Below are 70,677 nucleotides of genomic sequence, written 5' to 3' on the forward strand. Positions count from 1 at the left end.
TTTGAGGCCCCAGGCGCTACACTGTGTCCAAATGTCAAAGGTCACAGAATGATAGAGTTGGAAGAGACCCCAAGGACTATCCAGTCCAACCCCCACTGCCATGCAGGAACATACATTCAAAGCAATCCTGACAAATGGCCGCCCAGCCTCTCTGCCCCAAGCCCAAAAAGGCTAAAGACCCCAACTGTACTACGCTGTAGCCAAGCAGCTTTTGGGAAGAATCCAGACCCAAAGAATGGATATATTTGCCCTTTCAAATTCCCCGTTGCCCTGGCATCAACACATCTACCGATGGCTCAGATCTAAGCACCCGAATTGAAGTCTTTTAGGGGAAAGAAACCCACCTCCCAGTTACCATGTTAACAAAAGTCATCATGAAATGGTCACATTTAATGAACAACCTCTGCCCTGTGTGTGTGTGTGCGTGTGTGTGTGCACACGCCCACTTGTTTAATGAACAACCTCTGCCCTGTGTGTGGAAGTAGGGGTGGGTAGCGTGGTGGCCAAGTTTGCAGATGATACCAAATTATGTAGGGTGGTGAGAACCACAAAGGATTGCGAAGAGCTCCAAGCGGACCTTGATAAATTAGGTGAGTGGGCTAAGAAATGGCAAATGCAGTTCAATGTAGCAAAATGTAAAGTGATGCACATAGGGGCAAAAAATCCAAACTTCACATACACGCAACAGGGGTCAGTGCTATCAGTCACAGACCAGGAAAGGGATTTGGGCGTCGTAGTTGATAGTTCCAGGGGAATGTCAACTCAATGCATGGCAGCTGTGAAAAAGGCAAACTCTATGCTGGGGATAATTAGGAAAGGAGTTGAGAATAAAACTGCAAGGATTGTCATGCCCTTATATAAAGCAGTGGTGTGACCGCACTTGGAGTCCTGTGTTCAGTTCTGGTCGCCACATCTCAAGAAGGATATTGAAGAGATAGAAAAAGTGCAGAGAAGGGCAATGAGGATGATTGAGGGACTGGAGCACCTTCCTTATGAGGAGAGGCTGCAGCGTTTGGGACTCTTTAGAGGGGGGATATGATTGAAGTCTATAAAATTATGCACGGGGTAGAAAATGTTGAGAGAAATTTTTCTCTCTTTCTCACAATACTAGAACCAGGGGGCATCCATTGAAAATGCTGGGGGGAAGAATTAGGACTAATAAAAGGAAACACTTCTTCACGCAACGTGTGATGGGTGTTTGGAATATGCTGCCACAGGAGGTGGTGATGGCCACTAACCTGGATAGCTTTAAAAGGGGCTTGGACAGATTTATGGAGGAGAAGTCGATCTCTGGCTACCAATCTTGATCCTCCTTGATCTCAGATTGCAAATGCCTTAGCAGTCCAGGTGCTCGGGAGCAGCAGCAGCAGAAGGCCATTGCTTTCACCTGCTGCACATGAGCTCCCCAAGGCACCTGGTGGGCCACTGCGAGTAGCAGAGAGCTGGACTAGTTGGACTCTGGTCTCATCCAGCTGGCTTGTTCTTATGTTCTTATGTTTTTTTCAGGATGTGCCTGTGAAATTTTTTTCAAATTTTTTTTATATACATCTATAAAAAGTTCAAATACAGCATATTTGTCATTTGGACTAACAGGATGTACGGTATTAAATACTGCACTTTGAACCAGAGAGACAAGGGAAGGGGAAGGGGTTCGGAAGGGGGGGAGAGAAGAGATGGAGTCTTACAAAACTGGATGGGGGGGGGGGCAGGAAAAAGGAGAGGGAGGGGGAGTGGTGGGGGTGGGGCATTCATTGAGCGATGGTCCCGGTATGTCATATCTCCCACCCCCACTTAATAAGACCAATACATAAACGGAGGGTTCCTTTGTATAAACGGAATGGACGCAGTTACAAACGTTGGGGGGTGTCATCCAGTTTCATCCTGGGGAGGCCACGTGCTCCGGATCAGAGGTGTTGCAGGTGATGCTCTTTTTAAAAACCCCGCCTCCCCCAGCTCTTGATGCACAAGTCTTGGGCTTGCCCGTCATGGTGAAGGGGGGGGGGGTTGAGAGTGTGATGCCGCCTGCCCCTTTTTCCTTGTTTTGCCTGGCTGAGGGCTCAGCAAATCTTCCAGGGGGGGCCAAGGGAGGCAGCCCCTCTCCGCTGGTGCAGGCTCATGACCTCCCCCCCCCCCAGCCGCCCCCTTTCCACGCACTGCCATAGCCAGGAGTCGGCTGCCAAGCGCTGTGGTTGTGAAGCCGGTTCAAGGGCGCATCTTTGGCGTGGAGGTTTAGCTGTATGATCCGAACCCAAGGCCTGCATGGCTGGTGCTCCTCGCTGCCCCCTCCCTCCCCCCTCACAGATCCACTCCCCCAGTCCAAATCTTCCTGCCTGCAGAACGGCCTCTCGTCAGTCCTTTAGAAAGTTCCGCCTTTCAGATGCAGGAAGGTGCGTGTTTGGGGAGGGGGCGAGGCCGAGGGTCTCTGTCTCTCACAGGCCTGGTCCTTCAAGGGTGAGAAGCCAAATGGAGAGGAAGGGGACATGTCCTTCAGACCATGTGCACAACACAAGCAAAGGCCCACGATGTTCCACGCGACCTTCTCCGCAGGGCTTCAAGGCAGAGTCTGAAGAAATTAAAAAAACAGAATGAGGGAAGGGAGAAAGGATTGGCTGCGTTTTCTCACAGGAGGACCCGAATAATTCCCGTCCAGCCAGCCTGACATCCATACCAGGGAAGATTCTGGAGCAGATCATGAGACAGACAGTCTGCCAGCACTTAGAAGGGAATGCTGTGATCACAAAAAGTCAGCCTCCAAGTCACGCCAGACCAATCTTATCTCTTTTTTGGATAGAGTGACAAGCTTGGTAGACGAAGGGAATGCTGTGGACGTGGCATACCTGGATTTTAGTAAAGCTTTTGACAAGGTGCCCCCAGGGGCATAACGAGGCAAACTGTAGCCCTGGGCAAAACCTGAGTTGGATGCGCTACCATGGGCTGCCACCCATACCACGAATTCAAATTGTTTTGCAATTCAGGACATTGGTGCCTGCAGGGGGTGCATTTTTAGACATATCAGACATTTCAGAGTATCACCAGGAGACTGTCCTCATGCTACCCCCCAGGTTTAGTGAGGTTTGGTTCAAGGAGTCCAAAGTTATGGACTCCCAAAGGGGGTGCCCCATCCCCCATTGTTTCCAATGGGAGCTAATAGGAGATGGGGGCTACAGTTTTGAGGGTCCATAACTTTGGCCCCCCTGAACCAAACTGCACCAAACTTGGGGGGTATCATCAGGGCAGTCTCCTGATGAGACCCTGAAAGTTTTGAGACTGTGCTTTCAGAAATGTGCCCCCCTCCCCCATCCTGCAACCCCCATTGACAGCAATGCAGAAAACTCAATGCAGAACAAAGATTCTTGGGCAAATTTCTGGGATGTTCCTGCAGGGGGCGCATTTTTGGATGTATCAGCACCAAAATTTCAGAGTATCATCTGGAAACTATCCTGATGGGACCTCCCAAGTTTGGTGCAGTTTGGTTTAGGTGGTCCAAAGTTATGGACCCTCAAAGGGTCCATAATGTGCCCCCCATCCCCCATTCTTTGCATTTTGGGTGCCCCATAACTCGAGACCCAAGTCCACTAATGATCTGACTTGAAAGGATCCTCTGGAAGCCCCCTTCCCATCCCATCGTTCTCCCTCCCTCTTGGTCTGGCGTCACCTCACTGCTCCCCCTCCACGTTGAGACCCCAGCCCTAAACGATACTCACTAAATAAAGTGAATGCCGAAGGCCACCAGCACTGGCCCAATCATCCAGGAGACGGCCACAGACCCACCATTGGCTCGCCTGTCCGACTCGTAGGCCTGGGTGGTGGCCGGGACCACAAAGGCTGAGGTGCTGCTGGTGGTGGTCTCTGCAAGCAAGGAAGGAGGAACGGAGAGTCAGACGGGCTGATCCCATTAGCTGCACCCTCCCCCTTTGGTTCGACTGCAGTTTTGGACTTGGAGGGCAACACTGCAAGAATATCCCTTTTTTGGTATTTCATTTCATTTCATTTCATTTTTGTTTTGCATTTTGCTTTTACTCAGTGCATTTTCAATAAATCCACCTGGCTTTGGAAATGTGTGGTTTAAAGTAAAGGCAAAAGTAGTCCCCTGTACAAGCATCCATCGATCGATCCTTCCATCGATCCTTCCATCGATCCTTCCATCGATCCTTCCATCGATCCTTCCATCGATCCTTCCATCGATCCTTCCATCGATCCTTCCTTCCTTCCTTCCTTCCTTCCTTCCTTCCTTCCTTCCTTCCTTCCTTCCTTCCTTCCTTCCTTCCTTCCTTCCTTCCATCCATCCATCCATCCATCCATCCATCCACCCACTTTTATTGGCATATTATACAAAGAAAGAAAAGAACAACGTACTCAAGAACAGCCTGTACCCGACCACTATTTACACAGGCATCTTGATGACTTATGATAAGCAGTTGGCCATTATCTCAGTGACATTAAAGTTATCATTTTTCAACAAATATGTCATTTTTTGTTGGCCCAAATAGTCTTTTTGGCTGTCTCATATATAGGAGATAACAACTTAGTCCTAAGAACCATGTAACTGGGTCAATGCAACATGATATGGCCAAGTGACTCTACACCATAGGTGTCAAACTCACGACCCTCCAGATATTATGGACTACAGTTCCCATCATCCTCTGCAACCACCATGCTGGCAGAGAATGATGGGAACTGTAGTCCATAACATCTGGGTGCCACGAGTTTGACACCTGTGCTCTACACTATTCATGCTGCCTGCACAGACTCTTTCTCGACCTGGGATTTTTAGCTGTTGCACTTGAAGAGTCGTGGGTCGTCATTCTTGACCCATGGAGTGGTGTCACATCAGAGTGGTTAAAACAAGACAGCAGAGCTGGTGCAGTCTATCTTCCCAGGGGAGCCTCCCCCTCCAGTTCGTTTCTCTCCTGACGCAGCAGCAGCAGCCCTGGAGCAGCCTCGACAAGAAGGGCAATGAGGATGATTGAGGGACTGGAGCACCTTCCCTATGAGGAGAGGCTGCAGCGTTTGGGACTCCTTAGTTTGGAGAGGAGACGTCTGAGCGGGGATGTGATTGAAGTCTACAAAATTATGCATGGGGTAGAAAATGTGGACAGAGAATGGAATTTCTCTACCTGCAATACTGGAACCAGGACATCCATTGAAAATGCTGGGGGGAAGAATTAGGACTAATAAAAGGAAACACTTCTTCATGCAACGTGTGATTGGTGTTTGGAATATGCTGCCACAGGAGGTGGTGATGGTCACTAACCTGGATAGCTTTAAAAGGGGCTTGGACAGATTGATGGAGGAGAAGTTGATTTATGGCTACCAATCTTGATCCTCTTTGATCTGAGATTGCAAATGCCTTAACAGTCCAGGTGCTCAGGAGCAGCAGCAGCAGCAGAAGGCCATTGCTGTCACCTCCTGCAGGTGAGCTCCCAAAGGCACCTGTTGGGCCACTGCGAGTAGCAGAGAGCTGGACTAGATGGACTCTGATCTGATCCAGCTGGCTTGTTCTTATGTTCTTATGTTCATGCAGCCGCTGCTTGAAGACCGCCACCACCCACAACAGGGAGCCACCCCCACCACCTCCCTCGGCAGCTACTTCTACCCTCGAAGAACTCTTACTGTAAATATTTTTCCCTAACATCCTTTAGGCCTGTAATTTATTATTATTGCGAATCCTGTCCTCTGCTGCCCGTGGGAACAGCTCCCGGCTGGCCCTGATGCGCCACCAGTCCGAACGCCGGCTGGCAACCCCCACCCCCTCCCCATGATTCAAGCACCACAATCCATTTGCACAAGTGGATCAGCCTTCCGGGACTAAGATGCTTGCAACTGACTACGGATTTGAATCAAGACTCACTCGTTGTCTCAAATCCCTGCGAGGAATCATCCACTCCCCACTCCCTGGGAGCGTTCCCACTTGGTGACCCGGCCCAGAACACTTCAGTACCAAAAGCAAGACAGGGGCCCTATCCCAGTCTGGTGGGGTGGGGGCAACAGGAACCGCAGCTCCTGGGTCAGGGTCTAACTATACTGCCCCTCTTAACATCGCCCCCAATCTGTGGCTTCCTTGGGCCATTGACCTGGTGAAGTCCAAAATGACATGTAGTGGGGTGGTTAGAGGGTCAGGAAAGGCTGGAAAAGGAGAATTTGTGTCCAAAAAGACTGGCTTTGTGGATGGAGGGAAGGATTTTTTAAAAAGAAAAAAGAATTTCAAGGTCTCGTAAAGATTAGTTGCAGATGGATAGCCGGGTTAGTCAGTAGCAGAAAAAGATATTCAAGCCCAGGAACACCTTAAAGCCGGCAAGAACATTTCTGGGTCAAATCCCTTAGATAATTTTGTTGGTCTTTAAGGTGCTCCTGGATTCGAATTCAGGATCCTGTAAAGCAGATGGCAAATTGCAGGCAGTGGTGTAGCCAGGGAGGCCCAGGGGGGTGGATCCCTCGGCACTTCACGGGGTGCATTTTGAGGCTGCATCCCCCTTACAACTGCACCCGGCCCAGAAACCCCCATTCCCTAGAGAAGACACTAGGACCCAAGCAGAGCACTCTAAAACAGAGACAGTCCAGCATGCCGCAGGTGAAGGTCCAATTCTGCTTGGGGTACCTTCTAATCTGACCCAGAAAGGCTTCCGGTTCTTATGGGAGAAGGGCGGGTGGGTGGGGGTCTCTTCTGTGGGGGTCCTGCCACGGGCAGACAGGATTCCCTGGTGCATTTCCGGCCATTCTAGCCTCTTCAGGAGCTCCGCAAGTCTTTCTTCCATGCCCCCAAGGTGAGTGTCAACGCCTTTCCCAGGAGGGTGGCAGGATCAAAAAGTCACTGAGAAGGTGCTCCGTACAAAGGGCAGGGGCCAAGCCGAGAAAATCTTCTGCAACATGTGTAGTGAATCCAATCTACACAGGCCCCACCCCACCCTTCTTTGCACACCTAGGGTGACTGACTGTCAGAATGCCGTTACTCTGTCCTGAAGGAGAAGGAAGGGGGGGGGGACTCCACGCCGTGTTCAGCGGGTTTTTTAGTGGTTGTGGGGCTATTTAGTGGTGTCAATTCCACAACTGTTGATGCAATATATAACGGAGCAAATAGAAAAATCCGGATCCCTTTCAGGATATACAATTACGAAGAAGACTCAAAGAATTTTGAAGTTCCTGAAGCAGGAAGAAGATTTTGCCAACGGGACACGTTGCGATGTGACCTTAAATCCAGTTAAATATTTGGCAATGAACTTGACGATGGAAATGAAGCACTATTTAAAAATAATTGTAAAATTATAAAAATAATTATAAACAATTATATACATGGAGGTTATTTAGTGGTTGTAGGACTTTCTCTACTGTGTTTGTGTCTATTTGCTTTGTATAGATGTAAATTCACAAATGGAAATGATAAATATTGTAATCTTTTAGATTGACATGTATCTGTATTGACTGTGTCTTGCTTTCTTGTAATAAAATTTTAAAAAATACAAAAGAAAAGAAAACGAAGCACTATTTGAAAATAATTGTAAAATTATAAAAATAATTATAAACAACTAGCGGGGTCCGGCCACGCGTTGCTGTGGCAATTGTCCTCATCACAGTCTGCAACCCACACAGATGTCCATGCAGGTCCAATGATCCGCAGCATAGCCTTTTGGGGTGGTCAAATGGAATCCCTCTTTCCCTTTTCAATGCACATCGTTATATGGTGCTGTCTTGTTTTTTTAGTATAAGGTCACCCTTTCCATTCCACAACGGAACTGTCCAGAGTGCGAATCCCGCTGTCCATGAGGCTGGTTGACACGAACAGTCCTGGCTTGGGTAAGGCAGAACTGGGGCAAGCAGGCTATCCCAGTCAGGCAGCAGAGGCAGGGGGCTGAGCCACTCAGATCGAGGCCAGCTCCCTAGGTTCTTAAAGGGCCATGTGCAAAAGAAGCAGAGCCGGTAGTGTAGGTTCGCCCCCCCCCCCCCCCCCGTGGATTTTCTTAGAAGAAAAAGGCAAACTCCAGCTCGCTTTTAGTAAAAGAGAGCTCTGGCAAATATGGGTGAGGAAGTGGGTAAGTGGTGGTTGGATGTGAGGGAGGGCAGAGTGAGGTGTGTGAGGATGAGCTGGATGTGTGTTGCGTGGTAGCAGTGGGTGAGGCACAGAGAGTGAAAGTTACCTGCCTGTGAGGGGGGGAACCCCACCTGACGTCTCACATGGCAAAGTGTGTATGTGTTTCACTTCCAGTCATATTACCTAACAGTATTACCTATTTACTGTCTTCACTGCTCATCTCTGCCCATCTGTGGGAACACCTAAGCCTTCATCACAAGCCCTCAGGCCACAGACAGACAGGCTGCACGGACACTCTAAGGGTGACAGTTGAACACAGCCAGCTTCATGGCCTGGTGTGCCAGGAAAAAGACGTTTTACCTGGCTCAGGTATGGACTTTCGGCGATTTGAAGGTCCCATTACCTGCCCGCAACAGGGAGGAACGTCATGTGAAAATTTGGGGGCGATCCGTCCAGTCGTTTCGGCGTTAGGGAGTGACTAACAAAGTCACTGTTTGCTTTTTATATATATAGATTATATACATGGATGAAGATTCAAGAGGATATTTAGTGGTTGTGGCGGTAGTTAAGGAGGTGGTCATGGCTGGTGCGTGGCAGGGGCCGGGGCCGGCACGTCCACCCGCCAATCTTTCTGTGCTGTGATATAAGAGAAAAAGGGAAAGGAACCTTTCCTAAGGTAATTGCAGGAAGGTTGCTCTTTCAGTGCCACTACTGAGGAGAAAGCCAGGTGCGACATGAAAAATATTCTGCCGTTTTCCCCTCCTGCCTTGAACACAAAGACTCCAGCACACATTTTTTTTTATTTTTGTCACTACACGGTTTCATAGCAATGAAAAAGGGGTTCTCAGGACACCCCTGGAAGCTGCTGCTGCCCGAAAAGGGGGAGCTGCTGAAGGCCAGTCGAGGGCGGGGTGTGTGTATGTGTGTGTGTGTGTGGGGGGGGGGGGGCTGTGTCCATCCGTCCTCACCTCCCGCTTCAGATAACCTGTCACAGAATCTGGAAGCAACTTGCTCTGATAAAGATCACTGACATTGTTTGGGGGCACATCATCAATCACCGCGGGAAAACTCACGGTCATCCCCCCCCCCCCAGTAACACTCTCCCCGCCAGCTCAGAAGAGTGCAGAACGAGGCACAAAGTGCAATGGATCAATTTTTGCTCTTCCCCGCTCAGCCACGTGGCAGAGGACAGCATCCCGTTTGCAGACATCCACCTGTTTGAGACGAGGCCGTTCTGCGGCAGGCTTGGGTGCCGCCTGAATCATTCTCGGCTCCGTCCAACAAAGCCCAACAGCCATTGGGGTGGGGGGGTGGTCGAAGGGGGCGAAGCAGACTCCTGAGGAAAGCTTTAGTCAGCCAATGCGAGAAAACTGTAGACCTGGGAGGTCAAACATATGTGGCTTGGGGGCTGCATTCAGCAATTTGAGAGGCCAGCTGAGGCCCCCCCCCCCCGTGCTCCCAACCTGGCCTGGCGAGCCCACTGCAGGGTCACCAGTTCAAGTACACACACCTGGCCAGGTGAGCCTCCTTTGGCTGGTCATTCCAGGCACCCCCCCTTCCAATCTGGCCCAGCTTGCCAGTCCAGGCAGCCCCCCCTGTCCACTTTGTCCTGGTGAGCCCTTCTCCCATGCCAATCTGGGCTCGTGATCCTGCTGCCGCAGAAGGTGGAAGCAGTCCGGGTCTCTCTCATCCGCTGCAAAGAAGGAGTTTGGATGTATACCTCCCCACCCCCCTTTCTCTAAGGAGTCTACAAGGCAGCTGACAAGCTCCTTTCCCTTCCTCTCCCCACAACAGACACACCTTGCGAGGCATGTGGGGCTGAGAGAGTCCAGAGAGGACTGTGACTGGCCCAAGATCACCCAGTGGGCTTCATGCGTGGGAGTGAGGAAACAAATCCAGCCCAGCAGATAAGAGTTCACCGCTCCTGTGGAGCAGTGGGGAATCGAACCCACTTCTCCAGATTAGAGTCCACTTGCTCTTAACCGCTGCGCCACACTGGCTGCGGCTGTGGTCATAGGAGCAGCAGTGGCGTAGGAGGTTAAGAGCTTGTGTATCTAATCTGGAGGAACCGGGTTTGATCCCCCGCTCTGCCGCCTGAGCTGCGGAGGCTTATCTGGGGAATTCAGATTAGCCTGTGCACTCCCACACATGCCAGCTACAGTGAGGCTTGGGCCAGGTCATATTTTCTCGGAGTTCTCTCAGTTCCTCACCTTGCCTTCACAGGGTAAGTTTATTGTGAGGAGGCAGGGGGCAAGGAGATTGTCAGCCCCTTTGAGTCTCCTGCAGGAGAGAAAGGGGGGATATAAACTCTTCTACTCTTCTTCATTTGGAAAGGCCCAATGGCTGGAATCCTGAACCCAGCCGGGTTGCTGAAACTCCCCAAAAGCAGTGAGATGCAGGACACCTTCAGTGAGACATAAATGCAAGTGGCCAGCAGAGGGCAGCATTTGCCCACCAAAAGGCTCAGTGGCCAGCCCACGGCACCACAGAGCGTCTGCCAGCGTTTCAGAAGAGTCCTGACGGCAGGGATCAAAAATATTAATCTGTGGGGCTGAGTTTATTGTTGCCAACTCTGGATTGGGAAATTCCTGGTGATTTGGGGGGCGGGGATTCAGGGGAGGAGGTGGTTCGGGGAGGGATCTCAGCAGTGTGTAGTAAATACTACAGTGTCCACCCTGTAAAGAAGAAGAAGAAGAAGAAGAAGAGTTTGGATTTATATCCCCCCTTTCTCTCCTGCAGGAGACTCAAAGGGGCTGACAATCTCCTTGCCCTTCCCCCCTCACAACAAACACCCTGTGAGGTGGGCAGGGCTGAGAGAGCTCCGAGAAGCTGTGACTCGCCCAAGGTCACCCAGCTGGCATGTGTGGGAGTGCCCAGGCTAATCTGAACTCCACAGCTCAGGCGGCAGAGCGGGGAATCAAACCCGGTTCCTCCAGATTAGATACACAAGCTCTTAACCTCCTACGCCACTGCTGCTCCTTGAAGGTGGCCATAGCTCGACAAGTCCTCTCTTCTGGAGACTAGTGCAGATCTGCCGCTGAGCACCTTCTGAGCCCAGACAGAGCCCTTCTTGCTGGGACTTTGTTTGCTGGACGCCGGACAGCGCTGCGCAGACTGTCTGCATGCAGGCCGTTTGAGCGTTGAAGGGGTCTGCAGGGCTGCAGCGTTTCCCAATCCCCCCTCTACCGTGTTCACCAACAGCTCGACTCGCCGACCGGCTGCAGGTGTGCTGCTTCTTTCATCTCACGGGCATCAATCGCTTGCTTATGGCACCTGGATTGCAGCTCGCCAGGAGACGCGGGGCCAGCATCACGTTCCCTTATTGCATGTTTATCCCCCCATTCCTCCCAATGGCTCAGGGCAGAGTGCAGGGGTCTCCCTTACTCCGTTTTGTTTCACAACAACTTGGCCGAAGAGGAGCGGCTGACCCAGAGAAACCCCCTGGGCTCCCTGCTCGGGTGGGGGCGTGACTCTGGATCACCTGGGCCCCATCTGCCGCACCAGCAACTGCGCTGTGCCGCCACGGGGCCCATCCTTCAAGAGACGATTTGGCAGGATCCCGCCAGGACATCTCGTCCCTCCAAAGAGAACTCGCCTGCAGACCCAGCCAGGGGCGTAATGCCCATTGGGCAAGGCGGGCAGCTGCCCAGGGCACCACCTTGTGAGGGGCATCAAAATGCAGGGTTCGTTTTTGGGTATTTTTAGTGGTTTTCCATTTTTGGCCTGCAGGGGGCGCAGTTTTTAGGCTAGCAGCACCAAAATGTCAGCGTATCATCAGGAGACTGTCCTTATGCTACCCCCCAAGTTTGGTGAGGTTTGGTTCAGGGAGTCCAAAGTTATGGACTCCCAAAGGGGGTGCCCCCATCCCCCATTGTTTGGTCGTGGTGGAATGGCTGCCCATTGGGGGGGGGGGGGCAATCCAACTCAGGTTTTGCCCAGGGCCACAGTTTGCCTTATTACGCCCCTGGACCCAGCCCTGAGTGGAAGCACTGGCTCTCCCGTTGGATGCTCTGCCTGCAGCCCAGCTGCCAAGAACTGACCTCAGCCTCATCACGCCCAGCTACGAAAGTGCACATGTGGCCAGAAAGCCCCGGGGGGGGGGGGGCTTTGGCAAATCTCCCGGTCCTTTCTTATCAGCGGATGGTGTCATTGCCTGATTTCCCAAGCCATCGCGCTGCAGTGCCAGCCATGAGACTCTTCCTTCTGGGAAGCCCGAGACGGAGAGCACATTATGCACTTGGACGCCGGCCCAACTCTTTCCTAGAAGCAGAGCGCTGTTAACTTCGCGGCCGTCTTCGCTAGCGGGCTCCCTCTTGTGCTGCTGCAAACACTGACGTGGAGAGCGCTTGGTCGGAGCACGGGGAAACGCTGGTGGCTCCAGTTGGCTGGGGCACGGCCTTCTTGCAAGGGCACTGTAGATGACTATCTGCCTGATGCTGGATACCACCCAGATGAGGCATGGGGACGGAAGCCCTGGATCACACCGGACTGCCCCCTCTTCAGCCTATCGGGGTCACTCTGGCAAACGAGAGCCCCAGGAATCCTGCTATAAACCCCAGAAAGAGCCAGAATTCTCCTGGCCTCTTGGAGGACGCATGAGGTCCTTCGTGACCCTCGGGGTCTCCCCGGCTGGCCAGGTCTGTCCTGGGCAGCTCAATGTTGCCAGGGCTAAGTCACAGGGAGGTCTGGCAAGTTCCAGCTGCCTTCAAGCCCAGGTGAGGCCTGTCTCCCTGGCCAGCACGCTTGTCTGCCCCTCTTCCTCCATGGAGGGCCACCCGCTGATCTCCCCGCTCCGTTTTAGCATATCAATGACCCTGCGAGGTAGGCTGATCTGAGACAGCCAGGCCCTAAGGCCCTTGTGGAGAGGGGAGAGCTCTTCCTAACGCTGGCCAGATCACTGACCACGGTGACTCTTTGCTGAAGCTGCCACAGACAGGAATTGAACACTCCCCTCCCCCGACCAACCAGTCCTCCTCCCTTACGCTCCCTTCTTCTTGCTCTGGTTCTGGCCAGGGGCTGCCCCACACTTGGCTTGCAGAATGGGCCCGGAGGAGGGGGGGCTCTAACATGCTTGGGCCCCATGCAACCCTCCCACCAGGCCCCCTTCCCCTGGAAGACCCTTCCCCCTGACAACCTGGCTCCCCAGCCAGGACGGCGCCAGGCACGAGTCAGGTTCTGATGCCCACCTGCTCTGTTCCAGTTGTCCGCTTCAGGCCCCGCCCCGCCCCCAGTGCTCACCTGCCCCTTGGGCCTCGGTGGTGAGGTGCTTGGGCTCTTCCGTCCAGGGCGTGGCATGCACGGCCACGCTCCAGTCGCTCCACGTGCCGATGTCGTTGTCCTTGGCCGCAACCTGGATGATGTACTCTTTGCCGGCGTAGGCGTCTGTGATGATGTGGGACGTCCCGTCAGACAACTCGACCTGCAAGGGGCACAGAAGGGGAGGGAGTGTGGGTGGGTGGGTGCGGCTGGCCTTCGGGCTTATGGACACCCACCGCGTCTCAGGACCAAAGGTGGCAACGGGCACTCAGTTGCACGCTGCAAGGGGTACCTGCAAAAACAAGACCTGGCCCTCCTGGTCAAAATTCTGCTCATGACATGAGTTTGATCCCGACGGAAGTTGTTCGCAGGTAGCCGGTTCAAGGTGTGCTCTGCCTTCCAAAGTTGGTCAAATGAGTACCCAGCTTCCTCGGGGGAAAGTGTAGACTGTTGGGGGATACATTGACCAACCACCCCATAAATACAACCTGCTTAGTAAACACCATGATGTCACGTCACCCCACGGGGCAGTGAAAACCCAGTGCTTGACAGGAGGACTGAATTTACCGTTTTAAGAAGAAGACGAAGACGAAGACGAAGAAGAAGAAGAAGAAGAAGAAGAAGAAGAAGAAGAAGAAGAAGAAGAAGAGGAGGAGTAGGAGTAGGAGTAGTAGTTTGTATTTATATCCCCCCTTTCTCTCCTGCAGGAGACTCAAAGGGGCTGACAATCTCCTTGCCCTTTCCCCCTCACAACAAACACCCTGTGAGGTAGGTGGGGCTGATAGAGCTCCGAGAAGCTGTGACTAGCCCAAGGTCACCCAGCTGGCGTGTGTGGGAGTGCACAGGCTAATCTGAATTCCCCAGAGAAGCCTCCACAGCTCAGGCGGCAGAGCTGAGAATCAAACACGGTTCCTCCAGATTAGATACACAAGCTCTTAACCTCCTACGCCACTGCTGCTAATATATACTTCACTATAATGCTATAGTGAAGGTTTGTTTTTTTTAAAAAGGGCTGTAATGCTATAGTGAAGTAGTTACTACTGAATTCCCCCCCCCCAAAAAAAAAGCTGGGGCAAATGGGGAGGGGCAAGGGGGAAAGAGGCAGGGGCAAGGGGAAAAGAATAAATGGTGGCGAAATGTGATGAAAAGCGGCCCAGCCCGTCCTGTCCGCAGGGCAGCCAAAGGCATCTTGGCTGTCATTTTTCAAAAACATTTGTATCAAACCGAGGAAAGATCAAGGAAAAGTGTGTGGGTGTGTGGGTGTGTGTGTGTGTGTGTGGGTGGGTGGGTGGGTGGGAGGGAGCGAAGGGAGGGAAGGGAGCATGAAAGAAGGAGAACTTCATTTAGATGTTCCCCACATCAGATCTGCAGCGAAGAGTCCAAGGTGAAGTCAAAATTTAATGTGGAAGCAGCTCAAAGCTGCCCCCAAATCCAGGGCAGGAGCATCTGTAGCCCCCCCCCGACAATCTCTCTCCCAGTAAACATCATCAGTCAGTTTTCCCTTCTAAAGCCAGGCAGGAAAATAACTGAAAGGGGACCGGAGTGATGAAGTGGAGCCTCAGAGAACGGCAAAATAGAGCCGGTTGTTGCATTCAGGGGGAATTTAATTCTGAAGAAAATAAATAGCGAGGAAGCTCGGGGAGACTGACTGGGGGTGCGATGAGAAGGGGCCAGACCTCAACCAGCTGCAGAAAATTGGCTTCCTTTGCAACACACTCCACTTTGAGCCCAGACAGCGAACACCTCCGATCCTTCCTTCCTTCCTTCCTTCCTTCCTTCCTTCCTTCCTTCCTTCCTTCCTTCCTTCCTTCCTTCCTTCCTTCCTTCCTTCCTTCCTTCCTTCCTTCCTTCCTTCCTTCCTTCCTTCCTTCCTTCCTTCCTTCCGAATCACCATCCCATCCAGTCGTCGAGTTTTTTGGGAATTGAGGAGGGCTCAAAAACAAGGTGAACTAAAAGAGATTCCACCTAAACATCAGAAAAAACTCCCTGACAGTAAATGCTGTTTGACAGTGGAATTCACTGCCTCGGAGTGTGGTGGAGTCTCCTTCTTGGAGGATTTTAAAGAGAGGCTGGATGGCCACCTGTCTGGAGTGCTTTGACTGTGTGTTCCTGCATGGAAGGGGTTTGAACTGGGTGGCCCCTGGGATCTCTCCCAACTCAAGAAGAAGAAGAAGAAGAAGAAGAAGAAGTAGTAGTAGTAGAAGAAGAAGAAGAAGAAGAAGAAGAAGAAGAAGAAGAAGACGACGACGACGACGACGACGACGAAGAGGAGGAGTTTGGATTTATATCCCCCACTGCCTCTCCTGCAGGGGACACAAAGGGGCGGTTAATCTCCTTGCCCTTCCCCCCCCTCACAACAAGCACCCTGTGAGATGGGTGGGGCCGCCCAGAAAACTCCGAAGCTGTGACTCAGCCAAGGTCACCCAGCTGGCGTGTGTGGGAGTCTAGCAGGCTGAGTCTGGGAATTCCCTCAGTGATCAGCCTCCACAGCTCAAGTGGCAGAGCTGGGAATCAAACCCGGTTCCTCCAGATTAGATACACGAGCTCTTAACCTCCTACGCCACTGCTGCTCTATGATTCTATGTCCTGCCACTTCGTTCTCCTGCTGCATGCGTGAGCCGGGCCTTAGCCTGCTCTAGTTATAGCAATTCCTATTTCTTATGCAGCTGCGTATATTGCAATTCCTATCACAGTTTCACTGTTGAGATTTCGGGGGAGAGGGCTCTTTTCTCCCAGGGGGCCGGCAGACTTCCAGGCAAATGCTTATCCGACCGTGACAGGGAGAGACCCCCTTCAAATAATGTTGGTGCTTTCTTGGAGGGAGGGGGGAGCCTCCGTTGTGACCCTGGGAGACCCCGCCACCCCTCCCATTCCCACTGCAGCCTGCCATTCGTAATCCCTCCTCCCAGCCTGTTGATAAAAGCAACGGCTGGTCGAAGAGAGAAGCTGAGGATGACGGCCTCTCTGCCACTCAGAGCCACGTTTTCAAATGCAATAAAACACAGCGGTTTTGCAACGATTCTCTGTTTATATTGAAATTATGCAATAATAAGCAACCAAATATTGAAGTAATAACAAATCTGAAAAGATTCTTTGCCCGCTGTTTCCCTCCTCTGGTGGGAAGGAAAGGGGCAACAGCGACGTCAGGGCACAGAAGGCCGTAAGTGGCGTCATCCACCTTCTGGCACGTCCTTCTGACCCCCAACCTTCCCTTTCCCCTCCCTGTGATGCTGCCAATGTGTTCTGTTTAGCACAAACTGCTTAGCCCCCCATTCGTCCAAGCAGGCAGCACCCACAGTAATGTGTTGTGTGTTTTCTGGGTTGTATGGCCGTGTTCCAGTAGCATTTTCTCCTGATGTTTCACCTGCGTCTGTGGCTGGCATCTTTGGAGGATCTGATGGTAGTAAAGCAAGTGGAGCATATATACCAGTGGTGGCGAACCTATGGCACGGGTGCCAGAGGTGGCACTCCAGGAAAACCCCAGAGTCTCTGTGGAGCACTTGGCGCAAGAACAGAGTGCCCCCCCACATCTAGGCTGGCCTGGGCCACTGGGCTGGATTATTAGCATTAAACCTAAGACCTAGTTTTGGGGAAGCAGTGTAGGTAACCTTGTTAAGCGCTGTTAAACCCCACTGATTTTCATGCAAAGAACTAAATCCTTTACCTGGGAGTAAGCTCAGTTGCTGGCAATGGGGTTTTAGCTACAGATAAACCCTCTAAGGTCATGAGGATTCACCCATTGGAAGAGTTGCTTTCGGTTGCTTCCAAAGCCAAGCCACCAGCTACCACCGCAAACACTCTCGAAAGTAACACACATCTGGAACCAACCGCTTTTTCTAAGCGAAAAACCTCAGTATCTCAGGTTAGAATCTGCCATGTTACACTTCTGCCGATAAATAAGCGGGTTTGGGGTTGCAATTTGGGCACTCGGTCTCGAAAAGGTTCACCATACTGATATACACCCATGGAATATCCAGGGTGGGAGAAAGAACCATTTGCATAGGTTAAAGGTGTTGGGTGCGATTTGCAAGCGTGATTTGCATGTGTTGAGTTGAATTTACCCATCTGAAGAGGAATCCACCCATCTGAAGATGCCAGCCACAGATGCAGGTGAAACTGCAGGAAAAAATGCTACTGGAACACAGCCATACAACCCGGAAAACCCACAACACCCCAGTGATTCAGGCTGTTGGTGGAATGTGTTGGCAGAAGGATGGGGGGAAAGCAATTAAAGCAGAATGAGGAGGACGGAGGCGGTCACAGGGAGGGGGGAGGGCAGATGCGTGCAAAGGTGGTGGGGGGGCAGGGGAGGGAGGGAGCAAGGTAGGCTGGCGGTGGACGGAGGGAAGATGTCCCGGGCAAAGCGGTGCTCAGTGGCAAATCACCATTGCTCTGGACACAAAGGAAATTAAACTCGCCCGTAAAGTGGTGTCACTTGGCACAGGGAAACTGGAAAGTGAATGCGGAATTTGGGGAAATACGCCCGTACTAGACATCCTGCTCCAACGTACATTCACACTTGCTGCGAGGCAGAGACCTGTGGCTAATCAGCCTTGGCAAAGGGGGAAAGGAATGCATTTGGGCATGTATTTTTATTTGTAATTTCTGAAATTGCTGCTATAATGTATTTTAAAGAATTTTAATGTTTTATCGTTATGTTGTATTTATGAGACCTTATATTGTATTTGTTTTATGTCTCATTGTACACCACCCAGAGCCCTTCGGGGGTTGTGTGGTCTATTAAGCCGAATAAAATAAAATAATAATAATAATAATAATGATGATGATGATGATGATGATGATGATGATGATGATGATGATGATGATGATGATGATAATAATAATAATAATAATAATAATAATAATAAAAGTCCTGCGGGATCTCCTCAAGAGTCTGTTGAGTGCAGCTTTCTGCTTCAAGGGGAGGACAGTCAGATGTCCACAGGAAGCTCACAAGCATAAGCATTTTATTGTCCTTGTGCACGCGCAACGAAATTTACAGCAGCATTCCTCGATGCACACAATGCCAGACTCATGCCCCATCCTCACTTTCCCCTTCCTCCATGCATCCCTACACAGCCCCAAACACATCAACACGAAGCCGCGGAGTTCAGCATCGCCACAGCTCTAGAGTAGAAGCTGTCTCTAAGCCTCTTTGTCCTAGTTTTGATAGACCTGTATCATCTGCCGGATGGTAACAGTTCAAAAAGAGAGTGTGCTGGATGAGACGGGTCCCTCAGAATATTTTGGGCTTTCTTTAGGCTTCGGGAATGATAGAGTTCTTCCAAGAAGGGGAGAGGGCAGCCGATCATCCTCTGTGCAGTAGGGATCACCCTTTGGAGCGCCTTCCTATCCGCCACTGTGCAACTGGAGAACCATACACAGATGCAGTAGGTTAGCAGAGCAGAGGCTGAGAGCCACACCCTGTTGCTCCTCTCCTAGCATCTATCTCAAAGGCATATTGCCTCTGAACATGGAGGTTCCATTTTTCCTGGGTGGCAAACAGCTGTTGATAGACTTGTTCTCTGCAAGTCAAATGAGGTTAGATCCACTGGGGGACGGACGGAGGGGAAAGAGGTGATGGTCGTGATTATTATTTATTAGCTATTGTCATCGATTTTTGACACCTATCAACCATTTCGTATTGAATCTCGTTTTATTCTTTTAATTGTACTGTTTTAATTAACATTGGATTGATATTTCGATTGTAATGATTTTAATGAGTGTATAATAGAATTTATATGGTGACCGGTCCTGAGCCCTGCGGGGATAGGGCGGCATACAAATCCAATAGAATAAATAAGTAAAATAAAAATAGTTGTGCAAAATGGCTGAACATTGTAAGCATATTTCTCCAGGGAAGAGAAGAGACATCCCAGGAGGGGCTGTTATCTCAGCACCCGACCGAGCACTCACGGCCCTCAGAGAACAATGTCTGGACCCTTCCTTTCCCTCTTTGGGATGCAGGAGCAGCAGTGGTGTAGGAGGTTAAGAGCTGGTGTACCTAATCTGGAGGAACCGGGTTTGATTCCCAGCTCTGCCGCCTGAGCTGTGGAGGCTTATCTGGGGAATTCAGATTAGCTATTGCTCCACCACACGCCAATGGGTGACATGGGTGACTTCTTCTTCCTCTTTCTTCTTCTTCTTCTTCTTCTTCTTCTTCTTCTTCTTCTTCTTCTTCTTCTTCTTCTTCTTCTTCTTCTTCTTCTTCTTCTTCTTCTTCTTCTTCTTCTTCTTCTTCTTCTTCTTCTTCTTCTTCTTCTTCCTCTTCCTCTTCCTCTTCCTCTTCCTCCTCCTCCTCCTCCTCCTCCTCCTCCTCCTCCTCCTCCTCCTCCTCCTCCTCCTCCTCCTCCTCCTCCTCCTCCTCCTCCTCCTCCTCCTCCTCCTCCTCCTCCTCCTCCTCCTCCTCCTCCTCCTCCTCCTCCTCCTCCTCCTCCTCCTGTTTCAGGTGGAGACTTCTGCTGCCACAGAGTCTCGCCCGCCTGGCCCCCTTCGCACATATTGCCAACACTTGCAATGCATAGACTGCCAGGAACCCCCGCTAGGTGAACTGGCCCACCCCTGGGCCTCTGCCACAGGTGATGAGCGTCTGTTTCTGAGCATGTGTCCGTGGGATGGGCAACATGTGTGTGAGCCGGCAGGCTCCGGCGGCTGCGCCAACGACGGTGTGCGTTAACTGACAGTCTGCGAAACCAGAAACAGGCTATTAGTGCCCTATTAGACAGCCGTCTCCAGTTCCAGCCGTGGTAATCCATGAAAGGAACATCTGAACACATTAGGAGCCCCCGGCCCGGCCCAGGCCCAGCCTGCAACGCAAGCGAGGAAGCCAGGCTGGGCTGGTTCGAATTACATCTTAAAAGCTATGGAGAGAGAGAGAGAGAGAGAGGGAGGGAAGAGACGGAGGAGAAGGAAGGAAGGAAGGAGGCCTAAATAATTAATGTTTTGCGTTGCAGGAGACGGGTCTGGAAAGCTGGCCAAAGCAGAGGGGGAAGACGGTGAAGGAGCGGCCCCTATTCTTCGCTTCTCTCTTTGTCCAGAAAGCTGATAAGTTGGCAACTTCCAATTCTGTGCCAAGGAGCCATGTGCAAACTAACCTGCAGCACACAGACAGCTGGACTGGAACACGCGAGTGCCTTTTAGTGTGGCTTTCATGAGTAGAAATGAGGAAGAAGAAGAAGAAGAGTTTGGATTTATATCCCCCCTTTCTCTCCTGCAGGAGACTCAAAGGGGCTGACAATCTCCTTGCCCTTCCCCCCTCACAACAAACACCCTGTGAGGTGGGTGGGGCTGAGAGAGCTCCTAAGAGCTGTGACTAGCCCAAGGTCACCCAGCTGGCGTGTGTGGGAGCGCACTGGGCTACTCTCAATGCCCAAGATAAGCCTCCGCAGCTCAGGCGGCAGAGCTGGGAATCAAACCCGGTTCCTCCAGATTAGATACACAAGCTCTTAACCTCCTACGCCACTGCTGCTCCCATATGCGGCAGATGCCGTTAAAGGACAGCTTCAGACAATGACTTTAAAAGCTTTAAAAAGGGCTTGGACAGATGTATGGAGGAGAAGTCGATCTATGGCTACCAATCTTGATCCTCCTTGATCTGAGATTGCAAATGCCTTAGCAGACCAGGTGCTCGGGAGCAGCAGCAGCAGGCCATTGCTTTCACCTCCTGCAGGTGAGCTCCCAAAGGCACCTGGTGGGCCACTGCGAGTAGCAGAGTGCTGGACGAGATGGACTCTGGTCTGATCCAGCAGGCTCTTTCTTATGTTCTTATGTTCTTATGACATGTGGACTTCACTTTCATATTTTTAATTGCATTTGTTTTACTGTATTTATTGGACTTTGTGACGATTTCTATTTGTTTGTTGGAAACCGCCTCGTGTCTGGCAGGGGAGGGTGGTATAAAAATCTAATGCAATAAAAAGTAAAATAAACTGATATTTAAGGGACAGTGAGCAAGACTGGTGGAAAAGTTGGCAACTCTTCCCTAACCCGAAGTGGCACTGTGGGTTCAATTTAAACAGGACCTAATCCAAACGCAAAATGCCTTGAGGTATTTTTTTTTCACTTCAGTCCATGTCATGTTTAAAACTTGGTCAGCTAATCGGAAACTCCCATTCATAGAAACACACAGCTGGGAGGGGCCTTGGGTGTCATCTATTCCAACCCGCTGAACAATGTAGGAAATTCACAACTACTTCGCCCCCCCAACCCCCAGCAAACCCCATTCTAACCCCAGAGGAAGGGAAAAAACCTCCAGGATCCCTGGCCAATTTGGCCTGGAAGAAAATTTGAACCAGACGTGTTTCTGCACTCCTACATTCCTGCTGGGTGGCCCTGGGCCAGTCACAGTTCTCTCAGAACTCTCTCAGCCCCATCTACCTCACTTAAGGTGTCTGTTGTGGGGGAGAGGAAGGGAAAGGAGCTTGTAAGAGAGAGAGAGAGAGTTTTGGATTTATATCCCCCCTTTCTCTCCTTCAGGAGACTCAAAGGGGCTGACAATCTCCTCGCCCTTCCCCCCTCACAACAAACACCCTGTGAGGTAGGTGGGGCTGAGAGAGCTCCGAGAAGCTGTGACTAGCCCAAGGTCACCCAGCTGGTGTGTGTGGGAGCGCACAGGCTAACCTGAATTCCCCAGATAAGCCTCCACAGCTCAGGCGGCAGAGCGGGGAATCAAACCCAGTTCCTCCAGATTAGATACACGAGCTCTTAACCTCCTACGCCTTTGAGTCTCCTACAGGAGAGAAAGTTGGGGCATAAATCCAAACTCCTCCTCCTCCTGACCCCATCCTTACATGTTCAGAGGAACGGCTACAGTCCCACGGAGAACACTTTTCAGACATGAACGAGTGGGATTTTAAAGGTCGAGAGCCAGAGCTTAGTTGGAGCTGGCTTCTCCGTGGAAGGCCAGACCTTGGGGGCTGAACAGGCACCTGCAACCTCTGGAGGCATGTGCAGAGTGCTCTCACAAACAACATCATTACAATGGAGGGGGGGGGGGAGGTGGCCCTGCCCAGAAACCTGAGGCCCAGCGCTGCTCCCTTTGGAAATACCCGTCAAAAGACCACAGCAAAGGAACAGGAAACGCTTACAGAAATGAGAGCAAAGTGTCTGGAGGGCATGTGGAGAGCTTTGGAGAAGTGCTGCTGAGGGAGGAGAGATGACGTTTGGGGCTGAAACTGCGACCCCCCCCCAGGGCAGGAGCTGGGGAAGCCCCCCCCCCCCAAAGAGGGACAGGAGCTGCTCTTGGATCGCAACTGATTCATAAGCTGTGCTGTTTCTGTCCTATTGGCCCCTCTGGATGTACATGGAGCAGGCACGGCTCTTACCCGCCCCCCCCCATTTCATCCTCCCGTAGGCCTGCTTGCAGGGGATGGGGGTGGGGGGCCAAATGCACAGGCTGCTCTGCACTACGCCTAACCCCCCCCCCCCCCAATTCAGAGACTGGAAGCCGAATAGTTGCCGTTTCCCACACAGCTGGTTTGAATCCGATTCAAAGCCAGGGAGTGGGGGGAGATAAAGGGGGTGGGGGACAACAAAGAGCAAAAGAGAAAAGAGACGGGCTGACAGATGTGGGCGGAGAGATCACCTCCTACCTGGTGCTTTTAACTGGAGAGCGGGTGGGGGGGTGGGGGGTTTTCGATCCTGGGACCTTTCGCCTGCCAAGCAGATGCTCCCCTCCTGAGCTGCAACCCCTCCCCTTCCCTCCCCTCCCAGGAAAAGGAAATAACTCAAAATGTTCTTCTGCAGTTAATAGAGACTCATGGCCCTCTTGAGTGAATTAAAATGCTAAAGGGGTCCCTCAAGCGCTCTCCTGCTCCAAACAGGGACCGCACAGGAAGACGATTCCCAGCCCCACTGCCAGGTCTCCGTTCCAGAAGACGGAGCGTGTAGATTTATACCCCGCTTTCCCCTACCTTTAAGGAGTCCCAAAGGGGCTGACAAACTCCTTTTCCCTTCCTCTCCCCAAAACAGGCAACTTGTGAGGCAGAGTTGGGAAGACTAGCCCAAGGTTACCTAGCAGGCTTCATGTGGAGGAGTAGGGAAACAAATCCAGTTCACCAGAGAAGAGTTGTCCACTCATGTGGTGGAGGAGTGGGGAATCAAACCCCCCCAGTAGAGTCCACCTGCTCTACAGCAGTGGCGTAGGAGGTTAAGAGCTTGTGTATCTAATCTGGAGGAACCGGGTTTGATTCCCAGCTCTGCCGCCTGAGCTGTGGAGGCTTATCTGGGGAATTCAGATTAGCCTGGGCACTCCCACACACGCCAGCTGGGTCACCTTGGGCTAGTCACAGCTTTCTGGAGCTCTCTCAGCCCCACCCACCTCACAGGGTGTTTGTTGTGAGGGGGGAAGGGCAAGGAGATTGTCAGCCCCTTTGAGTCTCCTGCAGGAGAGAAAGGGGGGATATAAATCCAAACTCCTCCTCCTCCTCCTCCTCCTCCTCCTCTTCTTCTTCTTCTTCTTCTTCTTCTTCTTCCTCTTCCACCTCCTCTTCTTCTTCTTCTTCTCTTCTGTGCGGGGTAACCCTAAACTTCCTTGGTAGCCTCCCATCCAACTACCAACCAGGGATGATCCTGTTTAGTCTTTGAGATCTGGTGAGATCAGGCTAGCCTGGGCCACCCAATCAGCGGAAGGAAAAGCTCTTTGTGGGGACTCCCCCAGATTCCTCCCCCCTCCTTACAAACCACCTTGCTCTCTCATAAACCAGGTCTGTTCAGGTGCACAAGTGGCCATTTTATTGGGCATCTCCTGTCAGCCCCAACCAGAGGTGGGATCCAACCAGTTCTCACCACTTCTCTAGAAGTGGTTACTAATTTTTTCTGAGTGCCGAGAAGGCACTCAGCAACCTCCCTGCCCAATGGGGACTGGAGGCGCGTGTGTGCGGCGGCGCCACTGTTTGAATCCCACCACTATCGGAACCCGTTATTAAAATGTTTGGATCCCACCACTGGCCCCAACAGGGTCACTTGGCCACGCGGCTGCTTTTGGCGGCCAACGGTTGGAAACGTCTTCCCAGGCTCAGCGAGGGCTCGTTTCAGCTCCGGAGAGCGGCAGAAACCCACAGGAGACGAGAGACTCTTTCAGAGAGCAGCGTGACCTTGCGGGAGACATTAGTCGGGAATGAGGTAGCTGGAAGGAGCCGCTCTAGGGAAGAGCCAGCCATAAAAACCAGGGAGTTAATCACTCTTGGGAGAAGCGGGAACGGCAGAATGAGGATGCCGGCTTTAAAAAGAAGCCACTGAGGAGACGTCATGGGTGGGAAGAGGGCATAAAGAGACTCCAGGCTCCGCAGTTTCTAAAAGGGGTATCAGCAGAGCCCCAGTTCTGATGCAGAGGAGAGCTGGGAGAGATCATGAGAGCCCCCCCCCACCCCCGCCCAAGGAAGGAGCTGCTTAATAGCCTAAAGGGAAGAAATGGAAAAAGCCATATGGCAGTGGGGGCGAACCTATGGCACGGGTGCCAGAGGTGGCACTCAGAGCCCTCTCTGTGGGCACTCGCGCACAGAATTCATCATGTGGGAGGGGGGTGGAAAATCACCCCCCACACACATCTAGGCTGGACTGGGGATGATCCGTTACCTGGGAGTAAGCTTGGTTGCTGGCAATGGGGCTCGCTTCTGAGTAAACCCTCCTAGGATCGTGATTCACCCATTTGAAGCATTGCACGGTTGCTTCACTAAGCTTACTCCCAAATTGCCGTGTTGGCACTCTGCGATAAATAAGTGGGTTTTGGGTTGCAATTTGGGCACTCGGTCTCGAAAAGGTTCGCCATCACTGCCACATGGGGTGGGGTGCGGGCGGTGAAGAGGAGCGTGCAGAGAGAGTCTCAAAGACTAAACAGGTCATCCCTAGTTAGTAGCTGGATGGGAGGCTACCAAGGAAGTTCAAGGTTCCCCCGCACAGAAGAGAAGAAGGGGGGGGGGCGCAAAAGGGGGGCAAAGAAGAAGGGGGGGGGCCAAAAGGAAGGTGAAGGCACCTGGACTGGGAATGCAGCTTGGCCTCACATGGGGCCAGATCCCGGTTTATTTGTGGCCCTCTGGGCTTCGCACGTGACAACGAGAAAGGCAGACAGCTGCATGAGGATCATGGAGATCCTGAGTGCCCTGGAAGGAGCGGAGGCCAATGCGAGTCTCAGACCCGGGAGGCCCAGGTTCGAATCTGTCCTGCACTTGCAGAGCTGACTCAGCTGATGTAATATTCCAAACAAACCCCGTGGCCTCCTCTCCCACTGCGCTCTTCCTCCAGCTGACAGCGTCTGCCTGGAGCTGTGGGACTTCTCTGCACAAGCAAAGGCCTGTTTCTGTCGCCACGGAATGGCTGAGCTGCCCTGTGACAGAATTTGCTGGTGAGACCAGAGAGGAAGGCCAGGCGCAGCAGAGCCGGCTGCTTGGCTGCAGAAGATGCTTCCATGATACATTTTCCAAAGGGGCTTTGGCCATTAAAGGACTGACTCCCAAGCAGGACTGGTGTTCAGCTCAGATCTTCCCAAAGGAACGCAGTTTGGTATAGGGGTCGAATTCCCACTTGACATTTGCACGCAGATCCAAACCTGTTCGTTGTGAAACTCTTCATCGGAGTTTCTCCCTCCCCACAGCAGCGAGCGCACAGCAGACACACCCGGTTGCAGAACTCTTAGCAATCCCCACTACCAGGCGAGCTCGCTTCGCCGGTCTCCCCTGATTGGCTGGCGTGCCTTGATGGGGCGGGACCTTTTCCCACTGCGGAAACGTACATTGCAGGGGCGTGATCAAAAAAACCAGCGGGTAAAAGTTTAACGTTTAACTGTTTAACTGTGCAAACAGTTAATCGTTACCTTGTAAACCACTAACGATTCAAAGTTACACGTTTGATTGTTTAACGTTTGCATCCCCTTCTGCTGGGCGATCGCAAAATTGGAAATGAAACCAAGGAAAGGCTGCGCGCGCATCGCAGTGCTGATTGGTTGCCTGAATTCCACGTCACACTCCAGGGTGGGAAACAAGTCAGGGTTTCAACCCTCATCCCTCGGATCAGCTCTGAACCGTGTTAATGGGGTCTATGCCACTTGCAACCAGGTCCTGCCGAAACGCGGATGAATGTGGAGAACGAGCGCCAGAAACGGAATCTGCCACGCAAGCAATGGGGAGGTCGTCCCTCAAACCTGGTTAGTTTGTGTTCTGAAACCTGGCTAAGACGGTAGTGGGGATTCGACCAGGGTTGCCAGGCTCCAGGGGGTGCCTGGAGGTCTCTCAGGATGACAACTGACCTTCAGGCAACAGAGATCCGTTCACCTAGAGAAAATGGAAGGTGGACTCTATGGAGCAGCAGTGGCGCAGGAGGTTAAGAGCTCATGTATCTATTCTGGAGGAACCGGGTTTGATTCCCAGCTCTGCCACTGTGGAGCTGTGGAGCTGTGGAGGCTTATCTGGGGAATTCGGATTAGTCTGTACACTCCAACACACGCCAGCTGGGTGACCTTGGGCTAGTCACAGCTTCTTGAAGCTCTCTCAGTCCCACCTACCTCACAGGGTGTTTGTTGTGGGGGGGGGGGAGGGCAAGGAGATTGTAAGCCCCGTTGAGTCTCCTGCAGGAGAGAAAGGGGGGATATAAATCAAACTCCTCCTCTCCTCCTCCGTTCTCTTCTTCTTCTTCTTCTTCTTCTTCTTCTTCTTCTTCTTCTTCTTCTTCTTCTTCTTCTTCTTCTTCTTCTTCTTCTTCTTCTTCTTCTTCTTCTTCTTCTTCTTCTTCTTCTTCTTCTTCTTCTTCTTCTTCTTCTTCTTATGTATCCCACTGAGGCCCTCCCCTCCCCAAACCCCGCCCCTGAAGTCCCCAGCAACTCCCCAACTGGCAACCCCAGTGCAGTTTTGAATTTTAAATCTTAACGATTCGAAAGCTTTTAACAAGATAAATCTCACACGGCTTTATGAGAGTTCAACAGGATGTGAATATTTTGCAACTCTAAAACAAATCAGCACATTTTCTAAAAAACTCTGCCAAGAAACGCTGAGCCCAGTTTGTCCCGCTTCTAATTTCCGAGTCTTCCTCCATAATCATCAGGACTGGAAATTTCAAAAAGGGAGGCGGGGGACAAACGTCTGGACGGGACATTGTTGCTCGCTGGCCTGATCCCGAGTGCCCTTCTCCTTTTTGCCCTTTTGAAGAGCTGCCTCCATCCCTTTGGAGAGACAGAGTGGTGTAGTGGTTAAGAATGGCAGACTCTAATCTGGAGGACTGGGGTTGTTTCCCTACTCCTGCACATGAAGCCTGCTGGGTGACCTTGGCCCAATCCCAGTTCTATCCAAATAATCTGGAGGACTGGGGTTGTTTCCCACTCCTGCACATGAAGCCTGCTGGGTGACCTTGGCCCAGTCCCAGTTCTATCCAAATAATCTGGAGGACTGGGGTTGTTTCCCACTCCTGCACATGAAGCCTGCTGGGTGATCTTGGCCCAGACCCAGTTCTATCCAAACTTTCTCAGCCCCACCTGCCTCACAAGGGGTCTGTTGTGGGAAGAGGAAGGGAAAGGAGCTGGTAAGCCCCGCTGAGTCTCCTTACAGGACAGAAAGGTGGGGGTATAAACCCAAACTCTTCTAAACTCTTCTTCTTTGGCCATCTCATGAGTAGAGAGGCTTCCCGTGTCGGGCTAACTCTCAGATGGGCGATTGGGGCAGCAGTGGAGGCAGATATGGGGTGCCGTGGGGCTGAAATGGTTGGATGCCTCAAGGAGACCGGCAGCCAGGCAAAGGGAGGCAGCGGGGGGGGAGGGGGGGGCGGCACCCAGGCAGCGGCAAGCCCTGAGGCCCCTCCCCGGGAGCTTAATACGAATAGTCGTTTGAAAAAGACCAGATCTGGGAAGCTCCCCCCCCCCCCATCCCCACAGCTCAAAGAGGCACCTTGGGGGATTCTTGGGTCCTTGCTTAGAAAGCCAACAGCAGCTGAGGCAGGCTTGGTGGGTGGCAGCCCTTCCTGAACCCCAAAAAGGAAGCTGTCTTCAGTGGGGGCGTAAGGGCCCCATGGGTGCAAACACAAGCAAGCAGAGACACCCTCTGGAACGGCTGCCCCTCCCTAGCCAGGCCAGTCCAACATGGCCTGGAGGCAGAGGCATGGGGGGCGAGGGGAGGGAGAATCAGCCCTCTTGGGTCCACCCTGAGGCCCGGCAGACCCCCGTCCCGAAGCCCCTCGCCAACACTGTTGTTTCTTGCAGCCGACGGGCCGCTCCCCAAAGCAATAAAGGAGCAGAAATATGATAACAGCCCAGCAATTTCCATGTCCCTGACAGGACAGAGAGCGATGACGGAAGATACTTTATCTCCGGCTCATAATCTATTGCACCAGAGAGCTCATAACTGCTGGGACATTTATACTTTAAATACCTTTTACATCCTGCTGGGCGAGTTTTATGTTGAACATATGTATGGAAAATAGCCCTCCTTTTAGACTGCAGAAGACGCACGAGAGCCAGAAGAGAGTCTCGGAGGCAAAAGGGGAGTTCAAAGAGAGACAGGAGGAGAGGTGGGGGGGGGGGCAGGGGGGGGGCAGCACCTGCGTATCTTTGCATCCCTTCTGTTTTGCATTCCGAAATACAGGCAACCATCAAGGAGACGTTCTCGGCGGGCTGTTTAATATAGGAGCCAATGTCGTCCCAAGGACACCATTTACACTACAAAAGGGCTGAGATGAGTTTAGTTATCGTGACTCCCCTCCCCACTCAGAAGAATCCTGGGAAATTGAGTTTTCTGGTGCTGTGATTTATGTGGCAGGCGAAGCATCACTCAGGGCAAATAATGCCGGGACCGGAAATGCCACCATTCTCTGCCGCTGCTCACCAGCACCAGGCGGAAGTGGGGGGGACAACAGCGGCAGAGGTAGGATCCAGCAGGTTCTCACAGGTTCCCGAGAGTAGGTTACTAATTATTTGTGTGTGCCGAGAGGGGGTTACTGATGGGTGATTTTGCCCCATGATTTTTGCCTTAGTTACGCCCCTCCTCTCAGCAGTAGTGCGCAGAACTGGAAGCAGTCTAGCAGGAGGTGCACCGGCATGCGTGGCAGCCTGCACCTGCGTGCATTCGTTTCCCGCCCAACAACCGGTGCAGCGGCTGCGTCCTTGCCACAGCCCCGCCCCGGAATCCCCAGCCACGCCCCCGTCGTGCCCCGCCCTGCCCCATTGGCGCTACGCCACAGTTTGAATCCCACCACCATGGGAACCTGTTACTAAAATTTTTGGATCCCACCACTGGGCAGGAGTGCTGGCATCGAGCACGAGTGAAAAACCAGGAGTGACCTCTTGATGCTAGGAATGATGGTCTAAGATTTGCCAAAAAGTCCACGGGGATGTGTGTCCCTGGGCCCAAATCGTCCTGGGGATGCCAACCAGTAGCCTGGCCCCATAGCTCCCTCCATGCCATGATCCCAATCCAAATTGAGCTTCGGCATGCTTGGTACAGACGTTCCTTGCAGGTGTCACCTGGCTGCAGGGAGGGTGAGTCAGGTGAGGGTGAGTCAGGTGAGTCAACACCTCATCTGGCTTGGGCATAAGAATTCATTGCCCCGGAAAACTCCCTTTCCCTGGTGTTCCCTAGGAGGGGAAGGCAGGATAGATACACACTTCTAGACCCCCACAACAGCTTCTCAGGTGCTGATTCCCACCCCTGCTACCCACAACCTCCAGGCAATCAGAAACAAAGAATACAGTACAAAGAATACAGTATATATTAGGTCAAAAAGGCTCAAGCTGTGCCTATAAAGAGACGGTGTGTCAAAAGTAAGATGAGGTTTTTAGAGCCCTATAATACAGTCTGTTGATATGGGCTGTCTGCCATGGAAAAGGTATAACTTTGTTGAGTAACTTCAATTTCAGGCCCTTGGCTGAGCCCTTCTCCTTCCTGCATCTCTTGACTTAAAATGTTACTAATGGGCAAATCTGGTGAGGTATCCAGGTTGCCCTCGCTTTTACAAGGTGGCGCTTGGTCCCCTTATTGATCTCAGCTGCCCCACCTGCCGTCGTCCTAGCAACCGACAGCACTGCCTGCTCGGCTTGTATTTGCTGGGCCTCAGTAGGTCTGCCCCGCTCGTGTTCGACATGCAGTGATTTTGATAAGTTGCAGGAACCTTCAGAAGTCGGACTGGAAATGCAAACGGCAGAGCCCAAAATCCTACCACCTAGTTCTGCGCAGGCTGGCCCTCAATCCCACAAGCCGTTATTTCACCCTTGACTCCAAGTCTTAAATATCCTTCCCTCCAAAGCCCTGGCTTCATAAATCAAAGAGTCCCTTTCCCACAGCTCTGGCAGCTCCGAAGTTGTCCAGAACAAGAGCCAGAGCCCAAATCCCACCTAGCAAACTGCACTCCGTCAATGGCACAACATCTGGTTTTCTCCTTCGTGTTCCGCAGTTGCTGAGGTGCACAGAGGTCGTTCCTGCTGCAACATCAGCTCCTGGAGTTGGTGCCAGATGTGACAAAATAGCCCGCATGTTTTGGTTTTGTGCCGAACGGGAATTGACTGTTGGGATTTCAACGGCACACATGTTGAAACTGCAGTGCGGCCTCTGAGATTTAGGGCACGATCCGCTGAGAAAACTCCCTGCCAGGGAACCATCGACATAAATAGGACAGCGTATGTGGGGCTTACGCTTCCTGTGTTCTGATTATTATTTTTTTGTTAATTCTGTAGCGGAGGACCTCAGCATTTTGGGAATGACAAATGGCAGAAGATTTCCCAGTGGTCACAGCTCAGAGGGGCCTCTGTGACGGGGGAAACCGAGGCAGACGTGCCAGCAGCTCTTAAGAGCTTTTCTGTTGGTAGAAGGGTCAGTGTTTCTGTTACACAACAAACCAGGATCCACACATGCAAGGGGAATTACTTGGGTCTGGCTGGGAGGAACTAACTACAGTAGGGATTTGTTTTGGAGTTCAGATCCCCCAAATTGTTTTTGTGGTAAGGTCTAGGAACACAACGCACATCTAACTTTTCTCTTGTCTTTGATACTATTAAAACAGTGGTGGCGAACCTATGGCACGGGTGCCAGAGGTGGCACTCAGAGCCCTCTCTGTGGGCACATGCAAACAGAGTTGCCCCCCCCCCTCCCAGACCCACATCTAGGCTGGCTTGGGCTGCTGGGCTTGGTTATTAGCATTAAACCTAACACCTAGTTTGGGGAAAGCAGTGTAGACAACCCTGTTAAGCGCTGTAAAACCCCACTGATTTTCATGAGAAGAAATAGCATAATCCTTTATCTGGGAGTAAGCTCGGTTGCTGGCAATGGGGCTTGCTTCTGAGTAAACAATCCTAGGGTTGTGATTCACCCATTGGAAGAGTTGCATGGTTGCTTCAAAGCAAAGCCACCGACTACCACCAAGCTTACTCCCGAGTAACGCACGCCTCGGAGCCAACCGTTTTTTTCTAAACTAAAACCTCAGCATTCAGGTTAAATTGCCGTGTGGGCCCTTTGCAATAAATAAGTGGGTTTTGGGTTGCAATTTGGGCACTCGGTTTCGAAAAGGTTCGCTATCACTGTATTAAAAGGTGCAGCTGCACATAATATACTCCATTTTCCTGTGTCCATTAGAACACAATCATAAAATCCTAGAGTTGGAAGGGACCCCAAGGGCCATCCAGTCCAACCCTCAGCCATGCAGGGACACACAATCAAAGCACTCCCGACACACTGTCGAACAGCCCTGACAGTCAGGAAGGTCTTCCTAATGTCCAGGTGAAATTTATTTTCCTGCACCTCAAACCCATTGTCCCTGGAGTGGCAGAAAACAGGCTTGCTCTCTCTTCAACATGACAGCCCTTCAGATATTTCAACACGATCTGTCATTAAAGCAAAGTCCAGCCCAAATGGACCAGGGGGCTGGCGCCCTTGCATGAGCCCGAGTGCGCCGGCCACAAAATCCCCTTCCCCTTCAGGAGAGAAGATGGAGGGTCCCACTCACATGTTGCCAGTAGTCAATGATGAGCGGCCGGTACCTCAGGAAGAACTTGAGGGGGAAGGAGTCAGGATCCGGCCAGGTGGAAGGGTACTGCCACGTCACCAGCAGTCTGCGAGGGTTGTGGGGGATGGGCTTTGCCACCACGTTCTCCGGAGGGTCCGGCTTTACTGTTCAAGGAAACAGATCAAGGGAGAAGAGAGGGAAAGTCTTGGTGAGAGAGGTTCCTTCTGGCCAACCTGGCCTCACGAGTAAGGCTCAACCACACCACGGCTTCTTCCGCACATGCAGAATAATGCACTTTCAAACTGCTTTCAGTGCTCTTTGAAGCTTTGCGGAATAGCAAAATCCACTTGCAGACAGTTGTGAAAGTGGTTTGAAAACGCATTATTTTGCATGTGCGGAAGGGGCCCATGACACTTCCAGGGGTGGGATTCTAATAATTTAACAACCGGTTTGCCCCCTGCCATGCGCACACCCCTCCCCCCACTTACCTGCCGTGGAGGAACTTCTTGTGGGGGCGGAGGGGGGCAACAAGGCCTTGCTGCCCTTGCTCCTCTGGGAGAGGGTGCTTTTAACAACCGGGTCTCTGAACTCAACAAAAAATTAGGCACCGGTTCTACAGAACTGCTGCGAACCAGCTGAATCCCACCACTGGACGCTGCAAACCACATCAATCAAACCACATTTTCAAGAGTTTCTGAGGGATGTGGGATTCTCAGAGGGGGAAGGGGCTGCTGCAGCTGTCCAAAGGTTTGTGGCCCCACTGAGCTCACTCCAAACTGGGCTCACAATTTGGAGGGAATTGGGTGGCTCTTGTAATGTGCCCGGGGACCGAAACCAGGGTGATTTATACCTCTCCATTCTGCCACTCACCACTGTCTTGGGAGGACAGCTTGAAGCGGTTGCTAAATTTTTTACTCTGTGTACTGCAAGTTGTGCAATAATGATCTTCTCATCATATTTGGAATTCTTGACACACACCGGTTTTATGCTTAATAAAGGTTTTTGATTTGGATTTGGGAGGACAGCTACCATAAGAAGAAGGGGGCAGGCTCTCCAGTATCGAAGCAACAGAAAATCTGCACCAATTGGCTTGAAGTCACCAAGTACTGTGTATTATACAACAATAAATAAACATTTCTTCAATGGAAGAATACACACAATACAATTTCAGTACAATTTCAGATTCAAATACAAGAATCCAGGCGTTGTAGCTACATGGAAACAAAGAATACAGTATATATTTGGTCAAAAAGGCTCAAGCTGTGCCTATAAAGAGATGGTGTGTCAAAAGTAAGATGAGGTTTTTAGAGCCCTATAATACAGCCTGTTGATATGGGCTGTCTACCATGGATTTGTTGAGTAACTTCAAGGCCCAATTATCTGTATGAGAAATTCTGCGTCTTACTTTCGACACGCAGTTTGTAGCCAAGGCTAGAGCTTCTTGGAGCCAATAGATATTTTATTCTTTGTTTCTACGTAGCTACAACACTTGGATTCTTGTATTTGAATTTAAAATTGTATTATATGTATATGAATTGTAGTGGTCTCATTGAAAAAATATTTGTTTATTGTATATAGCATGTATGTATGTATGTATGTATGTATGTATGTATGTATGTATGTATGTATGTATGTATTCATTCATTCATTCATTCATTCATTCATTCATTCATTCATTCATTCATTCTTTGGATTTTTATACCGCCCTATCCCCGAAGTGCTCCCGGCGGTGAATACACGATCACAGTACAATCATAAAATAACTAAAACCTTTAAAACAGCGGTAGAAACAATAAAACTAAGTGGAATAAACATAAGAAATATAACAAGTGGAGTCCGACAACCCCATTTTAAAAATCCTCTCCCAAGAGTACACAGAGTACACAGTTACTTTAAGCCAATTGGTGCAGATTTTCTGCTGTTTCGATATTGGGATGAGAGCTGGCAAACTTGTCAAGTCGCAAAATACAGCTGTGGGGGCGCGGGGGGGGGGGGGGCGCGGGGGGATCCTTTTCAGAGTTTTCTAAGTGCTTCTGGCACATGAGCTTTGGCTGAGGCCCCAGCTACACACCACGGCAGGCAAAGAAGAACTGGACAGTAGCATTGTCAAGAGAGCGGAACTCTTACCCTATTTTCTTTTCACTGCAACTCCCTCCCCACCAGTGCTGTTTCCCCGCCCCCCACCGGGTTTGATGTGCATGCTTGCAAAGGCAGTCCTCACAACAACCCTGCAAGGGAGGCCATCACTTTTTAAAACTTTGATTTTGATTTTTATCCCATACTACCCCAGTCAAAGGGCAGCTCACAACACACATACAGTGTACTCAGTTCAGTATACCAACAAACTCCTCTCAATCAGTATGCCCTTTATCGTCAAGATATGCAGACAATTGGCACCCCATGGCCAATCACCCGCAGGGCAGCTGCTGCATGCTGGCAGCCAGAGCTCGTTGTTGTCCCACTACATTCCCTCTTGTGCCGCCTGCGCGTCTCCTTTCCCCACAGAAAGCAAGAGGACTTCTTCTGGCACGACTTTTGAACCAGAGAAGGTCTGCAGTGGTGACGAACCTTTGGCACCCCATATGTTATGGACTACAATTCCCATCAGCCCCTGCCAGCATGGCCAATTGGCCATGCTGGCAGGGGCTGATGGGAATTGTAGTCCATAACAGCTGGAGTGCCGAAGGTTCACCACCACGGGCCTAAGGGCTGGGCAGAGCCAGCCGTGGGTCATCGGCCCATCACTCCTCATCTAACTTCCAACAGGCATCTCATTTAATAAATCCAACTACACCACTGTAGTTCATCTACCCTTTATTTTGACATGTTCAATAAAAGAAAGGGAAGAGCAGAAGGACAAAGAGGGGAAAGGAGAGCAAAAAAGGGAAAGGAAGGGGAAAGGGGGAAGGAGTCAGGGAGAGGGGTAAGAAAGGGGAGAGGAGAGCGTGGATTTCTGAAGACGAGAGAGAGGCGAGACGAGAGTGTGGCTTTGCTAAGGCGATACTGCTCAGGGCTGAGGAGTTTGTGGCTCACAGGTCCAGCTCTTAACCTCACACCAGTCCTGGAGTAAACCAGTCCTGAAAATACACAGCTAGGATACAATTTATGAACCTCAAGAACAAAGCCCATGAAGAAAGGACGACTGTGGATTTGCATAGATTAGCATTTGAAAGCATTCAGAGAGCTTCGTGCAAACAAGAACGGAGGGTAAATTTACCTGTTTATCTATCCCCCACCCCTCACCCCTTTTCATTAAGGAAGCAGCACCAGAGGAAATCACAACCCGGTTCACCAACATCAAACCAGTTAGTAAAAAAAAGTGCGATTTCACACAACAAAAACAGTTGTGGGACGACACCTTAACATATTGGTGGTGATTGCATCTAGTTGATTGAGATGCATTCCTACTTCAATGTAACTGCTGACAGATTTATGTACCCAGCCTGCTTTCTGTTACTATTAGCTGATGGGGCATTCTTTCCTTGATCTTTTAATTTATGGCTTCACACTCATAGTAGATAACTAGGCTATACCTGACACCTTCACTCCCTTGGGAAACGGCTGTGGGGGCGGATGGCCAGGTGGCTTGATCTCTCTCTGTCGCTGACCTTGGGGTGCCTCGGCTCCGCAATAAGTTTTTCTCACATTTATTGGGAAAATGGGAGGGGGGGGTTGTTTCTGAATAAAGGGGGCAACAAAAGCCAGGTTGGCCAGAACTGCTACGTTGCCTTGCAACCAAGACTACTGATCATCGATCCAGAGTCCGTTGATTGATTCAAGGCTTGAGACCTAACACCTTTCAGTTTACCATTCTAAACCTGATGGTGTTCATTGTTGGTCCTGTTCTGTGTCGAGCAATATAAGGACAAGAATTTCATACAACCAAATTCTAGTTATGAGCCATTTCTAAAACGTGTCAGGCCCTGCCATCATGGGCTTGCCAACGCGCACGTAACATACCTGGGCATGTCCGGCTGCAGCTGGACTCGTATCATCCTCGCCCAAGGCCAGAGGCCCCTGTCTTTTGTTTTTGCTGTAACGTAGTGAATAGAGCTTCCCGGCTCTCCCTATCTATCTTTCTCAGGGAGCAGCCCGGCCATTCCCAAAACAATGCAACTACTGCAACTGTCTTCAACTGTCCTTTCACATGCTGATATTGGGGGAATGCAAAGGTGGGGGAGATCCCACTCCAACCACACTGTAATCTCAAGGTTTATACTGGGGGCCAAGGAGCTGGGACTTCAGTCTCAGCTACCTGGCCATAGGGTGCTGACCAGAGGTGGGATCCAGCAGGTTCTCACCAGTTCCCAAGAGTGGGTTACTAATCATTTCTGTGTGCCGAGAGGGGGTTACTAATTGGGTCTGCTTTTCCGTTAGAAATCCCATTAGGTCCAAAAATCATAAAGTCCTGTTGTTTCCTATGTGGCTGGTTAGCCAAGGTAGAAAACGGGATCATTCTCCCTGTCGGGCTGTTTTAAAAACATGTTTTAGAAATATGGTAAAGTTCCTTGTTTAAGGAAAGTATCCTTCTTTTGATTTCTAGAAACAAAATTAAGTATTTGAAAGTATGAAGTTCAGCTCATTCTGTTGATGGAGGGGGGAGCGGTCATTGCCCCTGCAGCTCTCCAGCACTGTTTGGAGGCGGTTGCTGGTTGGTTGCAACAGAGCAGGTTAAAACTTAATCCATCGAAGACGGAGATCCTCTGGCTTGGTCGTGGGGGGGAGGGTGAGAATTTCCAGCCGCTGGTGTGGGAGGGGGCCTTATTGGCGCCGGCCCCCTCGGTCCGCAGCCTGGGGGTCCACCTGGATTCGTCTCTTTCAATGGAGACCCAGGTGGCCCATATAACCCGGGTTGTGTTTTTCCATCTTCGACAGGCCCGGCGGCTGGTTCCCTTCCTCTCCCACACAGACCTGGCCACGGTGATTCATGCAACGGTCACCTCCAGGCTGGACTATTGTAACTCGCTCTACGCGGGCCTACCCTTGCGGTTGATCCGGAGGTTACAACTGGTCCAAAATGCGGCGGCCCGTTTGCTCACGGGGGGGCGGGGGGGGGAGCGCCTCCGGTGACTATATTCAACCAATACTGCGTCGTCTGCATTGGCTCCCGATTGAATTCCGGATCATCTTCAAGGTATGGGTACTTACCTTTAAGGCCTTACGCAGCCTGGGACCTTCATACCTTCGGGACCGCATTACCCCATACGTCCCTACTAGGCCTCTGCGTTCAGCGGAGGCCAATTTGCTGGTAGTCCCTGGCCCCTCAATGATGCGGCTGGCCTCCACGCGGGCCAGGACTTTTACAGCCCTGGCCCCTGCCTGGTGGAACACTCTTCCTCCAGCTGTCCGGGCCCTGCGGGATCTTGGTGAGTTCCGCAGGGCCTGCAAGACGGAGCTGTTCCGCGGGCTTTTGGAGTGTCCAGCCGCTGATATGAGTGCCCCTTTCACCCTCCTGTTTTTCGGGCCATTACCACCTATGGGCCCCACTCTTTTTCTCCCCTTCTGGGAGTATCTAATAGGAATTGTTGCGGGCATTGTTGTTATTATCGGCTGCATTTTAACTTAACTTATTTCAAACCTATATGTAATTACAATTTTTGTTGTTCACCGCCCAGAGCCCTTTGGGGGTTGGGCGGTACACAAGATAAATAAATAAATAAATAAATAAATAAATAAATGAATGAATGAATGAATGAATGAATGAATGAATGAATAAATAAATAAAGTATTTGACAGGCAGTCAATTAGAGGAGAAGTAGTTGTTTCTGTTGGCAGCAGATGATAGGACTTGCTAGAATGAGTTTAAATTATGGACAGAAAGATACCAGCTGAAAATTAGGAACTTTTTTTTACAGTAAGAGTTTTTTACAGTAACGGAGAAATTATTAATGCCCCGCCCCCGGAATGCCCGCCCCCGCCCCCGTCGTGCCCCACCCAGCCCCATTGGCGCTATGCCACAGTTTGAATCCCACCACCATGGGAACCTGTTACTAAAATTTTTGGATCCCACCACTGGTGCTGACACAGTTCAAATAATGCTCTTGAAGCTATTCTTGAGTCTTGTTATCGACTGGGGTACCAGACCCTTACAAACGCTCTGGCCGTTTCGAACAGTGCCAATTTCCCCACACCTTTGTCACAGCATGTTCTTTTGGGCTTGTTAAAAAGCATTTACTCTATAGCACTAGAGCAGTATAGCAGTTCAGTGCATCGGAATGCTATAGCACCAAATCGCTATATCGGTCTAGGAGTATAGCGCTAATCTCAGAATTATTTTTAAAAAGCCGAAAAAGAACAAGCTGTGGAAAATGGCGGGGGGCGGGGGGGAGAGAAGTCCACCCAGAAGCGCTTCGGACATTTTTAACAACATACGACTGAGATTCAGAAGCTCAAAGAAGAGCTGGAATTGGGAGCAGCTGACATAAAAACGGGCTCGGCGCAGCTTGCCAACGGGACGCAAGAGGATTTGTTGGGAAAGGTAAAAAAAAAATCTGTTAGCAACTGGGAGCCAAAACAGTTTCTGAAATGACACAAAAAACCCAGGCCCCTTCCGCACATGCAAAATAATGCGTTTTCAAACCACTTTCACAACTGTTTGCAAGTGGATTTTGCTCTTCCGCACAGCTTCAAAGAGCACTGAAAGCCCCAGTTAGGTACCAACTGCTAAAATGGACCGTGAGGGAAGTTCGAAAGGGCCTCCGCCTCACTGGCCAAACGGCTTGGTCGTTCTCCAGCCGGTGCCTGACGTGAGCAAGTCCAGCTGCACGCCCAAAGCTGAGTCATGTCCATTTGGGTTCGATCCAGCCAGAACGGAGGGAGGAGCCCAGTTTGTCCCTCCATTGGTTGCGCAGGGGGGAGTGGGAAGGGGGTGTGGGGGGGACACACCGGCTGCGTGGACTCTGAGCTTCTCCAGATGACCGTGCAATCCCCCCTCTCGCTCCGCGCCCAGCCTTTAGGGTAGACATCAGCTTCCACTAAAAGGGCCTCTGAGCACATCAGGAAAGTCATAAATCCAAGCCCGGCTCTGTGGGCTTCCTGGATTTTGGCTCGCAGCGAAATGAAGCGCTTGCTGAGCTGACTGCACCCCGGTGACTCCCGAATCCAGCTCCGTGTCAGAGGCTACGCAGGGCCTCAGGATAAAAGGGGCCGGGCCGGCTCGGCAGGAGATGCCGTGACGGGGAAAAGCCTCGATTGCTCGTGCCAATTTTTTCCCAGCCGTTTGTACTGCAGGTGTTTTGCAGAACGGACTCTGGCCAACTTCTCCTCCCCTGGTGTCAATCCAGTTCTAGTTTTGCAGAGCCGCGGCAATTTAACTAGGGCAACGGACGCTGATAGCACCGTGAAAGCCACGGGGGGTGGCCTAAAACAGATGTGGGGAGGAGGGTGGCTTTATAGGGGTGGGTGTCCGATGCCGGATGAGCAAAACGCCTGCTGGACCTGACCAAACCGTCCATCTGGTCCAGCATCCGGCTTCCCACGGTGGCCAGCCAGCGGCTACAGAATGGCTACCAGAAGGATGCACAGGCAAGAGCCTTCCCTGCGGCTGGCCCTCCCCAACACCAATCGGCCCCTTGACGCCTCCTCTCTGGGAACATTGTGCCTCTCTCCCAAGAACATCCCAGTGGCCATTCTGCAGCCATGGATTGGGATCCTATAGGAATGTGCTGCTGAATTAGTAAAACTGGCGAGCCATAAGTATATAGAAGAAGAAGAGTTTGGATTTATATCCCCCTTTCTCTCCTGCAGGAGACTCAAAGGGGCTGACAATCTCCTTGCCCTTCCCCCCTCACAACAAACACCCTGTGAGGTAGGTGGGGCTGAGAGAGCTCCGAGAAGCTGTGACTAGCCCAAGGTCACCCAGCGGGCGTGTGTGGGAGTGCACAGGCTAACCTGAATTCCCCAGATAAGCCTCCACAGCTCAGGCGGCAGAGCGGAGAATCAAACCCGGTTCCTCCAGATTAGATACACGAGCTCTTAACCTCCTACGCCACTGCTGCTCCTATACACCTGAACATATTGTGTTATAGGGTTGCAAATAGGTCTCTTGGTTACTCCAAACCCTCTAGAATTGAAGTGTCGGTGAATTAATAAGTACTGGTCTAGACTGCACATGATAGGAACATAAATTCGGGTTTTTTTAAATTACAGGCGCTAGTTTGAGTTTCTTTCCATGGAAGTTTATTTGCAACGCGACAATTTCCCTGCATATTAATGTTGTCCAAAAAAGATACAATCCCAAACCCCTTGGGCACACCAGTTTCAGCGATGGCTATTTTCACTTCTTTAACAGTGCCATATGGAGCGAAGAAGCTCCGAATTTCAGCCTCATCTATTCAGATATCTATTCATCCTACAAAACCAGTATTTGGCTTGATTTTTTTTCCTTCAGGTAAAAGAAAACCTGGGCTTGTTGCAGGCAGCGGAACACTTTCATCCCTGGGAACGCTTGCATTTTGTGCATCTTGATTTTCAAAAGACATCTTGCCACCCTTTAAGCAACACCGAAAAACTAAATTAATTGTTTGGCTTAAAAACACACACAACTAAGTTACAAACTTCCTCCCCTGAAAATAACCCCAAAGCCGAGTGCATATAATGTTTTCAGACTAGTTTATTTTACAGTCAGTGTACCATAGATCTAGTATAATGGAGTGCGTTTTTAAATTCAGTTCTTTATATTTTTATACTGTGATACCTGCCTTGGGTCTTGAGGCATTAAGCAAAAAGACAAGTATACAAATATTTTAAATAAGTGGAAGCAGAAAGTCCCGTCAGCTGCTTGGTCGACATGTAGATGAACAGAAGCCAGGAATTATCTTTTTAAAATGGAAATAATAAATAAATACATTTTCTGTCCAGGCTGTAGATGTCCTTCGAGCAGCTGTTGGGAGCTAACTTTGTGCAAGTGGAAAGTTCCCCGTCACTCCAGGATTAGATCACCATTTCCCGATTTATTGGCGGGATGGAAACTGACTGGGAATGGTAAATTCCATACATGCAAAATCAAGGAAGTGAGGTTCTGAAAGGTTGCAGGGGGGAATTTTGAATTTTTTTAACCATCTCAAATTGAAAATGCTGGGGGGAAGGATTAGGACTGATAAAAGGAAACACTTCTTCACGCAACGTGTGATTGGTGTTTGGAATATGCTGCCACAGGAGGTGGTGATGGCCACTAACCTGGATAGCTTTAAAAGGGGCTTGGACAGATTTATGGAGAAGTCAATCTATGGCTACCAATCTTGATCCTCCTTGTTCTGAGATTGCAAATACCTTAGCAGACCAGGTGCTCGGGAGCAGCAGCAGCAGCAGAAGGTCATTGCTTTCACCTCCTGCAGGTGAGCTCAAAGGCACCTGGTGGGCCACTGCGAGTAGCAGAGAGCTGGACTAGATGGACTCTGGTCTGATCCAGCTGGCTTGTTCTTATGTTCTTAAGGGAGGTGAGATATTACTTTTAAAAATAACTTTTCAAAATGCCATACAGGGAAACTGTGCCATAGAGCAGATACCGGCACGTAGACCCCCTGGGGGTTATTTCCTGTGTCGGCCTGGATGGAGAAGGATGTGATCAGGAGAGAAGGCCAGCCTCATTCATTTCCAACTGAGAAGGGAGAGTCAGGTTTCTCTGGGATAAGAGGTCTGGCCTGGGGGAGGGCGATAAGTCCTCTTCCCTGTTTCAAAGGGGTTTTTGGAGGGGTTTCCCGGGTCTGTCGATAAACGTCTCATGCCATACCATTCCCTGCACTGCTGTTACTGAATGGCCCCTTCCGCACATGCAAAATAATGCGTTTTCAAACCACTTTCACAACTGTTTGCAAGTGGATTTTGCCATTCCGCACAGCTTCAAAGAGCACTGAAAGCAGTTTGAAAGTGCATTATTCTGCATGTGCGGAATGAGCCAATGAAGGCTTTTGCTCACACGGAAGTGCTTCTCTTGAACACACCGGGGGGGTCCTGACAACCCCCCTGCTGAGAATGGGCCAAGGACACCAGGCCAGTCGGCCACCAAGGCCATTCTTGTCTGCTCTGACTGGCAGCTGCTCTGTGGGTCTCAGGCAGAGGAAGATCTTTCACACCGAGTACTAGTCTCAGGTCCTGGAGATGCTGGGGGTTGAAACTGCGTCCTTCCGCATGCCGAGCGGCTGTCCTGCCACTGCGCCACGGCCCCACCCAGACTCCTGAAGCTGCCTGATGCTGAACCAGACTATTCATCCATCAAGCCCGGTATTGTCTAATCAGACTGGCAGCAGCTCCCAGGCAGAGATCGTTCATTTCACCCACTACTTGGTCCTCCTAACTGGAGATGCTGGGAATTGGGCCTGGGTCTGCAGGCCAAGTAGATGCCAAGTAGAGGCTCCCCCACTGAGCCACGGCCCCTTCCTGAAAACCATCCTGCTCAACAGCCTTCAGGTGTCTCCCTGGCACCAATGCCCACCTCACAGGTGCCCAGGTGGGCTTCCTTCCTGGGCAGTTCTGCTCCAAGGCCCCTTTTCAAGAACCGCCTGGCTGCTGGAGAGAGTGTCCACCCCACCAGGCAGAGGGCAAGGGAATCTCACCCACTCGAACACAGACATCTGCCTAAGGCTTCCAGGGGTCTGCAACCAGAGGTGGGATCCAGCAGGTTCTTCTCACAGGTTCCCGAGAGTAGGTTACTCATTATTTGTGTGTGCCGAGAGGGGGTTACTAATGGGTGATTTTGCCACGCGATTTTTGCCTTAGTGATGCCCCTCCTCTCAGCAGTAGCGCGCAGAACTGGAAGCAGTCTAGCAGGAGGTGCACCGGCGTGCGTGGCAGCCTGCGCCTGCATGCATTCGTTTCCCGCCCAAGGACCGGCGCAGCGGCTGCGTCCTTGCCACAGCCCTGCCCAGGAATGCCCGGCCACGCCCCTGTCGTACCCCGCCCAGCCCCATTGGCCTACGCCAGTTTGAATCCCACCACCAGGGGAACCTGTTACTAAAATTTTTGGATCCCACCACTGTCTGCAACCTGCGGCTCTCCAGATGTTCATGGACTACAATTTCCATCAGCCACTGCCAGCATGGCCAATTGGCCATGCTGGCAAGGGCTGATGGGATTTGTAGTCCATGAACATCTGGAGAGCCGCAGGTTGCACCAATTTGCACGTCTCTCAGGGCGCGAGGGGCCGTGTTTGCCCTGGCCAGCTCTTGATACACAGAATAATTAGCCCAGCCAGGACGTTGCATTTTTAATGCCAGGTGCGGCTTTCCATAATTTGCCCCAGGCTCCCATTAGAAGAGCTGGGGATGAAACAGGCTCGCTCTCCCGCTCTCGCTGTGTGCATTGGCGGTTGCTCCTCGTTTGCATCCGGAATACAAACACCATCTGTCAAGCCTGTGTTATCCGTTCGAGATGTGAAAAAAAGACACACGGGGGCTGTGCTCCGCCCCATGCCCAGCACACCTGTGCCTTCCTGCAATGCTCCATTCGCCGTGCCTTCTCGGCTGGGAACTGGGGGTGGGTGGCGTGACCCACTCGCCACTCTCCCCCGTAGACTTGAACATGTCCTGAGTGCTTGCGAATACTTCCTTGCTTGGTCAGGCTGAGGCCGTCTGGACTCAGCCCATTTGTGCAAAATTTTCCCAGGTACAGAGTCTAAACTTTTTAAGGCTCGGCGAATCTGCTTAGAAATGCATGTGTGGTGGTGGTGGGGGGGCGGGCTTTGGGCGGTAGACCTGGGCGCCATCGCCATGATATTGGCAGACAGTTCGATTTCTCTCCCACTCATGTCTAGGGAAAATGGAGCCTGGGATGAGGGGGATGAAAAACTCAGATTTTGCCTTGGGCTCCGTTTCCCCCAGATGTGCCTCTGAGTCTGTGGCTACCCAGGTCAAAGCCCAGTAGCCCAGCTTGACTCAGATCTGGCTCTTCTACTGCAGGCAAACATGGCTGCCCGTCTAAAACCTTCCTCCTGGAAACAGGCAGCGCCAGTGCCAGAGACTCACTGTGGCCCTGCTGGCTCCCCGTGTGCCACAAGGTTATCAGCCTCACACCCCTCTGCCTACCTTCTAGACCCCACAGGTCCAACATGAGGCCCAGACCTCAGAGGGGATGATGTTCAGAACCAGCGTGGCGTAGTGGTTAAGAGCAAGTGGATTTTGATCTGGAGAACAGGGTTTGATTCCCCACTCCGCCACTTGAGCAGAGGACTCATATTTGATGAACTGGATTTGTATTCCTGTTCCTCCACCCGAAGCCTGACGAGTGACCTTGGGCTAGTCACAGTCCTCTCTGAACTCTCTCAGCCTCACCTACCTCACAGAGTGTCTGTTGTTGGGAGAGGAAGGGAAGGAGTTTGTAAGCGGCCTTGAGTCTCCTTATAGGAGAGAAAGGCGGGGTATAAATCCAAGCTCTTCTTCGTCTTCTCTTCTACTCGGCCCATAATTCCCTCGACTTGGGAGCTGGTTCTTAAGAACATAAGAAAGAGCCTGCTGGATCAGACCGGAGTCCATTTAGTCCAGCTCTCTGCTACTCGCAGTGGCCCACCAGATGCCTTTGGGAGCTCACGGGCAGGAGGTGAAAGCAAGGGCCTTCTGCTGCTGCTGCTCCTGAGCACCTGGTCTGCTAAGGCATTTGCAATCTCAGATCAAGGAGGATCAAGATTGGTAGCCATGAATCGATTTCTCCTCCATAAATCTGTCCAAGCCCCTTTTACAGCTATCCAGGTTAGTGGCCATCACCACCTCCTAAGAACATAAGAACATAAGAACACGCCAGCTGGATCAGACCAGAGTCCATCTAGTCCAGCACTCTGCTACTCGCAGTGGCCCACTAGGTGCCTTTGGGAGCTCACATGCAGGATGTGAAAGCAGTGGCCTTCTGCTGCTGCTGCTGCTCCCAAGCACCTGGTCTGCTAAGGCATTTGCAATCTCAGATCAAGGAGGATCAAGATTGGTAGCCATGAATTGATTTCTCCTCCATAAATCTATCCAAGCCCCTTTTACAGCTATCCAGGTTAGTGGCCATCACCACCTCCTAAGAACGTAAGAACACATGCCAGCTGGATCAGACCAGAGTCCATCTAGTCCAGCACTCTGCTACTCGCAGTGGCCCACCAGGTGCCTTTGGGAGCTCACGTGCAGGAGGTGAAAGCAAGGGCCTTCTGCTGCTGCTGCTGCTGCTCCTGAGCACCTGGTCTGCTAAGGCATTTGCAATCTCAGATCAAGGAGGATCAAGATTGGTAGCCATGAATCGATTTCTCCTCCATAAATCTGTCCAAGCCCCTTTTACAGCTATCCAGGTTAGTGGCCATCACCACCTCCTAAGAACGTAAGAACACACGCCAGCTGGATCAGACCAGAGTCCATCTAGTCCAGCACTCTGCTACTCGCAGTGGCCCACCAGGTGCCTTTGGGAGCTCACGTGCAGGAGGTGAAAGCAAGGGCCTTCTGCTGCTGCTGCTGCTGCTCCTGAGCACCTGGTCTGCTAAGGCATTTGCAATCTCAGATCAAGGAGGATCAAGATTGGTAGCCATGAATCGATTTCTCCTCCATAAATCTGTCCAAGCCCCTTTTACAGCTATCCAGGTTAGTGGCCATCACCACCTCCTAAGAACATAAGAACAAGCCAGCTGGATCAGACCAGAGTCCATCTAGTCCAGCTCTCTGCTACTCGCAGTGGCCCACCAGGAGCCTTTGGGAGCTCACAGGCAGGATGTGAAAGCAATGGCCTTCTGCTGCTGCTGCTCCTCCCGAGCACCTGGTCTGCTAAGGCATTTGCAACCTTATTGGCTCCAAACCAGTTTGATGCAGGGAAGTCTCTCCCCTGCAAAGACAGGTAGGTGGACTGGTCTCTTGAGAAAGATGCAAAACGCCTTTAATCGCCGGCCATGCCTGGGCGGGACATCTGCCCTACAGCTACCAAGGGACATCGCTCCTGCCAGCGCTTCTAGAAAACTGGGTGCCATACTCCAGAGCCAAACCTGGGTAGTATCATCAGGAGATTCCCCCAAACAGGGGTTCATACCATCTATGTGGCAGGACAGGCTCTACGTTCCAGCTGCTGTCTCAGAAATGCCCTGGCCTTCCTCTGAGTTGTCACCACAAAGCACAGCCCATGAGTTTAAAAAACATGTTCTATGAGGAGGGAGAGGAGGGCGTGGGGGGAAAGAAGGAAGCGCACCCACCTGACAGAGACCCAAGGACGTAGGTAAGGGGGGGTTTTCTCGGGTTCAAACCCCCCCATTCATGTCCGAAGCTCCGCCCACCCGTTTGTGGGTTTTAAAAAGATTTTTAGTGTTTTTTGGTTTTTGGCCTGCAGGGGGCGCATCGTTTGGGCTAGCAGCACCAAACTTTCAGGGATTGTTTGGGGGGGAATCTCCTGATGATACTACCCAGGTTTGGTGAGGTTTGGTTCAGGGGGTCCAAAGTTATGGATTCCCAAAGGGGATGCCCCAATCCTCCATTGTTTCCAATGGGAGCAAATAGAAGATGGGAGCTACACCTTTGAGGGTCCATAACTTTGGACACCCTGAACCAAACTTCACCAAACCTGGGTAGTATCATCAGGAGAGAGACCACCAAACCTGGCACAGCCACTACCTCTTCTACTGCACATTTCTGTCCCGCTGGTTCTGATTCAAGAGCTTTCCTTGATTCCTCCCAGCTGCCCCCGGAGAAAAGGAAAGTCATGGGGAGTCTGAGTTCATTTTGCACATCCCACTGCAAAGAGGCTCCCAACCTTGTCTAAAACGCTAAGCTGAGCTGGAACATGAGGCCTTTTTCAGGGGCTTGTTTCTAATGTCCTCCTGGACTCAAATCTAGCTTTGACATGAAGCTCGTCACTGAAGGACTTTCCAAACGGACTTCTGATTTCCTGCTTTCCAGCCAAAACCCCTCGACTCCCTTTCTACCATTTGCACAGCTGGGTCGGCCGCTCTTCCGCCGTGTCTTGGGACGGCCTCCTCAGAGAAGTGACATTTGGCTCAAGAACTCACTGCTCCTCTTCCTACAATTCTGGCCAAGTGCCCACGTCCGGTGCCCAGGGATGCTTCTGTCTGGAAGGTACGGAGAAAGCAGCCGTTTGGCTTGCCCGGGCAGTCCTTAGATCAGCAATGTGGCGCACCTCGTCACAATGAAAGGCTAATTGCTGCTGTGGCACCATGAGCAGAGGAGGTCTGGTCTCCCCAGGAACCTGCCTTTTTGGAAAGTCTTCCACCCCCAGCCCCGACCCCCGAATACTGGATGGTCCAGGAAGGAGATGCCAGACGAGGCCCTCAGGACAAGCAGCCGAGATGCAGGACTAGAGAACAGTCAGGCCTGTGGCACTAGGGACGACCTGACACTTATCACAGGAGGGGAGTTCTATCTATCTATCTATCTATCTATCTATCTATCTATCTATCTATCTATCTATCTATCTATCTATCTATCTATCTATCCATCTATCCATCCATCCATCCATCCATCCATCCATCCATCCATCCATCCATCCATCCATCCATCCATCCATCCATCCATCCATCCATCCATCCATCCATCCATCCATCCATCCATCCATCCATCCATCCATCCATCCATCCATCCATCCATCCATCCATCCATCCATCCATCCATCCATCCATCCATCCATCCATCCATCCATCCATCCATCCATCCATCCATCCATCCATCCATCCATCCATCCATCCATCCATCCATCCATCCATCCATCCATCCATCCATCCATCCATCCATCCATCCATCCATCCATCCATCCATCCATCCATCGATTGTTTGGATTTGTAGACCGCCCCATCCCCGAAGGGCTCTGGGTGGTGTACAACAATATCCACATGTGTACAATATATCATAACAATCAGTACATTTACTAAAACCAATAAAACCCATGAAAAACAGCGGTCAGTGCAAAAATATCAGGCGTCCCCAAACCCAATTTATTTAAAGGCCTCCCTGAGAAGAGGGAGCGGCTGGACTCCCTCTAAGAGGGTAGCATAAGATGGTAAAATAAATGTGTAAGGGGGGGGGCACACTTCAGCGACTGGACACTCCAAAGGCCCAGCGGAACAACTCAGTCTTACAGGCCCTGCGGAACTCGCCAAGGTCCCGCAGGTCCCGGACAGCTGGAGGAAGAGTGTTCCACCAGGCTGAGGCCGTGGCTGTAAAGGTCCTGGCCCGTGTGGAGGCCAGCCGCATCATTGAGGGGCCAGGAACCACCAGCAGATTGGCCTCTGCTGAATGCAGAGGCCGAGTAGGGGCATATGGGGTAATGCGGTCTCTAAGGTACGAGGGTGCTTATTGTGGGGTGGGGGTGCTTATTGGCCTGGTGTCAGGTCTATGATTCATTCAATGACAGGCTCTGGATTTCATCAATCAGAAGCCTTCACTGGAACAAACCCTGAACCCCTGGCCAAGGTCTGACCCACCCCCCAAATGCCCTTGGGTTTATTGCCTCCGCTGTCCACTCCCTCCCCTGCCCCCAACTACACAAAATAGAAGTGGGGAAGTAGAAGGAAGCAAAAGTCCTTTCCCAAGGTCTAGGGCTGTGGTGGTGAACCTTTGGCACTCCAGATGTTATGGACTACAATTCCCATCAGCCCCTGCCAGCTGCCAATTGGCCATGCTGGCAGGGGCTGATGGGAATTGCAGTCCATAACATCTGGAGTGCCAAAGGTTCACCACCACTGGTCTAGGGAATGATATGGAGCCATCTGCCCACCCTTCCCAACAAAGAGAAGGCCCGAGATGCCGCTGTTATCTATAATTGCAAGCACAGAGGGAAAGAAGAAGAAGAAGAAGAAGAAGAAGAAGAAGAAGAAGAAGAAGAAGAGTTGGATTTATATCCTCCCTTTCCCTCCTAAAGGAGACTCAAAGGGGCTTACAATCTCCTTGCCCTTCCCCCCTCACAACAAACACCCTGTGAGGTAGGTGGGGCAAAGAGAGCTCCAAAGAACTGTGACTAGCCCAAGGTCACCCAGCTGGTGTTGGAGCGTACAGGTTAATCTGGTTCACCAGATAAAGCCTCCACAGCTCAGGCAGCAGAGTGGGAAATCAAACCCGGTTCCTCCAGGTTAGAGTACACCTGCTCTTAACCACTACGCCACTGCTGCTCCTAGCAACGAATGGCGAGATTCAGCAACCCAGAGAGGCCCCAGACCTTAAGACATTAAGCGCACACTGACACCTGGTACCTAAATAGTGGCTGCACCTGAGAGTAAATTCACTCTGTGGCCTTGGTCAAGCCTCTTGGAGTACAACAAATGGAAGGTAAGTGTCCCGTCTCCTAGGGAAGGCTCATTCCAGAACAAATGCGGTGCAGACTTTTCGATATCGGTGAGCCCTGCCGGTACATAACAGGGCCCCTGAGCTGGACTGAATCCTCCTCTGCTGAGAACTGAGGGAAATCGCTCTCCTCCCTTGACAGGAACAGCAAAGCTGTTTTGCGGATTGCAAGAAGATAAATGTACCATGAAGCACTTTGAACACTTAAAAGCACAAATAAATATTATTCACTGCGCCCCAGACAGAAGCACATCTTACTGTGACATGCCACGGAGGAGAAATATTGGGAGCGAAAACTACCAGACCATGGCCACACCGCCCAGAAAACCCACAACAGCCAGTATTGTTATTCAGCCCAAATGATGCCATTTGATGGGGCAGCCAGACCTGAGTTGGGGGTTTTATTTGGAAGGAAAACGCTCTGTGCTCCAAAAGGCGTCCCTCTCCCACAGCCTGTGCAGTGTGTGCTGACGTATGGGCCAATGGAAAAGGGAATGTCCACCTACAGTAGGGGTATTCAAACTATGGCCCTCCAGATGTTCATGAACTACAATTCCCATCAGCCCGGCCACTTAGCCATGCTGGCAGGGGCTGATGGGAATTGTAGTCCACGAACATCTGGAGGGCCATAGTTTGAAGACCCCTGACCTACACCATGATTCTGCATCTCTGCAGTCCAGGACCCATCAGGAACCCTCCCCATCAAGACCCACCTGTGTGGTTCTCTTTCCCTATTCAGGTGTGGAAGAGAGTGATGGGGCTGACCAATAGGCAGTGACCCATCCTTTTTCACCTGCTCCATCCAATGAAGGATCTCAGGTCCCCAATTCCTGGGGCCACCTTCTCAGTTCCCGTGAGATCCAGTCGGCAGGACGGGGCCCACCACGGAATTTACCTATCGCAAATTCGTCGAAGGAGATGGTGGTGGAGTTCCTGCCCAGGGCGTTCGTGACTGTCAGCGTGACCTTATATTTCTTGGTGGAGAAGAGGTGAAGGTACCGGATGTAGCACCTGTTCTTGGGGGACGCGTCCTTCTCGCACACGATTTCCTTGGAGTCGTGCCTACCAAAAACAGAGAAAGGGGGCATCAGCTGAGTAGGAAAACTGTTTATAAGAACAAGCCAGCTGGATCAGACCAGAGTCCATCTAGTCCAGCTCTCTGCTACTCGCAGTGGCCCACCAGGTGCCTTTGGGAGCTCACCTGCAGGAGGTGAAAGCAAGGGCCTTCTGCGGCTGTTGCTCCCGAGTTTGGCTGGTGGGCCCTTGGGGGTGTGCGGGCACAGGGGCACAGGATGGAAGGACAGGACTACGTGGGCTCCCATCCCTGGCTTGTTAGAAATCCTTTGCACCTGTGTTTGTTTTCGGAGTGGTGATAAAGAAGGGAGAAAGCTGAGTGGAAGATGTCCTTTATGACTTTATGACATGTTGATGCCCTTTATGACTTTTCTTCCAGTCCAACTGATGTTGGTAACCATACCACCACCCTAAAGGAAACTGTCTGCTCAGTTGGAAAAACCTCCCTTTCAGAGGTATATGGCAGAACTTCACCTGCATCCTTGCTGTGGGATACAGGGAGGCAAAGTTTCACTCTCTTTTTGAACTGTGACCATCTGGCAGACGATACAGGTCTATCAAAACTAGGACAAAGAGGCTTAGAGACAGCTTCTACTCTAGAGCTGTGGCGATGCTGAACTCCGCGGCTTCGTGTTGATGTGTTTGGGGCTGTGTAGGGATGGGTGGAGGAAGGGGAAAGTGAGGATGGAGTATGAGTCTGAAATTGTGGGCATCGAGGAATGCTGCTGTAAATTTCACTGTGCGTGCACAATGACAATAAAATGCTTATGCTTATGCTTATACTTCTGTCTCTTCCACCTTCAGGGGATTTTGGAGCAAACAGGTTACAGCCGTGGCTATTGACTTGAATCTGGGGAGCAGCAGTGGCGTAGGAGGTTAAGAGCTCATGTATCTAGTCTGGAGGAACTGGGTTTGATTCCCAGCTCTGCCGCCTGAGCTGTGGAGGCTTATCTGGGGAATTCAGATTAGCCTGGGCACTCCCACACACGCCAGCTGGGTGACCTGGGGCTAGTCACAGCTTCTCGGAGCTCTCTCAGCCCCACCTACCTCACAGGGTGTTTGTTGTGAGGGGGGAAGGGCAAGGAGATTGTCAGCCCCTTTGAGTCTCCTGCAGGAGAGAAAGGGGGGATATAAATACAAACTCTTCTTCTTCTTCTTGAGAAGGAGAGCCTGGGGGGAGAGGGCTTTTCCCCGAGTTCATCCCACAGACGCCCCATAACAACCGCCATGTGGGTCTCTCTCCTGCAATTGCCACTCAAGCTGTTCAGGAGACCCTCCAGATTATTGGCTGTTATTGAGTTTTATTCCACCCAAATTATTACATCTTCACCATCTGGACAAAGTAGTTGTAATTTATTGACACTTATTGATGGGACTGTTTTAATTTTTAGATGATTTTCTGTTTGATACACACGTTGTGAGTCGCCGTGAGCCCAAAAGGGGAGGGGAGGCCTGGTAAATAAAATACTTTTAAAATTGGCCCTACCCTCAGCCTCACAGTGGTGGCCCTTGAAAGGCTTTGGGGGGGTTCCACGATGAATATCTCCCTCCCCCACCCAATTGCACAGCACCTGAGGGGACATCAATTGACTGAGAGAGAGAGAGAGAGAGAGAGAGAGATGGACTCTAGATCTTAAAAAGAAAGCTTGGCTGCCTAGCCTGGAAGCTCCCACAGAACACGAAATGAAGGGAGCGTCCTCCATTTCTTACAGACACTGAGAGCAGACCAACACACAAGCCTGATCTGAGTCTCTACACGCGAGCTTGCAGGAAACCAGTTTCATCGGCGAACAGGCTGGATTAATTGGCGCGCTCTTGAGCCGGACAAACAGACACCTCCTGTGCACCAAATCATCTTTTAATTAAAGCACAGCTCCGACGCAGAGGGAAGACTCCACCTGCGCAGGTCTCAGCTATCCAGAGCCTGGATAGAGGGATTCTGTCATCCCAGTGCAAGAAGAAGAAGAAGAGTTTGTATTTATATCCCCCCTTTCTCTCCTGCAGGAGACTCAAAGGGGCTGACAATCTCCTTGCCCTTCCCCCCTCACAACAAACACCCTGTGAGGTAGGTGCGGCTGAGAGAGCTCCGAGAAGCTGTGACTAGCCCAAGGTCACCCAGCTGGCGTGTGTGGGAGTGCACAGGCTAATCTGAATTCCCCAGATCAGCCTCCACAGCTCAGGCGGCAGAGCGGGGAATCAAACCCAGTTCCTCCAGATTAAATACACGAGCTCTTAACCTCCTACGCCACTGCTGCTCCTCCTTTGCATTGGTTGCCCTTCTGTTTCCAACCGCCACTCAAAGGGCTGGCTCCTCCCTCTAGGGCAGTGGTGGCGAACCTTTGGCACTCCAGATGTTATGGACTACAATTCCCATCAGCCCCTGCCAGCATGGCCACCACGGCTCTAGGGCATTCAATGGCTCAAGGTCAGGACCACTGAAGGACTTCCCATCTTGCCCAGACCCTGCCGAGCCCCCTCTCCCCCTCCCCAGCTAAGAATCTTCTCACAAACCTGGTTTGATAGAATAGAATGGAATCCTAGAGTGGGAAGAGACCCCAAGGGCCATCCAGTCCAACCCCCGGCCATGCAGAAACACACAATCAAAGCACTCCTGACAGGTGGCCATCCAGACAGTGTTGGGATCCAGAAATTTTAGTAACAGGTTCCCACGGTGGTGGGATTCAAACTGTGGCGTAGCGCCAATGGGGCTGGGCGGGGCACAACGGGGGCGTGGCCGGGCATTCCGGGGGCGTGGCATTCCTGGGCGGGGCTGTGGCAAGGACGCAGCCGCTGCGCCGGTCCTTGGGCGGGAAACGAATGCACGCAGGCGTAGGCTGCCACGCACGCCGGCGCACCTCCTGCCAGACTGCTTCATGTTCTGCGCGCTACTGCTGAGAGGAGGGGCATAACTAAGGCAAAAATCACGTGGCAAAATCACCCATTAGTAACCCCCTCTCGGCACACACAAATAATTAGTAACCTACTCTCGGGAACCTGTGAGAACCTGCAGGATCCCACCTCTGCATCCAGCCTCTGTTTAAAAGTTTCCAAAGGAGCCAAGGTGCTGCATTCCACAGTTGAACAGCCCTGACTGTCAGGAAGTTCTTCTTAATTTTTAGGTGGAATCTCTTTTCCTGCACCTTGAACCCTTGAATGACTCCCGGGTCTCAGTCTCTGGAGCAGCAGAAAACAAGCTTGCTCCCTCTTCAACATGATATCCCTTCAGATATTGAAACATGGCTGTTATGTCCCCCCTTAACCTTCTCTTCTCCACACTATACATTCCCAGCTCCCTCGTTCTCTCCTCGTAGGGCATGGACTCCCGACCTTTTACCTGTTTGGTCACCCTCCTCTGGACCCGTTCCAGCTTGTCAATATCCTTCTTGAATTTCAGTGCCCAGAACTGGACGCAATATCCCAGGTGAGGTCTGACCAATGGTACTAGAATGGTCCTATTACATCTGTTGATCTCGACCCTATTGATGCACCCCAGCATCGCCCTGGCTGCGCTGAATCCATAGTGCCCCTGGCTGCACAGGGGAAGCAGATGGCCAACAGAAATGGGGCTTTTTTGGTGATGGAAGCTCACCTGTGGAATGCCCTCTCCCTTCAGGGTCACCTGGCACCTACCTATCTTTCAGGTGTGGGGCCAAAAACATGTCTTTTAAAGATAGAGTGATCTTTTAAATTGTTTTTACAATCTGCTTTGAGTCGGAGGGATGCTCTGAGGAGGAACATCAGGGCAGCAAAATGCTTTGTGTTCCGGGTGGCCACGTTCTGGATATCAAGGTCTGTTTTTTAATGCGTGTAAGTGAACTATTGGGGGGCCCGGCCGCTGAGCTTTTGGGGGGGGGGTGGCCGCTGAGCCCGCCCCTCTTTTGTTGCCCGCGCATTGGCTATATATCTGACCATCTGCCTACCCCCTCCCGCCCAGGGCTTGTCCACTGGGGTTTGATCCCAGACGCCTTTTATTATCATTCATTTTTTGTAGGTTGCTGGTGCTACAGTTTTCATACTTTTAAGGTTTTGTATTGTTTTAATTGGGGCTATTCGATTTGTTTTATGGTCTTGTTATTTGCGGTTGTACACCACCCTGAGCCCTGCGGGGGTAGGGCGGTTTATCAAATCGAATAAATAAATAAAACAAACAAATAAATAAATAAAACTAAATACGTGTAGCTGAAGGTGGGGAGAGGAGGTAACAGGAAGGCTGGCTGGTAGCTGGGAAAGAGAGAAGGAAGACGGGAAAGGTGGGTATCCTGGGGTTGCCGGGGGAGGGAGAGAGAAAGCTGTGAGGGAGGGGATGCAGGGAGAAATGGGGGTCCTGGCAGGCTCCCCACTGTGTAACTGGCCTGGCAGCGTGCCACTGGACTGTAGAAAAAGGTGAGTGGGCTGGTGGGTGGGAAGAACAGAAGGAGGGAAAAGAAGAAGAGGAGTTTGGATTTATATCCCCCCTTTCTCTCCTGCAGGAGACTCAAAGGGGCTGACAATCTCCTTTCCCTCCCCTCCCCAACAACAAACACCCTGTGAGGTGGGTGGGGCTGAGAGAGCTCCAAAGAACTGTGACTAGCCCGAGGTCACCCAGCTGGCATGTGTGGGAGTGCCCAGGCTAATCTGAATTCCCCAGATAAGCCTCCACAGCTCAAGCGGCAGTGCGGGGAATCAAACCCGGTCCCTCCAGATTAGAATGCACCTGCTCTTAACCACTACGCCACTGCTGCTCCAGGAAGGGAGCAGCTATGGGGGCTTTCAGGGAAGGGAACAAGGGAAGACGGGGGAAGGGGGAAATGAGGTCCCTTCTCCACAAGTCCTTACGGGTCCCCCACTTCTTGTTGTCTATTGCCAGTTTTACTGAATGTATCCTGGTCTTTTAACTATGACGTCCTCTATCTTGAGAGACAGCCTGGTGTAGTGGCTAAGAATGGTGGACGGTCATCTGGAAAGCCTGGTTTGATTCCCCTTGTTTGGTGAGCTGGATTTGTTCTTCCACAAGACGCCTGCTGGGTGACCTTGGGGCAGTCCCAGTTCTCTCTGAACTCTCTTAGCCTCACCTGCCTCATGAGGTGTCTGTTGTGGGGAGAGGAAGGGGAAAGGTGTTCGAAAGCCCCTTTGAGACTTCTGAAAGGTAGAGCAAAAGCAGGATATAAAACACAGCTCCTCTTCTGCTTCGTATCTCCCTTTCTTCATTACAGTTTGTCTTGCCACGGACAGTTCTGGTTGCGCTGGGCAGTATTTTATTGGCTCTGTTTTGCGGTTCTGAAATGCGTCCCTACTGCCTTGATCATTGGGAGTCTTTGCTGTCCAATAATACTACTTTTCCTACTCTGTAATCTGCCCCGAGTCTCCGCGAGAAAGGTGGGTCACGAACGAAGTTAAAAATAACAACCGCAACCAACTCCAAAGCCAAGCCGCGTTTCAAATATTTTCCAGGTGAACCCGGGCTTTTGTTTGGGGAAAAGAAGAGAAGAAATCCTTCCATCACACACTCCCAAATCCCACAGAACTGCAGATGAGAATGTTCCTGACATCTAAGCGGCCCTGGTGGAAAAGTTCGGGCCAAATGAAGCAATTTCTTGCTCACATTGAACATATTTGTACAAGTTGACCCCGTCAGCTCCCACAAGAGCATCTACGATGGTTCATGCACATCAAAGAGAATCGCTTCATTTACTCATCCTGGAAACAGAAATTATCCTCCGCAATCGGACCCGCTTCCCTCTCCAAGCCCCTTCTGATGTCTGCAGCAAAATGCCATTAAAACAGAAAACCAGAAGTGTGTGTTTGTGTGTGTGTGTGCGCGTGTGTGTGTGTCTGTCTTTTGGTATAATTACTGCAGCTCATTAATGATGCAAATAAGCAACTAAGATCCTGCCATTCGTGGGGGAGGAGACCCCCCCTCATTAGTATTGTTGCAGATTTTTGAAGCTCCCGCGGATTCTTTAATCTGAGCAAAACACCAGAAGATGCCCAAATATCAAAGGAGTGGAACATTTTGGAAGGGACAAACAGCTTGCCATAAAAATGACTCCTGAAGACTAAATTAGTTAACTTGTGGAACACTTTGCCTCAAAGTGGAAGCTTCAGATTAAATGGGTTTTTTTTTAAGATTACAGGAAATCGTGAAAGATATTACTTGAAGGACTGCCATCCAAGGCAGCGCCATTGAACGCTACTGGACTTCTCATCTGATGATTGGTTAACACTTAATTCGGATACTATCAGAGATTACCTGGAATTTTCAGAGCAGGTGGGTTATTAAAGGAGGTCATCTCTGCATTACCCTAGAGAAAGATCAATCAGCAAGGATGTGAGTCCCCCCCCCACACACACACACTTGAATCTTGTCCTCCAAGGATGAGAAAGTGTACTCAATAATAATGCACACTAACATACAACTTCAGTTAATATTTTGTACGGCAATTTTGCAACAGTCCCTGCTCTTCAGAAGAAGAAGGGACTCTTTAGTTTGGAGAGGAGACGTCTGAGGGGGGATATGATTGAAGTCTATAAAATTATGCATGGGGTAGAAAATGTGGACAGAGAGAAATTTTTCTCTCTTTCTCACAATACTAGAACCAGGGGGCATCCATTGAAAATGCTGGGGGGAAGAATTAGGACTAATCAAAGGAAACACTTCTTCACGCAACGTGTGATTGGTGTTTGGGATATGCTGCCACAGGAGGTGGTGATGGCCACTCACCTGGATAGCTTTAAAAGGGGCTTGGATAGATTTATGGAGGAGAAGTCGATTTATGGCTACCAATCTTGATCCTCTTTGATCTGAGATTGCAAATGCCTTAGCAGACCAGGTGATCGGGAGCAGCAGCCGCAGAAGGCCATTACTTTCACATCCTGCACGTGAGCTCCCAAAGGCTCCTGGTGGACCACTGCGAGTAGCAGAGTGCTGGACTAGATGGACTCTGGTCTGATCCAGCTGGCTTGTTCTTATGTTCTTATGTAAGGGATTCTTCTGTTTTCTTACAGAGTGTGTTTTTGGGTTGGTTGACAGGCCAGTTCACGCACTGATATTCCTACAGGGAAAGCAGTTTGGCAATGGGATGGATTACTTGGGAGTTGGAGAGAAACTTGCGGGGAGGCAAGAAACAAGCTGGCCTAGCCAAAGTTTCATCCCACTGTTCTGGCCCCTGTCTGGGGAACAAGGAGTCCTCCACGGGAAAGGCATTTTGCCGTCCATGCTCCAAAGAAGCACTTGATGCGAAGAACTCGGAACAGCTGGAATATGGGGAGATGCTCAGCTCAGCCCCCAGTTTCAGACACGTTCTCACATCGGAAAGTGCAGAATTCTCTCTAATGATCAGTGGCATAGGAGGTTAAGAGCTCGTGTATCTAATCTGGAGGAACCAGGTTTGATTCCCCGCTCTGCCGCCTGAGCTGTGGAGGCTTATCTGGGGAATTCAGATTAGCCTGTGCACTCCCACACACGCCAGCTGGGTGACCTTGGGCTAGTCACAGCTGAATGGCCGTCTGTCGGGAGTGCTTTGACTGTGTGTTCCTGCATGGCTGGGAGTTGGACTTGATGGTCCTTGAGGGTCTCTTCCAACTCTATGATTCTATGATTCCTCCACTGACTGCTAAGAAGGACATGGGGCAGAAGAGTGAGGGAATCTGGCACCCCCCCCCCCATCAAACTGCCCCCTTGCCAGAGAGGGATATTTGCCCTCCTTTTATTTGTTTCATCCAGCCATTTGTAGCGGCCCCGCCCTTGACCTACTCAGCCTTCAGGGCAGCTAAACAACAGACAGAGTAAAATTAAACCAACCTCCCAAAAACTTACAAAGGAGGAAAACACGGCCAGGAATCTGGACTGGTCAATTCCACACTCTGAATCCCCCCCCCCCCCCGGTTTAAACAAGCCCTTACGTCTGCTGAAATAGGGTGACCTTTCCCTGCTTGCTGAATAGGGGAAGGCACGCGATCCTTGGAGGGGGGTAGAGGTGGTGGTGGTGGTGGGTTGCTTATCTTTAGTTCTGCCACTGAGAAAACTCCACCACAGGTTTCCCAGCCACCCCTGGGAGGAAGGTGACCTCAGCATCTGGGGTCACCTCCGTTACATGCAACAACCACATGCTTCACCCATAATTAATTCTCATGCTACACTCCATGCAGGCCCAGTTGAAAGTGTGATGCAAATACCACAGTTATCCAGGGACTGGTGGGCTGTTTCCTTTATAAAGGGCATTGACTGTTTCTTGCAAACAGATGTGTGAACTCACATGGCATGCTCATGGCAACATGCGAACAGGGCGATGTTGTTCCAGCAAGGCCTTTGAACCTGGGGTTGATCTGTTTATGGTGGTTGGCATCTTCTAGGAAAGATAGCCCTCCATGAGAGTCATCTAGCCTGGATTTCTCTGGCAAGGCCTTCTACAGCCAGAGATCTTAAGGTCCTCAGAAGTCGACCCAAAGCTGCCTCTCTTGCCCACTTCTCCCTCCCCCCACCCCCTTGTGATCACTTACTTCACAGTGATGTTAAATGTGTCTGGGATGTACGTCGGACTTGGAAGGTGCCAACTGCAGTAGAAGCCATTGGGATAGTTATTGGACCGGCACATCAGGACAGGCTCCTTGGGCGGTGCTGTTAGGAGAGAGAAACGTGGGTCAGTCCAGACTTGCCGTGCATTCCAGTCTGGTCACTTCTGCAACATGAGGTTGATCCACTGGACTCACTGGTGCAATTGTTCTGGGTCCCCATGGTGAAGGCCTAAGGTCTGGAGAAGGTCAAGACCTTCTCCAGATCTTAGACCCGTAGTGGCGAACCTTTGGCACTCCAGCTGTTATGGACTACAATTCCCATCTGCCAGCATGGCCAATTGGCCATGCTGGCAGGGGCTGATGGGAATTGTAGTCCATAACAGCTGGAGTGCCAAAGGTTCGCCACTGGGGGGGGTGGGGGGGGGGGGGGGTGGGGGGGGGGGGGGGTGGGGGGGGGGGGGGGTGGGGGGGGGGGGGGGTGGGGGGGGGGGGGGGTGGGGGGGGGGGGGGGTGGGGGGGGGGGGGGGTGGGGGGGGGGGGGGGTGGGGGGGGGGGGGGGTGGGGGGGGGGGGGGGTGGGGGGGGGGGGGGGTGGGGGGGGGGGGGGGTGGGGGGGGGGGGGGGTGGGGGGGGGGGGGGGTGGGGGGGGGGGGGGGTGGGGGGGGGGGGGGGTGGGGGGGGGGGGGGGTGGGGGGGGGGGGGGGTGGGGGGGGGGGGGGGTGGGGGGGGGGGGGGGTGGGGGGGGGGGGGGGTGGGGGGGGGGGGGGGTGGGGGGGGGGGGGGGTGGGGGGGGGGGGGGGTGGGGGGGGGGGGGGGTGGGGGGGGGGGGGGGTGGGGGGGGGGGGGGGTGGGGGGGGGGGGGGGTGGGGGGGGGGGGGGGTGGGGGGGGGGGGGGGTGGGGGGGGGGGGGGGTGGGGGGGGGGGGGGGTGGGGGGGGGGGGGGGTGGGGGGGGGGGGGGGTGGGGGGGGGGGGGGGTGGGGGGGGGGGGGGGTGGGGGGGGGGGGGGGTGGGGGGGGGGGGGGGTGGGGGGGGGGGGGGGTGGGGGGGGGGGGGGGTGGGGGGGGGGGGGGGTGGGGGGGGGGGGGGGTGGGGGGGGGGGGGGGTGGGGGGGGGGGGGGGTGGGGGGGGGGGGGGGTGGGGGGGGGGGGGGGTGGGGGGGGGGGGGGGTGGGGGGGGGGGGGGGTGGGGGGGGGGGGGGGTGGGGGGGGGGGGGGGTGGGGGGGGGGGGGGGTGGGGGGGGGGGGGGGTGGGGGGGGGGGGGGGTGGGGGGGGGGGGGGGTGGGGGGGGGGGGGGGTGGGGGGGGGGGGGGGTGGGGGGGGGGGGGGGTGGGGGGGGGGGGGGGTGGGGGGGGGGGGGGGTGGGGGGGGGGGGGGGTGGGGGGGGGGGGGGGTGGGGGGGGGGGGGGGTGGGGGGGGGGGGGGGTGGGGGGGGGGGGGGGTGGGGGGGGGGGGGGGTGGGGGGGGGGGGGGGTGGGGGGGGGGGGGGGTGGGGGGGGGGGGGGGTGGGGGGGGGGGGGGGTGGGGGGGGGGGGGGGTGGGGGGGGGGGGGGGTGGGGGGGGGGGGGGGTGGGGGGGGGGGGGGGTGGGGGGGGGGGGGGGTGGGGGGGGGGGGGGGTGGGGGGGGGGGGGGGTGGGGGGGGGGGGGGGTGGGGGGGGGGGGGGGTGGGGGGGGGGGGGGGTGGGGGGGGGGGGGGGTGGGGGGGGGGGGGGGTGGGGGGGGGGGGGGGTGGGGGGGGGGGGGGGTGGGGGGGGGGGGGGGTGGGGGGGGGGGGGGGTGGGGGGGGGGGGGGGTGGGGGGGGGGGGGGGTGGGGGGGGGGGGGGGTGGGGGGGGGGGGGGGTGGGGGGGGGGGGGGGTGGGGGGGGGGGGGGGTGGGGGGGGGGGGGGGTGGGGGGGGGGGGGGGTGGGGGGGGGGGGGGGTGGGGGGGGGGGGGGGTGGGGGGGGGGGGGGGTGGGGGGGGGGGGGGGTGGGGGGGGGGGGGGGTGGGGGGGGGGGGGGGTGGGGGGGGGGGGGGGTGGGGGGGGGGGGGGGTGGGGGGGGGGGGGGGTGGGGGGGGGGGGGGGTGGGGGGGGGGGGGGGTGGGGGGGGGGGGGGGTGGGGGGGGGGGGGGGTGGGGGGGGGGGGGGGTGGGGGGGGGGGGGGGTGGGGGGGGGGGGGGGTGGGGGGGGGGGGGGGTGGGGGGGGGGGGGGGTGGGGGGGGGGGGGGGTGGGGGGGGGGGGGGGTGGGGGGGGGGGGGGGTGGGGGGGGGGGGGGGTGGGGGGGGGGGGGGGTGGGGGGGGGGGGGGGTGGGGGGGGGGGGGGGTGGGGGGGGGGGGGGGTGGGGGGGGGGGGGGGTGGGGGGGGGGGGGGGTGGGGGGGGGGGGGGGTGGGGGGGGGGGGGGGTGGGGGGGGGGGGGGGTGGGGGGGGGGGGGGGTGGGGGGGGGGGGGGGTGGGGGGGGGGGGGGGTGGGGGGGGGGGGGGGTGGGGGGGGGGGGGGGTGGGGGGGGGGGGGGGTGGGGGGGGGGGGGGGTGGGGGGGGGGGGGGGTGGGGGGGGGGGGGGGTGGGGGGGGGGGGGGGTGGGGGGGGGGGGGGGTGGGGGGGGGGGGGGGTGGGGGGGGGGGGGGGTGGGGGGGGGGGGGGGTGGGGGGGGGGGGGGGTGGGGGGGGGGGGGGGTGGGGGGGGGGGGGGGTGGGGGGGGGGGGGGGTGGGGGGGGGGGGGGGTGGGGGGGGGGGGGGGTGGGGGGGGGGGGGGGTGGGGGGGGGGGGGGGTGGGGGGGGGGGGGGGTGGGGGGGGGGGGGGGTGGGGGGGGGGGGGGGTGGGGGGGGGGGGGGGTGGGGGGGGGGGGGGGTGGGGGGGGGGGGGGGTGGGGGGGGGGGGGGGTGGGGGGGGGGGGGGGTGGGGGGGGGGGGGGGTGGGGGGGGGGGGGGGTGGGGGGGGGGGGGGGTGGGGGGGGGGGGGGGTGGGGGGGGGGGGGGGTGGGGGGGGGGGGGGGTGGGGGGGGGGGGGGGTGGGGGGGGGGGGGGGTGGGGGGGGGGGGGGGTGGGGGGGGGGGGGGGTGGGGGGGGGGGGGGGTGGGGGGGGGGGGGGGTGGGGGGGGGGGGGGGTGGGGGGGGGGGGGGGTGGGGGGGGGGGGGGGTGGGGGGGGGGGGGGGTGGGGGGGGGGGGGGGTGGGGGGAGGGGGGGGGTGGGGGGGGGGGGGGATGGGGGGGGGGGGGGGGGGGGGGGGGGGGGGGTGGGGGGGGGGGGGGGGGGGGAGGGGGGGGGGTGGGGGGGGGGGGGGGGGGGGGGGGGGGGGGGGGGGGGGGGGGGGGGGGGGGGGGGGGGGGGGGGGGGGGGGGGGGGGGGGGGGGGGGGGGGGGGGGGGGGGGGGGGGGGGGGGGGGGGGGGGGGGGGGGGGGGGGGGGGGGGGGGGGGGGGGGGGGGGGAGGAGGAGGAGGAGGAGGAGGAGGAGGAGGAGGAGGAGTTTGGATTTATATCCCCCCTTTCTCTCCTGCAGGAGACTCAAAGGGGCTGACAATCTCCTTGCCCTTCCCCCCTCACAACAAACACCCTGTGAGGTGGGTGGGGCTGAGAGAGCTCCGAGAAGCTGTGACTAGCCCAAGGTCACCCAGCTGGCGTGTGTGGGAGTGCCCAGGCTAACCTGAATTCCCCAGATAAGCCTCTGCAGCTCAGGCGGCAGAGCTGGGACTCAAACCCGGTTCCTCCAGATTAGATACACGAGCTCTTAACCTCCTATGCCACTGCTTGGTGGGAGGCAGGCATGCAAACGGGTCAGAAAAGACTGAGGGGATTCTCCGGCCTCTGTGGGCGTGCCAAAAGGCTGCGTCTGGCCCAGGTTTCTGACTCAGTTGAGGCCGATGTGTCTGGGGACACGCTCAGCAAAACACTGGAATGTTTACAGGGCAGAAACTAAATTATTTATTCCGATAAAAGCTGAAACCCACATTCATAAAAGAATAAAACAGCACATTTGCAATGGACGTCTCATCCTCAGATGGCACCACGAAGCCCACGATGAATTGAGAAGGGCCCAGTACTCCCTGGGGCAAGAGGGATTTTGGTTTGGGACAGTGGAGGGGAATTCGGACTGAGGGGTGAAGGAAACAGCTCTCTTGCTGAACTGCACACAGACCAGGCCTTTAAAGATGAGCACCAGCACCTGGGGCACCTGTCACGGATAAGACAGTATCCAAGAGCCATCCCCTGTCGGCCTGGCACCAGGGCCTGCTCCAGACACCCCACATGGCGCCAACGGTGGTTTCTGAACAGTCATCAAAAACAGCCCCACATCAAGAGTGCTGGTAGTAGTCAAAGGCAGCATGTCAGGAGCGTAATGCCCATTGGGCAAGGTGGGCAGCTGCCCAGGGCACCACCTTGTGGGGGGCATCAAAATGCAGGGTTTCTTTTTGGGTATTTTCGTGGTTTTCCATTTTTGGCCTGCAGAGGGTGCAGTTTTTAGGCTAGCAGCACCAAAATTTCAGCATATCATCAGGAGACTGCCCTAATGATACCCCCCAGGTTTGGTGCAGTTTGGTTCAGGGGGGCCAAAGTTATGGACCCTCAAAACTGTAGCCCCATCTCCTATTAGCTCCCATTGGGAACAATGGGGGATGGGGCACCCCCTTTGGGAGTCCAGAACTTTGGACTCCTTAAACCAAACCTCACCAAACTTGGAAGGTAGCATAAGGACAGTCTCCTGATGATATGCTGAAATATTGGTGCTGATATGTCTAAAAATGCACCCCCTGCAGGCACCAATGTCCTGGTGCAAAAAAAATTAGGTTGTGGTGGAGTGGCCGCCCATGGGGGGGGGGGGGGGGGGGCATCCAACTCAGGTTTTGCCCAGGGCTACAGTTTGCCTCGCTACGCCCCTGCAGCATGTTGCCAGGGCACAGACACACAGCTGAGAGACAGCGTGGAGTGGTGGTGAAGAGCGGCAGACCAAACTCTCTCAGCCTGGCCTACCCCACGGACTGTCGTGGGGAGGGGAGGGAAGGCGCTTGCAAGCTGCGTTGGGGCTCCTTACAGGAGAGAAAGGCGGGGCACAAAAACCAGCTCTTCTGCCTGGGAGAGTTCGGGAGGGCAGAGCCTGATCCCGGAAGCTGAGCAGGGTCAGCACTTGGAAGAGGGACCACCCAGGAAGGCTCTGCAGAGGAAAGAAACGGCAAACCACCTCTGCCTCCTGCTTGCCTTGAAAGCCACTTGCTGGCGGCATAGGTCAGTGGCGACTTCCGGGCCATTTTTACTCTCACAGACGTGTTGTTAAAGTTAAGAAAGCCCGTCAAGCACACATGGCCTGCTGTGCGGTTGTTGTTAACTGGCGTAGGAGGTTAAGAGCTCGTGTATCTAATCTGGAGGAACCGGGTTTGATTCCCAGCTCTGCCGCCTGAGCTGTGGAGGCTGATCTGGGGGATTCAGATTAGCCTGTACACTCCCACACACGCCAGCTGGGTGAGCTTGGGCTAGTCACAGCTTCTCGGAGCTCTCTCAGCCCCACCTACCTCACAGGGTGGAGGGGGCAAGGGCAAGGAGATTGTAAGCCCCTTTGAGTCTCCTGCAGGAGAGAAAGGGGGATATAAATCCAAACTACTCCTCCTCCTCTTCTTCTTCTTTCTCTTCTTCCTCTTCTTCTTCTTCTTCTTCTTCTTCTCATGATTAACCATTTCATTTTCAGGCCGTCTTTCTCACTGAGACTCACAACAGAATGCAAAATAGGGAAAGCGATTCAATCGGACAGCTGAGAAGTCCAATAAACAGCGCAGTAGAGTGAGGATTACAGAACTGGAAAACTATGCAACCAGGAAGGATTCAAGGCAATAAAACATTACAGCGCAACCAAGAGAGGGAACTGCGCAGATAAAGAACGTCACAGCACAGAGAAGGAGGCGATCCGCACGATGGACACCGAGACAGACCCCAATACTATCCTATTAAAAAAGCACTCACACCCCTGTTATACTACCCCTTTGCAAAAATGCCCTTCTGTTTCACAAGGTGGGGGGGCCGCCACTGAAGAGGTGTGAAAAAGCAATGTCTGATTTGACCCATTTGCAGGGCGGCCCCCTCAGAAGGCAGAGGAGGCAAGCACCAAGGGGGGGGGGAATAAGGAGGGGGGTGGCTGAGAAAAAAGCCTCTGTTTGGTGCACAGAAGGTCCTCGGTTCTGACTCCAGGATCCCCAATTAAAGAACCAGGCTCTCCAGATGCTCATGGACTACATGGCCAATTGGCCATGCCGGCAGGGGCTGATGGGAATTGTAGTCCACGAACATCTGGAGAGCCGCAGGTTGCAGACCCCAGGAGAAAGGGCGAAGAAGCTGCAGCTGGCAGAATCTCTGAGTGACCTAGGGGCTTTTCGCACTGACAGAGTTGTACAGGTTCACTTCATTGTATCCGCTCTGCAACTGAGCTCAACGTTGTTTTGTCTCAGTTCCACCCCCCCCCCAGAACTGCGACATCCCTGTCACAGTTATGAACTGCACCTTTCTGCTGGAACAAGGTTGATACCGCTTCGAAACTTCGAAGTGCGGATGCATTGAAACAACACCTCATCCGTTCAACCAATCAGGAGCCGCTTTTGTTGCATGCGGAGAACGGGAGAGTCGTGGCGGGCATGTAACTGTAAACTGTAAACTGTAAAAACTGTTAAAAAAAGAACGCTCCCGTTTCCCATGGTAACACAAGCTCCAATCACGATCGAGGAGCGAAACAGGCACCAAGATGATCCCGCCCACTTAGCTTGGTTCCAGGGGGCCAAGTAAGTTGCTGTGCAGACAGCCTGGAATCGCCCCCCACTGAAGGGAACCGAGTCGACCTTAGCTCCCTTCTGTAGTGCGGAAAGCCCCAGAGTCACACCTGTGGGTCAGTGCCAGGCCCATATCAGGTTCCCTCGGGTGTTTGGGCATCAGCAGCACAGCACCGGGGGGGGGGGGGAAGGCTGTGGCTGGGGGCAGAACATCTCCTCGGCATCTGGAAGGTCCAGGGGTAAATCCTTGACATCTCTAGTTAAAAGGCCCTGGGAAACGGGGATGGGAAAGAGATCCTCCACCTGAGAAGCTGGGAAACTGCTGCCAGTCTGAGTGGACCTACAACTGACGGTCTGACTCATGCTCACGTGCGCACGCGTGTTCCTGCCTTGCTCCTTTTCACACTATTACACGGGGCAGAGGAACAGGCTTCAAAATGGCGGAATAAACACCAATACATCAAAGGGGGACTGGACGGCCTGGCCAAGCTTGATCTCACCAGATCTCAGAGGCTTAAAGGGTCAGCTCTGGTCAGCATTTGGAGGAGAAGTCCAGGCTCACGATGCAGAGAAAAGCAACCACAAACCACCTCTCCTACTCTTGCGCTGTGGAAACCTTACAGGGTTGACAGAATTTGGATAGGACTTGACGCACTTTACACACAAATAGATGGGAAGAGCGACTGGGCTTGCCACTCGCCCAGAGGCGTAGCTCCAAGGGGGCGGAGGACACACACCGGATGCGCACCCCTGTGAGGGTGTGGCTAGGGCGTTCCAGGGCGTGGGGGTGTGTGTTCTGGGGTGGGGGATGCACCAGCGTACCCTTTGCTACGCTTTCTCCCCTTGCTACGCCTCTGTACCAGAAATGGGATCCAGCAGGTTCTCACAGGTTCCCAAGAGTAGGTTACTAATTATTTGTGTGTGCCGAGAGGGTGATTTTGCCACGTGATTTTTGCCTTAGTTACGGCCCTCCTCTCAGCAGTAGCACGCAGAACTTGAAGCAGTCTAGCAGGAGGTGCACCAGCGTGCGTGGCAGCCTGCGCCTGCGTCCATTCGTTTCCCGCCCAAAGACTGGAGCAGCGGCTGCATCCTTGCCACAGCCCTGCCCAGGAATGCCCCGCCCCTGGAATGCCTGGCCACGCCCCGTCATGCCCCGCCCAGCCCCATTGGCGCTACGCCACAGTTTGAATCCCACCACCATGGGAACCTGTTACTAAAATGTTTGGATCCCATCACTGCTCTGTCCTCACTTAACAATTCACCCAACTGGGCAATGGGTGCTTCTGAACAGCCTCCCAAGTTTGGGTTTGGGGCGACACAGCACCAGAAGGCTTCTGGGAAATTCTAAATCCAGAAAGGGGTTCTGCACACATGCAAGTCATAGGATGAGACTCTCCACCCGGCGCGTGAGAAATGCACACGTGTGACCCAGCCAAGAGTCCCAGCACATCCTTTGCTTTAACTGACTCAGTTGGATTTTTTGTTTATCCTGCACTCTTATCCCAATAAGTTCCCGAGGCAGCTTCCCAGATAACAATAAACAGTGCAAACAAAGTGCTAAAAAAAAATCCCACAGCACTCCAAACACAGTTCAAACAGTCAAGATGCAGGACGATCAGCCATAAAATCAGGTGAAACCCAATGAATTCACAGAGAGCTGCCGTTAAATCCAATAAAACCAGCCATAAACTCCAATAAAACAGCAGCTAAGCACAGGACTAACAAACTCGGATCGGCCAACTCAGCATCATGCCAACCCGGCGACATAAACACTCCGCTGAACCCCTGAGGGGGTAAACAATGCTTCCGCTCGCAGCCTCAAGTGAGACATGGGGTGGACGTCTGCAGGGCTGGTTCTTCATAACTGGGCCACCCCCACAGCCAAGACAAGAGCCACCCACCCAACATGGGGCGGGGGGGGGGACGGCTCCCCAAAGGCCTTCCAAGTAGGTCTGTATCAGAGAAAATGGGAGTCCTTCAAGTTACTCTGGTCCCAGGACTGGGTAGAGTCCCCAACCTTTTCAAGGCAGAGGGCACCTCTGAAATTCAGACAAAGGGCTTTGGGAACAGGAGCCAACTGCAAAATATCGGAGAGTTTAGTGGCGCATAATTGTAGTGGTAACACTTCCAACGTTTCCAGCAGAAACGTTTCCAGGGGGCATCCATTGAAAATGCTGGGGGGAAGAATTAGGACTAATCAAAGGAAACACTTCTTCACGCAACATGTGGTTGGTGTTTGGAATATGCTGCCACAGGAGGTGGTGATGGCCACTCACCTGGATAGCTTTAAAAGGGGCTTGGACAGATTTATGGAGGAGAAGTCGATCTATGGCTCCCAATCTTGATCATCCTTGATCTCAGATTGCAAATGCCTGAGCAGACCAGGTGCTCAGGAGCAGCAGCAGAAGGCCCTTGCTTTCACCTCCTGCAGGTGAGCTCCCAAAGGCACCTGGTGGGCCACTGCGAGTAGCAGAGAGCTGGACTAGATGGACTCTGGTCTGATCCAGTAGGCTCTTTCTTATGTTCTTAGAAGTTCTGTTGAACAGAATGCTTTTAAAATACAGCTGTTATGGCAGCTGCTGCTGAAGAAGTTCTCTAAACAATCCGCACTTTTTTTTGCAGGGGGGCAAAAATGCAAAATGACCTCACCAATATACTATATACATATTTTTCTTTATATATATGCAGCAACTCTTCTTCTTGAAACTTTCTTCGGAAAAGGACACGCCTCAAATGGGGAGCACGAAGACCGTGAAGCTGCCGTGGTCGGTTAACCCATTCCTGGCTCTGCCTCTCAGGCCTTCGCTCTTTGAAGATGAAGAGAAGACTGCTTTCGGGTGGGTTTTCTGGGCTGTGTGGCCGTGGTCTGGTACAGCCCGGAAAACCCACCAGAACCAGTTGAATCTGGCCGTGAAAGCCTTCGACAATACAAAGAAGAGAAGAGTTTGGATTTATATCCCACCTTTCTCTCCTGTAAGGAGACTCAAGATAGCTTACAAGATCGTTTCCCTTCCTCTTTCCACAACAGACACATTCTGAGGTAGGTGGGGCTGAGAGAGGTCGGAGAGAACTGTGACTAGCCCAAGGTCATGCAGCAGGAATGTAGGAGTGTGGAATCACATCTGGTTCACCAGATAAGATTCCACCGCTCATGTGGAGGAGTGGGGAATCAAACCCGGTTCTCCAGATTAGAATCCACCCACTCTCAACCACTACACCGAACTGGCTCTCACTGCACCCGTTGCTTTCGAACTAGCACAGTCAATGAAGCTGGTGTGCAGGAGGTTCAGGAGGGACAAAAAGAGAGTTTACTGTGGCTGTGTATTCAGTGATTACATACTCCTTATCAGTTCGCCAGCATGGCCAATTGGCCATGCTGGCAGGGACTGATGGGAATTGTAGTCCATAACATCTGGAGTGCCAAAGGTTCGCCACCATGGGACTAGATGGACTAGGGGTCTGATCCATCTGGATTTAACATCCTTCTTTCAATAAAAATGTCACACTGACACAGCTTTTCTACATCCCTAGCTGTCTTCCAGAATAGCTTCGTGGCAGAATACAGGACTCGGATCTGGAAAGCCCAACTCTGCCACAAACGCTTGCTGGGTGACCTTGAGCAATTAATATATTCTCAGCCTAACTTACCTCACCGGATAAAATGAAGAAGGGAAGAATAAGTCACACCACCCCGACCTTCTCGGAGAAAAGGCAGCATTTTAAAAGTACTACATTGATCAAGAATCGCAAGGTCTTTTGCCTCTGGGCCCGTGATTAAAACAAACAACCCCAGTTCAAAGTTTACCTGTATATTAAAGCAACAGGAGACTGCGCAAGAAGCCGTCGTGTGCTCAGCTTATGAAGTCTTTTGCACAATAAGAAGAAGAAGAAGAGTTTGGATTTATATCCCCCCTTTCTCTCCTGCAGGAGACTCAAAGGGGCTGACAATCTCCTTTCCCTTCCCCCCTCACAACAAACACCCTGTGAGGTGGGAGGGGCTGAGAGAGCTCCGAGAAGCTGTGACTAGGGAGCTCCGAGAAGCTGTAACTAGCCCAAGGTCACCCAGCTGGCGTGTGTGGGAGCACACAGGCCAATCTGAATTCCCCAGATAAGCCTCCACAGCTCAAGCAGCAGAGCAGGGAATCAAACCCGGTTCCTCCAGATTAGAATGCACCTGCTCTTAAACACTACCCCACTGCTGCTCCCAGGCAAGTCTCTTTCTGAATAAGTAGCTCCTGTTTAAAAATAAGTTTGTGAAGCTCTTCTTTCTTTGTAAAGGTTGCCATCTAAACACACTTTTCAGCTCTGAAAGCATGTTGAAGTCAACTCAGTGGCCATTTGTGCGTGCGCTACGCTTTGCAGTGTTGTTTTCCTGCAGTTTTCCGTTTGCCTGGGGATTCCCCGGGCCAAGCCGATCCACCATTTTGCCCACCTGCTGATTCCTTGTCGCTTCCATACAACCTCTGTTTGGGGAGGTTGCCTGCCCCCTTTTTTCCATCGATCATTCTTGGTCTACTGTTTTTTTTTTTAATAAATGCTTTATTCATATACTTAATACACAAGTGTTTAAAATTGCTTATTACAGCTGCAACATTCTGTTGCTAACATAGTTCATCAAACATAGAATCTTCTATATATTTCAATCCTTGCTTTGAGGAAATTTATACATAAAAGAAAACTTCCAACTATGATTTATATTTCTTAAAGGTTCCATCTCTTATATTAGTTTCATAAAGAACATATATTTACACCAATTAAGTACTATTTACTACATTAAAAAGAGAAATCTAACATATAACTTACTCGCTGACCTGTAGAGCTTATCTTTAACATTATAGTCTGTTTCATATTTTTTTCTAATATTTTCCCTCTTTGTAAGTAATTGACCTTGTCTTTATCCTTCAATTACATACGAGTAGATTAAAAAAGAAAAGAGGAATTTCCATTGGAGAGGTAGAG

At 53.0% G+C, this 70,677-nt stretch overlaps 1 protein-coding gene across 1 annotated transcript; it reads right to left on the minus strand.

Annotated features, from left to right (window-relative positions):
- Positions 1-1,515: 1,515 nt before the first annotated feature.
- On the minus strand, positions 1,516-59,091 carry CNTFR (ciliary neurotrophic factor receptor). The gene is made up of 6 exons (XM_048504176.1): positions 58,978-59,091; positions 50,321-50,487; positions 32,192-32,355; positions 13,265-13,445; positions 3,705-3,849; positions 1,516-2,563 (listed from the first exon to the last, which is right to left on the minus strand). Coding segments are annotated over exons 1-6 (753 nt in total). The 5' UTR covers positions 59,073-59,091; the 3' UTR covers positions 1,516-2,562.
- Positions 59,092-70,677: the final 11,586 nt, after the last annotated feature.

The sequence above is a fragment of the Sphaerodactylus townsendi genome, linkage group LG07, assembly GCF_021028975.2.
Source record: "Sphaerodactylus townsendi isolate TG3544 linkage group LG07, MPM_Stown_v2.3, whole genome shotgun sequence".
In the NCBI taxonomy this organism is placed as follows: domain Eukaryota; kingdom Metazoa; phylum Chordata; class Lepidosauria; order Squamata; family Sphaerodactylidae; genus Sphaerodactylus; species Sphaerodactylus townsendi.

What these genes read in the sequence shown, in the direction of transcription:
- CNTFR (XM_048504176.1), bottom strand. Translation starts at nt 59,072, where the DNA reads ATGTGCCGGTCCAATAACTATCCCAATGGCTTCTACTGCAGTTGGCAC. An exon ending in TCATTGACTACTGGCAACAT is followed by an intron (nt 13,446 to 32,191) that starts GTGAGTGGGACC and finishes TGCCCCTTGCAG; the next exon opens with GTCGAGTTGTCTGACGGGAC. An exon ending in CACCGAGGCCCAAGGGGCAG is followed by an intron (nt 3,850 to 13,264) that starts GTGAGCACTGGG and finishes CCTTGCTTGCAG; the next exon opens with AGACCACCACCAGCAGCACC.